General features: G+C 36.1%; 2 protein-coding genes across 2 annotated transcripts; both read left to right on the forward strand.

The window, feature by feature from the left end:
* The first annotated feature begins 18,864 nt into the window (after window positions 1-18,864).
* Window positions 18,865-42,217, forward strand: LOC110935627 (pleiotropic drug resistance protein 1). Its single transcript, XM_022177998.2, has 22 exons — window positions 18,865-19,353; window positions 22,121-22,241; window positions 23,405-23,493; window positions 23,596-23,680; window positions 25,605-25,764; window positions 26,940-27,016; window positions 27,151-27,204; window positions 28,228-28,620; window positions 30,105-30,386; window positions 31,401-31,717; window positions 32,810-32,970; window positions 33,083-33,186; window positions 34,164-34,314; window positions 35,265-35,446; window positions 36,280-36,612; window positions 37,655-37,945; window positions 38,022-38,105; window positions 38,187-38,320; window positions 39,394-39,621; window positions 39,713-39,884; window positions 40,755-41,009; window positions 41,774-42,217. Exons 1-22 carry the CDS (start codon window positions 18,995-18,997, stop codon window positions 42,029-42,031), a joined length of 4,290 nt encoding a protein of 1,429 aa, XP_022033690.1. The 5' UTR covers window positions 18,865-18,994; the 3' UTR covers window positions 42,032-42,217.
* A 12,128-nt stretch (window positions 42,218-54,345) lies between these two features.
* On the forward strand, window positions 54,346-57,676 carry LOC110935628. Its single transcript, XM_022177999.2, has 4 exons — window positions 54,346-54,611; window positions 54,731-54,845; window positions 54,985-55,099; window positions 56,828-57,676. The coding sequence occupies exons 1-4, from the start codon at window positions 54,511-54,513 to the stop codon at window positions 57,529-57,531; spliced, it is 1,035 nt and encodes a 344-aa protein (XP_022033691.1). The 5' UTR covers window positions 54,346-54,510; the 3' UTR covers window positions 57,532-57,676.
* Window positions 57,677-72,089: the final 14,413 nt, after the last annotated feature.

The following is a 72,089-nucleotide window of genomic DNA, read 5'->3' on the forward strand; positions in this document are numbered from 1 at the left end:
CAGAAATCTTTTGTATGACCAGTCTTCCCACAAGACTCACAAACCCTTAGACTGCAGCGACCAGAGTGATGTTTTTGACATGAGTTGCACTTGGGCTGTGCACCCATGTATCCCCTGCTCTTCTTTCCACCACCAACTGAATCTTGAGCTGGTGTATTCGCTTCTCCCTTCTTGACCACCGTCCCGGTGCTTTGCTTGAAACTTGAAAACTTCCGCTTATTACCACTAGATGACTCCACATGAGTCTCCTTTTTCTTGGGTTCAATCTCATCGAACTTGTTTAACCGAATCGCTTCTTCAGTAAGAGCCACACTGAGATCAATGGCTTCTGTGATGGTTGCAGGTTTGGAAGAAGTCACCATACTGATTATCTGAGGAGCCAATCCCCAGATGAAGCGCTCAACCCTCTTAAACTCGGGTGTTACCATATAAGGAACCACGTGAGACAGATCGTGAAATCTCTGAACATATTCCGCTATCTTTGACCCTTCCATCTTTAAGTGCCAAAACTCAGTTTCAAGCTTTTGAATCTCCGCGCGAGAGCAGTACTTCCTTCGCATAAGCTCTTTCAATTCGGCCCAAGACAGGGCGTAGGCGGCGGCTTCGCCTAGAGTTTGCACTTGAAGGTTCCACCAAGACAGGGCTCCATCTAGAAACAACCCTGAAATGTAAGTGACCTGCTGGTCGATCGCACATTTGCTCATACGAATGGTGGAATCAGTCTTCTCTGCCCAACGAACGAAGGCAACAGCACCGCCCGTGCCGTCGAAGTTTGTGGGCTTACAGTCCAGAAACTGCTTGAAGGTGCACCCTGCACATTCGTTTCAACATAGGAACTGTATTAGCAATTGTTACAGGAATCCGATTAGACCATGGTACGTCGTAAAGACTTAGGGTTACCATGAGTGGGATTCTGGTTGCCATTGCCATTGGAGCTACTCCAGCTGGGTCCTCCCTGCGATGCAGCATACTGAGCAATCGCGGCAGCAATGATTCCTTGCAGTTCTTCTTGAGTCGTGGGCATCGGCTGCGGTTGACGTCTTGGTGCCATTTCTAAAGATGCGTACGTCGATTAGGCCATAGAAATCATACGTATATAGTAATAGTAATAGCATATAACATCTCATGTTATCAATATATCACACACAACATCCCATGTCCAACATCCCATGTCCAAATATAAAAATAATCAATCAAGTAAATCAGATATGATGAGAATGCGGCGATTGCATATATATCAAGACCATAAGCATAGTAAGTGTGTTAGTACATCCATCAATCACATAGGGGTTACATCACCCCTGTACAAAATACATCATATCAGTGTTACATACAAACAATACATCACATGTATCAACAAAAATCTGTGTAGTCAAATGGTCTTCAAAAGCTGTGCATAACAATCGCGGCTGTCTCACCGGTGTCTACCCTGGTAACGTCGATGATCTCTAGAATGGTGGTGGTGGTGGAGGATAATGTAGGCGGCGAAAGAGAAGCCAATCCTCCTCCAAGGCCTGCTGGGTGCGGATCACGGATGCAATCTGCTGCTCTAAGATCGAAAGTCGAGCAACAATGTCAGGAGGAAAAGACCGAAATGGCTGAGCAGATGAAGATGACGGACCATGATATGAACAAGGAGGCATCTGAGCTCTCTCGAGCTCCTGCAAACGCTGAGAATGGGAATCATGCTGAAGAACAAATGACATCAACAGGTCCTCTAGGGTATACCTCATATGAGGTGGATCAACGGGAGCTAAAACAGGATCAACGTGAGCAACAACAGGATCAATATGATCGACATGAGGGTCAACTGGAATGTCAGCGATCAGAGGGTCAACAAGAGGATCAACAACATGGTCAGCATCTAACAAAGGAATATCATCAACAGGAACATCGCCAAGTGGCTGACCCGCCAAAATAGGATCAACAGGAACATCAGCAGGTGCCAAACCATGCTCATGTGCGGGATCGAAAGCAGCGGCCTGCTCTGGAGCTACTGCAGGCTCGGGATCGTCAAACGCCATATCGAAGTCAAAGTCCGGATCGATAGGATCAAAAGGGTCGGCAGGGTCAACGGGGTCCTCTACAGGCTGGTCCATATGAACGAACTCAATATCACGGTCTGGATCGAATCCAGGAGGAAATACAGGGTCAGAATCCTCGATATCGTCATGCTCAAAAACAAAGCTCGGCATAGGGGCGGCAGATGACGCCTGGTCAGGATCCGAGTCATGAACGAAAAGCTGCGTGCTCGCCACATGTGATGGAGCAGATGCCACAGACTCAAAGGAGTCTGGAGCTGGAGAATGAACAGGCGAGTCTCCGGCAGGAGCACCGGCGATCATCAAAAGACCGCCAGCGGGCAAAAGAGCTGGGTCAGGATCCTCGTCCTCGTATAGCTCATCATCGAAAAGATCAATATCGTCACCAGCCTCGGCATCAAGTATAAGCTCATAAGCTGGGTAGGATGCAAGAGGAATCGGGGCGGGAATCACAGCGAGAGGAAGATCCGCAGCAGGACCACCAACGATGGGCTCATCGACGCCGTCAGGTAGTGCGAACGGCTGAAAGTCGTCGTCGTCTGTACTGGTATAGTCCGAGGTGTGCACCTCGTGCTCTGATGACATAACCTCGTCTGACTCCATGGGTCGGGGTCCAGTAGTGTCCGAATCTCCTGTATCTGAGGTATCCATGAGTCTGTAATACAATCACAAGTATGTACAAATATCAGCAAATCAGGTAATCACACAAGTTACCACATAATCATCACATATTCCTCCTAGTCCCACTAGCCTCCCAGCCTCCCAGACTGTTCTTCCTAGTCCCACTAGCCAACTTTTCCCCAGCCTCCCAGACTGACTCCCTAGTCCCACTAGCAAACATTTCCCAGCCTCCCAGACTGACTCCCTAGTCCCACTAGACAAACTACCTCGATCGATTGGATCGAGCCTCGACCTCCCAGACCGAGCCTCAGCCTCCCAGACTGAGCCTAAAATAATAAAATATGCTCAACATTTGTTTATAAAAAGTTTTGGATCTGGACTTAAGTGGTATGCAGAAAAATATTTTCGTGAGAGCCCTAGTGATCATAGTCTAGACTCAAAATGAACCCTAGTTCGCTATGATCAGAGCTCTGATACCAAGCTGTCACACCCTGGCTTTGCGGAAGCGTGGTTAATTTGGTGTGACTTCTTAATACCATAGCTTAACCATAACAAGCTATATGAATTTAAAATCATGCAAAGTCATCCATTGAAAATAAAATGGTCAAACATTGTCTAAATGGGTAAACACCCGACAACCATTACTTGTCTTAACAGTACAACCACTACCAATATGCAACATAAATAAACATGGTTCAGGGGCCATGGCTTGTCCAGGAAAGAGCCATGAGCCTTGAACCCGGATGACTCTGAATCTAAATGCAGCGGGAAATCCTGCTAAACCGTGCCAGATCCTTAATTCCCTGAAATACATGTAAGTTGAAAAATCAACAATAATGTTGAGCGAGTTCATGCGAAAATGAGTAAATAAACCTTTATCTTTATCAAAAACCCTGGTATGTAGCAAATAAGGAAATAAAAGAGATCACCAATGGGTTGCAAGTCCACTGATATGTGTGAAGTGCAAGTAGGGATGACTCAAACCTAGCGGATTTATGCGTCGGGCACTAAGTCACCCCGAGGTCCGTTATGCTGGACCTGGGGCTGGGCTCGCTACACCCAGATAGATCTACCGCTCCTGTCCCTCGGTCCTCAACGAGGATTAATGGCCTCAAGTTTCTGCCTACCCACTCACATGATCTAAGTAATAACCCTCCTTATGCTAATCATACCATGTATAACATATCCATAATCATTGTAACATGTATTTCACCCCCGCAGTTTATAAAACTGAAAACAGTTAAGAGAAAAGGGGGACATGAACTCACAGTGAAGGCGTCACTAAAACAGTAATCCGAATATCCGTGTGCTGCGCAACGACCTACATGTGCTAATTCTATTAGACGGATGGCCGTGCTTTAGCTTCATAGATTATATTTTTGGGAAACAGTTAGTCAACCGTTTCGTATATATATTTGATACTTTACTTTCCTTCCCAAGGATGGGGGATTTAAATACATGTGTATTCATATTATCTCATTAAGTCCCACTTAATATATTTTATTTCTTATTCCAAAATATAATTATTTTTCTCAAAAATAATATATTTTCTTTACTTAATTCTTTTCCAAAATAATACGTTGACAACATACGTGTCGATGAATATTTCTGCGTAAAGCGTAAGTTACGTTTTAATGATTAGGTGGTAATAGAAATTACCGTTGTAACTTTTATGCTTGTCGTATAAGCGTTTGTATTATTTTGAGTTCGACAAAGTTTGTAAATATTATTTTTACTCTAAAAATAATATTTACACATTTTCACAAAATAATCATAAACAGTGTTGTGAAAAATATATTTATTGAATAAATATTTATCACGTTTATTTTTGTGAAAATCCCACCTCCGAATATTTAATAAAGTCATGGCGAAATATATTTTGTAAATACTTCAAAAATAATTCCAACACTTGTAAATATTCTAAGTGTTAGATTTTTAGAAAATTTCGCCAGAGTTTCCCCTGTAACTGGAGGTGGCCACGCTTTCAAGCGTATCATTTTCTTTTACAAAAACATCTCAACAATTTATCAAATCAACCGAAACAATTTTCCAACATGCTAAACAAGTTTTAACACTTCAAATTGTAGATTATTTTGCGAGGTCGTATTACCACATGAACTTGTAATTTTTCCAAGAGTCGTTTTGTAGATCACTTTATATTAGTGGATCTATTCATATAATAACTTAGTCTTGTAAAAACCCCGTTTTTAGAAACAATCACTCTTCACAACTTCCCGACAACTTTTGTAAAAACTCAATATTTTGTCGGATCTTTTATGTACAAGTGTTTCTACACTTGTAGTTTATAGAAAATCATACTTATTCATATCTTACCCATTTTTATAAAAACGTGATTTTCTCGACACCCGGTCCTACGAATATACCACTTGTACATCCGTAGATCGGCTTGTTTTAGATACTATTTTTCATGTCAAAACATTTTTACACAAGTTCATGTTTCCCGTGTGGTGGAGTTTCACCTTTTAACCCTTGTACACAAGAAACAAGTGTATGTCAAGATACGCGATCCGGACAAAGTCGGGTTAAACGATGATGAGAGCCACCACATCGTAGATCGGGCCATATTAATCAACATATTCAAGTACTACGACTTTTACACGCGTTATGTGCTTTTATCCAACGAAATACACGTTTTTGAAGACTTTAAAGTTTCATTTAGCGGGTTACCGACATTCAACCATCAAAAATCCTTTTAACCACTTTAGACACGATTAATAATGAGTTTTAAACGTTATACCTCTAGCTCGGGGCTAGGGAAGATCTATGGCGAAAACTGAGTGGATAATAGCAAACGGTAGAGGTCCTTCGCGTTCCGTTTGTTCCGAGCTCCGTTGTACGTAACCACCGATACTTGAATATACTTGGAATTAGCAAAGCTCGAACCGACAATGGATGTGGGGGTGGGGTGGCTCACGGCCGAGAGGGGCAAGGGGAGAGGGAGAGAGAGTGAGGTGAAGTGTGTGTGTGTTTGTGTGTGAGAGGTGAGGGGCTTTTTATAGAGATTTCGTCCTCGATCCACGTGCAATCTAATTAAATATTCAAATGTGTACCCTCCCCGGTCCCACTAGTTGGCCGATTTCCTTAGGATGTAATGACATCCGGTTCGTTTTCAATCGTTCAGTTACGGTTCAGTTACGTTAAGTGCATTACTTTAAGGTACTAACCTCGTTAGTTGCTTTAGTGCATCAAAAGCGGGTGTTAGGGTAATCAGGGACCCTAACTGGCTCAGAAAAAATACCAATATTAATTTTGGCAATATTTTTATGTTCCGGGTATTGTCCGGTTGTTCGGTCGGATAGTAATCCGTTAAAGTGCTTAAGATATCCGTTAAGCGTCACAAATAATATTTTTAGCGACACAATTTATTCTGCAAAGTGTCGGGAATAATTCCTCATATTTTGGCACTTTATTAATTAGCTAGAAGCTAGTGTGTTGATAAAAGTGCTGTGTTTTGTGCTAAAAGTATGTTTTAGGCACATCCAAATCTCTGTATCTTATCCCTAGAGACGTAATCATACAACCCTTGTATTCCTACACACACTCTGGGTGTAGTAAAAATATTTTGGCTCATTCAGGCCCTTAGAGGCAGTGTTTGCCTGATGCTGGCTATACCAGCAAGTTCACTGTGTATCCGTTTAGTGCTACTGTGCTTTTGTGCATCATGTTTGTCACTAAGGTTCAGTAAATAAGTAGTGTAGTGACAGGAATATCAAAGTATGATGCAGATATGTACAAGTACCAACAATCAAGTAGCAGTTTATCAGCAAACTCAGTAAAGCACAGTAATTAGGCATCAATTAATAATTAATTAAGTTGTACGGATACCTGGTTTTGTGAGGGTTGTCACATCTACTGCTGATGAAATATACAGAATATTGGAAAAGGGTTCTGCTAAAATTTTCACATGAACTGCTATTACGAATTCGTGAGTTAAATCTATTGATTAGGTGCAGACAGAACTGATATTGGTGATAATTTTTCTGATCCCATTATATTTTGTTGTCGTTTTAGTTATTCATTTTTCCCAACGACCATTGTTAGATCATCCAAATATGAAGGTATAGAGCTATAAATATATATTAAGCAGTCTAAGCACGTTATCATCCAAGTTTTTAATATGAAAAATTGTAGTTCTGGATCTTGCTAACATTTCTGAATTTTACAGGCGCTTGCGATTGATGAAGTCGGTAATTTCTTTTCAGACCTCATTTGGTGATGCAAGCGAACTACAATGTATTTTCCAAACACTTAAGGTTAGCTATCTAATCAACTTAGCATCTGATGGAATCTATTGTGCAGGTGTAAGTGTAATTTGAGTGACATATACCTAATCAGATTATTCGGTCATAGATGATACGGGTCAGTAGCATAATTAGTAGTGGAAAGTTAATTTTGGAATGATGAACATAATTCACGGCTTCATTTTCGTCAAGTGAAGCTAGATCATCAAGAATATGTTCATTAGAGACGCTTGTATTCATGGCTTCACAACTCTCTGAGGTTGAAGAAAGGGAACACGCTTTTGCTAAGTGTGGACATCGAAACTATGGATGAGCTCGGTACCAAGCGGTACCGAACCGGAACCGAAAATACCGGTACCGGTACCGAAAATCCCCAAAAGCTGGCATGTGAATTTATATCTATAGAGTTGGATGGATATAAGGCATCATAAGTTAGTTTTGTGTGAAGTCAGGGAGTTGTTATAAATGGGTCTGGCATGTGATTATGTATCTTGGTTGGTTCAGTTTATCATTGTGATGGGCATGTATTATCATTGGGTTTAATTCAGCAGTTGGTTTGGAGTATGAACTAGAAGAAGACGAAGATTACCTAGACTAATGGTTGCTATTAATCTAGGAACGTTTCATTAGTGATAATTTATGACTTGGGGCTTTGAATAGATTAAAAAACACAATTGTTGAGTCCTTTGATGGTTGGTGTGCAAAAAAAGCGGGTCATCAAGTGGTTGTGGGTATAAATATTATTAGTTAAATACGGCTCCAAGGTTATTCGTCATATACAAGTGTGGTTTGCTATATTGGCGGAAAGGAAGTAAAAGGTTGGGTGAATGCGGGTCAATATGATGATCCAATGGCATGATGCTTGGTCGAGATTGTTCATCGTATCCGTGTGAATTTTATAGTCTGCTTTGAGGTGTGGTTAATTTGTTTTTAGCTTCGGTCTGTATTAAGGAAGTAAATTTAGGTGTCATTAGCTTATTTTTGTTTGTTAAGATGGTAGTATTTTCTATAAGTTGGCCTCAACTGAGGTGAAATTTTTGTACCATTTCAGTAGTATTAATGAAAGTTGTTTGGCTGGTTGAAAAAAGTTTATGGTTTCTGTGTCCAGGCATTTATAGATTGGTATTAGTTATAAGGGTGTAAGGAGTGGTTAACCATTTTGGAGTGGTAAACTAAAAAACCGATCAGTGGTAAAGCTTCTTCAATGCAGCTGGTAGTGGAAAAGATTAACGCTGGATCTTACTGGTGGGCTGTTAAAAGATCCAAAATTATTTGGCTTGTGTTGGAGAAATGGAGCAATTTTGAAAACCTAGACATTGTATAGGGGGCGGTGGCTGTGTCTTTTGGCTAGCAATTTGTTGAACACTTGCGATGAATTATTTTGAGTTAAAAACTTCTCAATTTCCTAGACTACTTCCATGTGCGAAATAATTCATCTGTCATATAATATTTGGTAAACACAGTGAAACAGAATAACTTAAAAGATACCTTTCGCATTTCAAAAGATGCAATTTCCAAAAGCTATATGTTTTGTGATGACGATCAACAAAAGCCAGGGCCAGTCGCTATCTAAGGTTGGTTTGTACTTGAGACAAGCAGTTTTCACACATGGTCAATTGTACGTAGCTTTATCGAGGGTTACAAGACTAGATGGAATCAAGTTACTAATACTTGACAAAGAAGGCAAATGTACAATAAAACAATGAGTGTTGTATATAAAGAGATATTCAATGACTTGTGAATTTTTTATGTTTATCATGTATTTTTCTTATTTCACGTAGTTTCTATCATTTATGTTAATATTCGAACGAACATGTAATAAAGTATATACGCATTAAAGTATAAATTGTTTGTTGTTTAGCAACCCGTGTATTACACGGGTACTTAGACTAGTGTCATTAATAAAGGAAAAGAAATAAGGTGTTCTCTGTCGTTCAAAAAAAATAAAAAAAAAAATAAAGAAAGGTGTTTTCTGTCGTTCCAAAAAAAAAAGGTGTTTCTTATGCGAATTAAAATGGTTGACGAAATGGGTTTGGGAGATTCAAAGAACTTCTAGTGAAGCTTGACTTTTTTCTTTTTCTTTTTTCTTTTTAAAAATTAGTGAAGCTTGATTTTAACGTTGCTATTTTGTGGTTCATATTCGACCGATAATATTTCCTAATCTACGGCCATCTAGATTCGGTAAAAGTAAACCTTAATCACCTAACCTATGAGTAAAAGTAAGCATTAGTTGCCCAATCGGTAATTAAAATATCATCCAAACCGATCAAACTTAATGATCACTATGTGACTCTTTCATCTTGAACCCGATTATTAACCTATAAAATAAATATTAGTACATCCAAGGGAGGATGTCTCACATAGTAAACACTAGGGTCAAGTGAGACTAATAATTTCTTTATGTGTTATATGTATCCGATACTTGTTTCTTATGTGGTTATTTACATATCCAACGGTCAGGCAACATTGATTAGGAAAACATTTTCAAAAAGTGACACCAGACCAATAGCAAATATCATTGCTTCACTAAAATTTATTTTAAAATTATTAATTAGTTTCATATTAGATTTATTTGGTTAATGATATACTAACTATATTTATAATAAAATAAGCATTCATAAGAAAGTAGAAGACAGAGACGAGAAGACAAAAAATAGATAACTCTAATAAATGACACACGTCCACGTAACCACCCATAACCATTATCGTGATAGCTTTTTATTGTTCATTGTTGAATGTGCAACTCTTTAACCACCTCCATGACCTCACTTACTGTTGAACACCCCCAATCGGAGGATTCAGGTATGCTGACCAACGCCAATCCTACGGGATAAGTCCTCCAAAACGTTCGTCGTTGCCTTCTTTTTTACCGCTAGTTTATAGATACCCTGAAAGGCTTTTACAAAGAGGCTCATTCGGAAGCCAATCATAATACTAAAAACCTGATTTTCCTCCCATTATCGACCCAACATGCGAGTTTATGATTAAGGTTTATATTTAGCTTGGGACATTCTTTTACGGCTGCCACTACATTCTTCCACACCCCTGTTACTGGAACCAAACCTTTGCCCCATTTGTCCCATGAATTGCATGAATAACGGTTGCCTAGAGATGATCGCCTTGAGTTCGCAACGTGAACCACCACTTGACCATTAGCGCAATATTCGCATCACGTAGGCTCCCAAAACCCAGGCACCCATGCATCCTGAGTCTCCACCCCAACCCCAAATATTTTACTTTTTGGGAGACTAATCTTTAAACAAATACAACGCCATGATATATTTGCTTCCCCATGATTACAAATACAACACCATTCGCATAAAAAAGGTGCGACACCACCGAGCCCTCGTTAGGTAGCTTAAAACCTTTAAAGAGACCAAGATTTACCCCTTTAACCATCGTATTATTTAGTTATAAAAAGGAATTGGGATAACGGATCTCCTTGTCTAAGCCCTCTTTCCAACTTAAAGTCGTATGGGACCCATTTACAATCACCGAAGCTGAACCATTAAACAACAAGCCCCTGACCCAACATCTCCATTTGCTAGGGAACCTCACATGTGTATCGATACAATACACTCCATTTTACGTAAATTATTTTAACTGAATATTATCATCATCATCATCATACTCAGTAAATCTCACCAATAACAAAACTGAGTTAGGGTCTGAGAAGGGTAAGATGTAGACAACCTTACCTCTATCCCATAGGAATAGAGAGACTGCTTCCAGTGAGACCACTGGCTCGATAGTAGTTTTGCATTAAGCCTTGGACATAAGACACATAATACTCAGCAATTAAGACAAAAGCCGATTAGTTTAACTGAATATTTTGTTAGAACTAAATTACCTTAACTTATAATTAAGTATACTGAATATTTTGTTAGAACTAAATAACCTTAACTTGTAATTAAGTATATCTCCCAAAATTCAGTAAAATTAACATCCCTTAGCTTTCCTATTTAAAAACATTAAGCATTTAAGACATTTTGTATCCACTTGGGAATAGCCCAGTGGCGTTGGTGAGTTAGATACAATTGTAAGAAGATTCGAGTGGAACAATTGGGTCCCGAAGAAGGTAGCTATCGTAGCTTGGAGGGCGGAAATGGAAAGACTTCCAACAAAATGCGCGCTAAGGCGCCAGAATATTATGGTCCAAAATAACCTATGTGCTCACTGCGGATATTTTGCGGAAACGTGTGAACATATTTTTGTTATGTGCCAGTTTGCTCAAGTGATATGGCAGAATATCGCGGATTGGTGTAGAATACCACCTGTTGTTGCATTTGAAGTTAAGGATCTACTCGATATACATGGTGGAGCATCGAATGGGAGGAAGAAAAAGAAGGCTTTACATGCGGTTGTTCTTGTCACGTTTTGGAGCTTATGGAAAATGCGGAACGAGGTGGTCTTTAGGCAAGCAAGCCCGTGTACCACAAAAATCCTGGATGAAATCAAAGCGATGGCATTCTTATGGGTCAAAAATCGATCGAAGATGATGGAACTAACTTGGGAGAAATGGTGCCGATTCGAAATCATTGGTTAAGACTATGTAATTTGTATAAGTTATGTTTTTTTGGTGAAGACTTGTAATGTGTATATTTTGGCGGGTAGCTTCTTGCTACAATTAATAATAAAATTTTATCGGCCGTTCAAAAAAAAAAAGATAGGGTTTAGGATAGTAAGAGGTCAAGGGTTCAATCCCCATGATGTGTAAGTTTAGCCATTCAAAAAAATTTAAGACATTTTGTATTAATTTGTTTCTATAAACTTATGTTTTAACAAAACAAAAGTGCTACATTACCTTATGAATAACACGTAAGGTTTAAAGAGATTATATTTCATTTTTTCATTTTCATTTTCATTGTGAATGCTTTCAAACTTTCACTATCATTTCTTAAAGTAAGTCAAGCGTGTTTCATTTTACCAATTAATCAGGTGCACTCGATTGTAAAGTGACATCGTCATATTTAATACGGTAGGTAATAATTCAAATACGAGTTAATGCATAATAGAAGTTAATTTATCACTTTGAAAAACACTTTAAACAACTTTATCGTTTTTTTTTTTTTGAATTTATCACTTCGAAAAACACTTAAAACAACTTCATTTTTTTTTACCCGGTTAAACGTAAAGTAACACTAATTTATAAAGTCAAAATATACGTCAAAATGTAGGTTAACTGAACACGTAAAATAACTCTAATTGACCCGATTCGTTTTCGAACAAAATTTACGTCAAAATGTAGGCCAACTGAAAACGTAGACCAAAATATGTAAAAAAATGTATTATATTTGGCATGGCTCATTTTCGATAAAATTACATTGAAACGTAAAATGTCAATTTATACTTGACGTGTGCATAGAAATAAGCAAGTAAAACTCGAGGGGTGTCAAAATGACACGTTACAAAGTTTTTAGAAATTTTAATGCATTTAAATGTTAATATTAAAAGTTCAGGGTGAAATTCACAAAAAGACAAAAAGTCAAATTAAAGTTGAGGGGTGAAATTCATAAAAAAAAAAAAAAAAATCAAAACACTGTAGCTAACAACTTGGTTTATTATATATATAATAATTACCCTACGAACAAATAATTACAAAAATGCACCGGTTTTTTTTTTTTTTTTTTTTGCTTTTCCATACTTTTCGTACGTTTTGTACGATAAGGCTCTTTGTTCCTGAACTTAACTCTACTACTTAAACCATTTGTACCTTGCGATTTGATAAAGAGTGGTAACCGACATAAACTTTTACTACGAACTAGTATTTTGCCCGCCGCACGTTGCGGCGGCACACAACAGGTGGAAACATGTAAAAGGCAATGTGTAAAAGACAATTAAAAAAGTGTAAAACACAATTACAAAACAGAGTAAACACAAAGGTAGACATGAAATGTAAGGGGCTGTTTGTTTACCTCTTAATGAGGTTCTTAATGGTTCAGCACTTAATGATTCAGACTGTTTGTTTCACGAGCAGATGTCTGAATGGTTCAAACATTTGCCTCTGAATGGTTAAACATTATACAGAGTTTGAACGGTTAAAACCTCTAATCTGAATTCGTCAGACATTTGCCTCTTAACGGTTAATCATTATACAGGCTCTTAATGGTTCATACCTCTTACTGGTTCAGCACTTAACCATTCAGATGTTGTCAAACAGCCCTACAACACAATGACTAAGACACTTCGTAAAACACAATTTATTGGTATTTGCAAAGTAGGAGTAGTAGTCTAGGGGTTAAAATGGAGTAATATTGAAAGGGGTAAAAACGCAAAGTCTAAATTATGAGAAAAATAAAAGTAGTAGGGTAAAAATGGAAAGTATAAAAGTAGAGGGATAGAGGCGGAAAAATGTTGAGGGATGGTAGCGGAAATGTGTAAAAGATGAGGGGGTGGTATAAATGAAAAAAGTAGAGGGTTGGTGGTGTAAATACGTAAAAGTTGAGGGGTGATGGTGGAAAAGCAAAGTAAAGAGGTGATGATAGCAAAGTTTGAAAGGCGAGAGTTAACATGTGGAAATTCAGAGTAAACGAAGCGATTGTGGCAAAGTATGAAAGTGGGGTGTTGGTGGTGTATTGTACCTTGCGATTTGATATACGAAGAGTGGTAACCGACATAAACTTTTACTACGAATATAATTAGTTATTTTGTTAAAACTTATTTATTTGGTAGCAAAATCTTTTCATCATCTCCTGTTTCTAACTATATTGTTGTATTGTTAGATAAAAATATTTTAAATTGCTAAGACAAATTCAATATAATTGATTAAACATTATTCATTTTCTGTAATTTGATGTTGATAATACATATGCAGCCCCGTGATAGTCAAAAGTGGAGGGCTCATAATATCCTATGATAACGCAAATCATATGTTTTGAAAATTTAAAGTGATACCAAGATGATGACAAAAGACAACTTTCAAACTATAAAATTAGTCCGGTGTATGATTTAAAATTAGATAAAATTGTACAAAACAACCTTTATGTATCATCAAAATTGTAGATTATACCCTTCATTTTAAAATCCGTAAAAAACAACCTTTAACTTCATATTTTGATACAGGGTTGACCTTTAACCTAAACTCTGTTTCATTTCTTGATTAAGTTACCTCACATGCAAAACATGTGAGCGTATTAATGTTTTTCTCCTTCCTCTTTTGTGAATACAATTTATATATTTATTTATGTGTTTAGAGAAACGAAGGATGTGTTTTTCGTTCTCTCATTGATTATTTTTTCTTGTGGGTATCTTAGCACATCCATGTAGTTAATACATCCTTTGGGCGCAGACACTACATCATCTTCTTCCCTACCCTCCACCTCCATTCCCGAAACCCTTGACCATATACCATAAAAACACATGAAAACATATACATGAACATTCGTGAACATATACACGTGAAGACATGCCAGTATATATACACACAAACAGTGGCGGATCTAGGATTCCGACCAAGCGGGAACGTTTTATAAATAGGCGGTAACGAAATCGAAAAAACGTCAAATTTTTCCAAAATTTACACTAAAAACGTCAAAAATTTTCCGACCAAGTGGTAGCGGAGGCTACCCCTTGGTTCTATATATATCCGCCCCTGCACACAAATATACGTAAATATGTAGTGAATGACTAATGAGTGACATGTTATAAGTAACAAATTTTGGTTATTCACTCTAATCACTTGGTTACACAGAAACATGTAGTGCATAAATTCATGATCATTTTGTCATACGTCTCGTTTTTGAGCTGATTATAAACCAATTATTAGTCGTTTTTGAAAAGATGAACCATATATTTTCTTGAATAATATGACATTTCATTTTTATGTGTGTGACCTTTAACATTATGATTATACCCTTAAAGGTATTAACTAAATACCTTAAAGGTAAATACGACAAATCTACAAACACTTAAAATTCAATAATCACTGAACAACAAAGGGTAGCTTTTAAGAGAACCTATGATGAAAATATATAATTCTAAGGTAAAAGAGAGTAGCCAAGGTAACTATAATAATAAAGTAGTATAGATCTGTTTAAATAATAATAACAAAATACTTTCTTTACATTTAAAAATAATATAGAGTAAACTGCCATTTTGGTCCCTGAGGTTTGATCACTTTTGCCACTTTAGTCCAAAACTCAAACCTTTTGCATCTGGGTCCTTGTGGTTTCAGTTTTATTGCCATTTTGGTCCAAAAATGAAATCAGGTGCAATTTTGTCCTTTTCCTTAGGGGCAAATCAGGTCATATTTGTCTTATAAAATCTGGTATTTATTTATAAAAAAGAAATGACCATTTTGCTTCTGCGGAAAAAGACAAAATAGCAGATTTTATAAGACAAATATGATCTGATTTCATTTTTGGACCAAAATGGCAATAAAACTGAAACCATAGGGACCCAGATGCAAAAGGTTTGAGTTTTGGACTAAAGTGGCAAAAGTGACCAAACCGCATGGACCAAAATGGCAGTTTACTCAATAATATATATTCCAAAACAAATAAAACAGGATTTTTGTAGTAATATTATCAAATTTCTAATATCAATATCATTTACAATTTAAATGCAGAAACCACCTAAATTTGTAATTGGTATATTGTCGTGATATTTTTAGAAACGATTAAAACTTAATAAAGATATTGTTAGAGTTAATTGCCAAAATCGTCCCTGAGGTTTGAGCACATTTGCCATTTTCGTCCAAAATGACACTTTTGTACCAAATTACTCCCAACGTTTGTAATTTTTTGTCATTTTCATCCAAACCACTAACTTAGTTTATTTTTTCTGTTAATTTGAGAATATTTGGATGAAACTGGCAAATATAAAACCACAGGGACGATTTTGGCAATTTACTCAAATTCTTTTTAATTTCTTTTATTTAATTATTTTTGTTACATATATAATAAAAAAAGAATATACATGGAGTTTTTAGAAAAAAAAAATTAATAGTTTTGTTACATAATTTTAATAAATTTTTTCATCCAAATCACTAACTCAGTTTATTTTTTCTGTTAAGGTGAAGGATGTTTTAAATTTTATAAATTAAGACAGAAATTAATTTACAGCTTCTTTGTATAAATCAGTTTTATAAAGAGAAAACGTCATTGGTTTGCAACACATAACAATCGATTACAACTTTTAGTATTTATCAGTTGTAGAAATAGAAAAAAATTGTAAAACATTACATATTTTTTAAATGTGTTGAGCACCTAGGAAATATGTTGGTAGAAATAAAATATTTATTTAATTAAGATTATGAGGGTAACTAACTAATACTTATTCTGAGTGGCTTGAGTAAAGACACTTTTGGTTCATAGCATTATAATTACAATTTGGTGGGTATTTTTAAGATTTGGTAACGATACGTAATTTGATTGGGGGGGGGGGGGCACTGGCTTCTGTTTTTCCTTAGGAGCGAATTTATAAGAGTAGAAGATGAATTACAAACTTGGTACATATGATAAGATTTTTTTATTTGACCTTTTTCAATAAGGTCACCAACATTTTAATTTTATAAAATTTAGAAATTTAAGTGGATTTTATTTTTATAAAACTGATCTATATAAAAAATTAGAAATTAATTTCTGTCTTAATTTATAAACATCCTTCGCCCTAATAGAAAAATTAACTTAGTTAGTGGTTGGATGAAAATTTATAAAAATTATGTGACAAAGCTATTATTTTTTTTCATATAAAAATTGCATGTATATTTTTTTTATTATATATGTAACAAAATTAATTAAATAAAAGAAATTTAAAAGAGTTTGAGTAAATTGCCAAAATCGTCCCTGTGGTTTCATATTTGCCAGTTTCATCCAAATATCCTCAAATTAACAGAAAAAATAAACTAAGTTACTGGTTTGGATGAAAATGGCAAAAAGTTACAAACGTTGGGGGAAATTTGGTACAAAAGTGTCATTTTGGACGAAAACGGCAAACCTGCTCAAACCTCAGGGACGATTTTGCAATTAACTCATATTGTTATGACATTTAAAACTTAGTTTACAAATTTGCGAGTTTTTCTAAAGTTTAAGGTAAATTTATAACAAGTAATTTAACCGAAATAATGTCACTAGAGATAGAATAAAGTTATTAGAGCAGGCGGGGTGGTCCGTGATACCACCCCATCACGCGTTAATCGATCATGGAACACCGCCGCCGCCCACCCCATCATGCGTTCTTTTTGTAACGCGTTGAAGGTATAACGTGTTGAACTTTGATGTTGCAGAGATTTCATTATTTGTCGTTTATCAATTGAATTATAGAACTTCGATGAAAAGTTTAAATTTAGCCCCTCAACTTTTGTTAGCTATTTTTAAATAGCTATTTTCTATCACTAGTGACCACCCCTACTACATTTCTATCACTAGTGATAGAATATTGGGTGATGACATGACATGAGTTGGATTGGTGTTTGGTAGTGATAGAAATGTATCACTAGTGACCGTCGCTTAACTTTACCGAGTGAAGACAATTTGATTTTTAGAGTAATAAAGATTTTGCTATGTTTAGTCCATAAATATATAGATTCGTTGAGGTTCTAAGACAATGTTTTTGACTCTTTAAGCAAACTTTAATTATCCCAAAAACAGGAGTTTTTTTGAGTTGAAAGTTGGCTTAAGAGTGGGGCGAATCATGACGATGCTCACTCTAATACCGAAGCCACATCACCAGTGCACCTCATTGCATCATGCCACACATTATTGATCTTGTGCTACAGCTAAGGCTGCTGTAAACGAATCGAACGAACATGAGTAAGGCCAAATGTGTTCATGAACACTTATCGAACGAGATATTATGTTCATGTTCGTTCGACAAGGAAATGCACATGTTCACGAACGGTTCATGAAACTGCTGAGTTCAATTGTATTTTTTAATGTGAACAATACGAAAAAAAAAAGGAGAACGGTACACAAAGAAATAAGGTTTCCTTGTTTAATTGTTTGGGTAATAAATAAATAAAAATTAAAAATACAAAATAAAATATATAAAAGTACAAAAATCTTTAGTTAACAACACAAACAAACGGACATGAATGAACATAAATGAATGGATGTTCACGAATACATTACCAAACATTCACAAACACAATTAAACGAACAAGACCTCTGTTCATGTTCGTTCATTTAACTAATCGAACATATTTCCTGTTCATGTCCGTTCGTTTATTAAACGAACGAACGTAAACAAACTTCCAGCCGTACGATTCATGAACGGTTCGCTGAACGTTTGATTCCTCTACAACCCTAGATACCGCTCATTGCCACCTTAACCCCGTTTGGCTTCCACTCCACCCAGCCTAAACAAGTGACAGAAACAAATATTAACAAATATTTAAAATGTTAACTATTTTACTATAGTTAATTCGTAAACCATAAAAAACATATAAACTTTTACCATACACTACTAGAAAACTGCTACTATTCCTACCAAAATTTCCTACGTATTTCCTACAAACGAAAATTCCGACACTTTTCCCACGAAAATCCTACGAACAAGAAAGGGTCCTAGTTTTGTGATAAAAAAGCGACAAAAAAGCCACAAATTGTTATGCGTAGGAAAAGTGTCAGAAATTTCCCACGTATTTCCGATGGAATTCGTTTTCATTTTAACCATTTGTCGGAAATTTGTAGGAATTGGCATATGTAAGAAAAGTGTCGGAAATTTCCCACGGAATTCAGACGGAATTCGTTTTCATTTTAACAATTAGTAGGAAATGCGTAGCATTCTAGTTTTTCTGAAAAATATTTTACTTTACTTTTTTCTGGTCTTCTAGAACTATAATTTAATATTTTTATAACATATTTTCAATATCAACAAGTCAATGTAACCTTCACATGACATATTCACTCACGTTATGTTCCATTATTCAACTTTATTTAAATTATAATTACTATTCACATGCCATCTCTCTTTATATATAAACTTATAAACCACATTTCATTTTGTTGATCCAAGAGCATCTCCAACGCTAAACACTAAACTCTCAACGGGACGCATTGTCGTTCCATATCCGCAAATATTTTATAAAACTTTTTATAAAGTTTTAGGGTTTTGAAGAAGTTGAAAATAATGGATGGGAGTGACATATATAAAGCTAGTAGTAGTATAAGGTTAGGAAGTGGAAGAACAACAACAAGTTTAAGATCTGGAAGTAATTCTGCATGGAGGAATTCTGGTATGGAGGTTTTTTCGAAATCTTCACGTGAAGAAGATGATGAAGAGGCTCTTAAATGGGCTTCACTTGAGAAGTTGCCAACTTTTGATAGGTTGAAGAAAGGGTTGTTGTTTGGATCAAGTGGACCGTCGAATGAAATCGATATCGATAGTCTTGGATTTGATCAGAGAAAGCATTTGCTTGATAGACTTGTGAAGGTGGCTGATGAAGATAATGAGAAGTTTTTGTTGAAGCTAAGGAACAGGATTGACAGGTTTCTATTATTTTAATTTCTAGCATTCCAAATATATTTACAATATATACACATAAGATTAGAAAATTCAATTCCAGATTTATTTATTATATATTTCAGAACCTTAAATGTTTACAGAACTCGCAGAACTCCTGATAAAAAATCTTTTTATTAATATGTTTTTATGTTTAGGGTAATTATATTATTTATTATGTGTATTTTTATGATTACATACATGTTAAGATAATTTTATCATTTTTCATACGTAATTTTCTAATTACACATATGTAAACTAGTTTTTTTACATATATGTAATTAGTTATGACATATATATATAATTTGGCTATTACACATGTGCAAACTACTTTTAATATGTATTGTAATCATAAAAATACATATAATAAAAGATAAAAAGATCCTAAATATAAAAATATATATAAAATCATTGTTTATTATTAGTTCTGAAAGTTCTGCAATTATTTAGAGTAAATGAACCCAACCCTCTATATATACACACACACACACAAACATAAGATTAGAAAATTCAGTTTCAGTGCAAGAAAACTTAGAAATTGTGACTCTTTTTTCGATGCAAACTGGTCACAAATGCCATTTTGCGACTGAAAAGGCGGCTGAAAAAGTTTCTATATGTAATTCTGATTTGCGACAGAACAAAGGGTCTCAATATTTACTACTCGCTTTGTGACCTTCTGTGTTGCGACTAGTTTGCGACCATCCCAAATATGGACTTGCTCGAGTGTCTATCCTTGCCAATCATAACAATATAAGGTCTATTAACTTCACGATAATGATTTTTTAACTATGTTTTTACCTCTTTCGGGTTATGAATTTATTTTCATGAATCACTAAATTCTTAAGAAAAATAGTTTTGGAAAATTAACTTTATTTCTATGTACTTGATTTTGTTGAGTATTTTTTTCTTCTGAGAATCTAAACTTACTTAGTTTGGGAGAGATGGACTTTAATGTCCGAGATATTAATGTTGTCGTTTTCTTTTTTGGACTCCCAGTTCCTTACTGGCCCCGTTCTATTTTATGATCTAATAAAATAGCTGTTGTTCAAAAAAAGGTAAGTAATATCTATTTAAATTTATTAGTATATCTATCTTGTATAGGTAAGTAAAATCCATTTAAATTTATTAGTATAAATTTCTTGACTAAGGAGGTAAAAGTTTATGGTTTTGTCTCACCTTGACCTTGCATTATGTTATATATACACCTAGGGCTGTTTAAATTGCTCGGCGCTCGACGCTCGTTCGTTGCTCGCTCGAAAAATGCTCGGAATTTGCTCATTCGATTCAGCTCGATTGAAAAAATGCTCGGTTGGGATCGGTTCGGTTTGTAAACGAACCGAGCACGAGCAAAGGTCCGCTCAGTTCGGTTCGGCTCGGTTGGCTCGATTTATTTTTTAATATATATATATATATATATATTTGTGTGTGTATCATTTTTAAAGAAATGACTAGAGACCAACATCAACAATGTTTGGTCCAAGATCCAAATAGAGCTCATTTAAGTAATTAGAATTGAAATCCAATACCAATAGTCTATTGTCCAATACTTGAATGTCCATTTGAGTAACTGAGTCAAAATTTCAAATACTAAAATGTGAAGCGTCGATCAATACTCAAGTCTCAACCCGCCATTCGATTCCGAAGTACATGACCCTAATTAAAACCCCCCATTGGCCATCGTTATTCGATTTCTCCATCGCCACTCGCCAAGACGGCAACTCGCAAGGGTTTTGCTTCAATCGGTTCATTCAATTTCAAACTTCTGATAAAACAAGGGTATGTTTCAATCGGTCGACAATTTATCTTCCCGCTTAGCTAATCTCGATAGAACGAGTTGAGTGTTTTTGTATTCCTTTTTATTTGTTAAATTTTACTTGTGTTCTATTGGACGAAATATCAGGGACGAAAACTGCACTTTATTCTAATAACTAGCACTCCTATCGTCACTTTCCTTATTTGTTCTGCGGCGCTCGATACTCGCTCGACGTTCGTTCGAAAAATGCTCGGATCGAAAGACGCTCGCTCGACTTTGGCTCGGTTGAAAAAACGCTCGGTTCGGATCGGATCGGTTTGTAAACGAACCGAGCACGAGCAAAGGTCTGATCGGTTCGGTTCGGCTCGTGAACAGCCCTATATACACCCAAAAAAAAGAATATATTTGTGGTTTTCTCTTACTATAATGTTCATTTTTTAAACCATTTATCCGAGATTACGTAACTAAGAATCACATCGTGTGCTAAAAGATGTAACAAAATAATAATTAAATATTTAAGTGTATGATAACCACCACTACATGTAAATAACTTTCACCGAAAGCGAAATTCGTTGTTAATTCGTCGGTGAAATTCCACGAAAAAAAGGTGCTGGTAAAGACTTTACCAACAGATTTACGACAACCTTTGAAAATCTTTTTTTTTTTTCTTTTTCTTTTTGTGGTATTTTTTTGATACTTTGATCAGCAGGTGAATAATATATATTTGTTTGGTAAAAGTATGTTTTTTAAAGTTTTTTAAATTTATAAAAATAAATGAAACATTCTTTTCTGTCAGTTATAACAATATATTTAATAAAATGTAAAATATCTACTAATATTTTTTAGAACAAAAAAAGTAGGTCTCAATTAATTTAAAAAAATAAGGGAAAATAACTAATTTGAACTTTTTACTTAAATTGTTAATGAAGTATAAAGCAAGGGTAAATAAATAGTTTTATATTTTTTAACACATGGATATTTTATGCAATATAATGGTACAGGGTTGGAATTGATTTGCCAACAATTGAAGTTAGATTTGAGCATATGACAGTTGAGGCAGATGTGAACACAGGAAGCAGAGCTTTGCCTAGTTTCATAAATTTCCACATTGATATATTTGAGGTAACATTTTCTTGTGGTTAATTCCTTCATTTTAATGTTCATGTTTTATCCATTGTTTTCTAACTTTTGTGATTGATCAAGCCCTTGCAGCTTTTTTTGGTGGTTAAAATTATATAAAACATAAGTGGTTTGGGTAAAACATATCAAAACGAGTTCTTTGCAAAAAGGGTTTGGGTCGAAACATTCCGTCTTGAAATTTAGCAATTTGGTTTCGGGTTAAATGTATCATGGTCCATCCACTATTTTTCTATGGTGGTTAGTGTGACGACGACTCCAAAGGCAGCAGGAGCATCACGACAGCGATGTTGGTGTAGGTGGTGTCACATTGGTGATGGTGGTGGAGTAAGAGAAAAAGTTATCGTTCATCAGTAAATTTGGAGAAAACACTGTTCAATCTCTATAATTTTTTTAATATTTTTGAAAATGGTTGTGAATGGAGGAAAGAGAAAAGATAATAATAAAAGTATAAAAAAATAAATAAAAGAGAAATATAGTGATTTTTAGTATAGTTATAGATATCGAGAATGAGAATCCATTATGAATGCGCTAAGAGGTGAGGGCAACAGATTTGATCGGCGATGATGGTAACCGACGACATACAATGAGCATGGGCGGCGTAGACCTATTTGGACACGTTTTAAGTTAACAACTTGGATATAAGAAAAAATCAATATTAACCCATTATACAATTTTATTTGACCCAAGTGAACTGATATGCATTTTTTTACTAAAATCAACTCATTTAAAAAAATGTGTCATGAATGTCACCCACCCATAGACTTTTTTTTTATCGACAAACAGTAAATTTTATTCATCACCAAGTTTGTTACAAGCTGAATGATACCAGTGAGATATTAGCACACATGCAGCCATTACCACCACCACCGGTTACTCACCCATACAAAGGTGTGTAAAGAATTAAAAAAACCATAAAAAAAAACTTGATTGGCCAAAGAAGGAGGGGTTAGTTTGAATGACTACGGGTGCTCTTTGAATGAATTTGTAAAACAATAATTTCAACAATTTCTTTTGAAAGTCATTCCTAATTTATGACTCTTAGATGCTTCTTAAATTCAAAATGCATGTATTAAAGTACAAATTAGACACTATCCTTTGACTTTTAAATAATCTTTTCCATTTTTGTTCATATTTGTTATATATAGGGATTCTTGAACAAATTCCATCTACTTCCAAATTCAAAAAGGCATATAACCATTCTTGATGATGTTAGTGGTGTTGTTAAACCTAGCAGGTGAAGTACAATAAGATGACTTACATTTTGATTAATTTCTATTTAAATAATTATTATTTTTAATGATTGTACTAAAAAATATTCATGTAAATGTGTTTGTAGAATGACATTATTGTTGGGTCCACCAAGTTCTGGGAAGACAACACTCTTATTAGCCTTAGCTGGCAAGTTGGCCAAGGAGCTTAAGGTAGATTACCAATCACAATCACTTGTTTATAGTTTTTTTTTTAAATGTTACTCATATTCTACTTGTTTATAAATATGTATTGAGGGTAGGGCTAGGTAGAAAACCCTAAAAATTTGAGAAAACCCAACCTCCCGACTTTTTTTTTTTTTTTTTTGAAAAAAATAACACATGTAATATACATGTTTTTAAGAGTTTTGAGCCAAAAAAATCAAAAAAACGCCGAGTGTTTTTTTTTAAAAAAAATAAGCAAGTTTCAGCACTTTTTTGTCTAACACATGTTAGTGATGAAAGTTGCTGAAACTTGTTTATTTTTTTAAAAAACATCCACACGGCGTTTTTTTGATTTTTTTGGCTCAAAACTCTTAAAAACATGTATATTACATGTGTTATTTTTTTCAAATAAAAAAAGGTCGGGAGGTTGGGTTTTCTAGGGTTTTCTCAAATTTTTAAGGTTTTCTATCTAGCATTGTCCTATGTATTGAAGTTTGAGGTAAAAGAATTCTAACTTGGGCCCTATACAAATTGGAATGAATTCTTCGGCCAAGTTTTCCTAACTTCCAACTAAGCCACATGCCTAATTTCTAAATGGACATACCAAACAATACCACTTCTTAACTTGGGCCCACAATCGGCCCAATTTTGATCACAAATCAACCCATCTATACACTTTTTATTACACATACAATGGAGAGTTTCAAGGAGAAAGATACAAAACCACATTTCATATTTAAAACTTCTCATGTTTTAGCACGGGTCAACACGGTCCACCCCGAGCCGGATCCGATAAAAAAAAAAAAAAAAAAAACCTTTTTGGTCCATTAAAAAAGATCTTTCTTATAACCAACTAGCTTGCCAAATATTGTTTACAAATTCATATTATTTTACTAGTGCTCTAAATGTTTTCTTCTAAATTCTAATACGGTTTAGGAGGTTATATGCATTCAAATTACACCTTTGACCCGTTTGATTCATTTGATCTTTAGCTAATGTTGTTATGTTTTAGTAGGGTGTTCAAAACCGGACATCCAATTTTCGGATATCCGAAATTTTCAGATACCAGATTTCATTATCCGAATCCGTATCCGAAATTTCGGATATCCGAAAATTCGGGTACCCGATCGGATTGTGAATCAGATATCCGAAAATCCAACTTTTTATTTAATTTTTATTTTTTTATTATTTTTTCATATTCGGAACCGGATATTTCGGATATTTTCAGATATCCGAAAAAAATAAAAATTAAATTTTCGGATATTTTGAATATCTGAAATATCCGAAAAAATTTAAAATCACTATCCGAATCCGAATCCGAAAAATTCGGATATCCGAATTTTGGGATATTTTGGATATCAGATATTTCGGACCAGATTTTCGGATACGGATAGTTTTGAACACCCCTATGTTTTAGAGTAAAGATGGTCTCTGTAATATTTATCAAAATTTTGGATTTAGTCCCTAACTTTCCAAAAGTACACGGATGGTCCCTCTTGTTTGCACAACAAATTTTTGGATTTGTTCCCTAGCTTCTAAAAGTACACGGATGGTCCTTGTGGTTTGCACTTTGTAACGCATTTAGTACCCGGTTAACAAATCTAAAGGTTTCAGCAAGTCCAAGTTAGAGACTAAGTGTGTTACAAAGTGCAAACCACAGGGACCATCCATTTACGTTTGGCAAAGTTGGGGATTAAATGCGATACAAAGTGCAAACCACCAGGACCATCCGTGTACTTTTGGAAAGCTATAGACTAAATCCAAAACTTTTGTTTGTAAGCCACAGGAACCATCCATATCCATGTACTTGACTCTATGTTTTACTCGTGAAGATAAAACATAGCCCGACTCATTAATGAGCAAACGGGCTGAAACTAACACCTTTGATTAACGTCGCGTGTCTAATCCTAGAGTTAATATTTTGTACTTACAGAGCTCAGGGAAGGTGACATATAACGGCCATGAAATGAACGAATTCGTCCCGGAAAGAACATCGGCTTATATCAGTCAAAACGACGTCCATATTGGAGAATTAACGGTCAGAGAAACCTTAGCCTTCTCTGCTCGATGCCAAGGGGTTGGATCACGCTACGGTTAGTACGGGTGGGGCATAACGGGTTTGGGTTGAAACGGGCCATTCTTTAGTGAGTGCTATAACAAACTTTTTCGGGTCAAGTTAACTTGCATAGCCTTCTTTTTTCCTTATATAATTTCTTTTACAAATAGTTAATGCATTAACTTTGATTAAAAAAAAAAAAAAAAAAAAACAATATTATTACTATAAGAGTAAACTACACGGATCGTCACTGTGGTTTACCTAAAATTTGTAATTGGTCCCTGACTGTAAACGAGCCAAGTCGAGCCGAGCTAGACCCAGCTCAAGCTCGAGCTCGAATTTCAAATCAAGCTGAGATTTGAGGTTCGAGCTCGACTCGTTTAGAATTCGAGCTAGCTCGGCTCGATCTAGCTCGAACTAACAAAAAACCGCAAAATTTACCACTTAAAAAGCCCTTAAAAATGAATTTCTTCATAGACTAAGGGACATAATTGTCATTTAATTTAACCATATGGCTAAATATGCAAAGTATAAATAGTTAATTCACTTTGTACATTGTCTTTACCTTCTTTTATAGGGGAGATACTCCCTTAGTTTTTGTTTTCTAAGCGATGTGGGACAAAAAAATGAAGGATATAAACCTTATCAAGCCAGCTCACGAGCCGAGCCAGGCCAAGCTCGAGCTCGGCTCGTTTATAAACCGAGCCGAGCCGAGCTGGCTCGTTTACAACCGAGCCAATTTCGAGCCGAGCTTTCTTCGAGTTTTTTTCGAGCGAGCTGCGAGCCACGAGTTTTCAGAACACCCCTACCTGACTTTTCAAAAGTACACGGATGGTCCCTGTGGTTTGTAATTTGTAACACATTTAGTCCCAACTTTTTTCCAAAAGTACATGAATGGTCCTTGTGGTTTGCACTTTGTAAGGAATTTAGTTCCTATCTTGGACCTGCTAAAACCTTTAAATTTGTTGGTTGGGGACTAAATGTATTACAAAGTGCAAACCACAGGGATCATCCGTGAACTTTTGGAAAGCTAGAGACCAAATCCAAATTTTTGGTAAACCACAGGGACCATTCGATTAGACGCGTTCCCCTTTTAGCCAGTTTTTAAAACTTGATCCGTTTATGTAAAATATAACACAAATCAATCGGTTCATAAGTAAACGGGTCAAAACTGACAAAACGGTTAATAATCGTTTGTCGTGTGAATTGCAGAAATGTTGGCAGAGCTAGCAAGAAGGGAGAAAGATGCAAACATTAAGCCCGATCCTGATATCGATATCTACATGAAGGTAAAAAAAAAAAAAAAAAAAAAAAAAAAAAAAAAAAAAAAAAAACTTATGGGATTACACAAAATCTTGTTTCTTAAAATCTTTTTAAATGAAAAAATATTTAAACTTTATTCTTGCTTTTTTTATTATTTTAGGCTGCAGCATCAGCAGGACAAGAAGCTAGTGTTGTAACAGATTACACTCTGAAGGTGTGTTAATACAAAACATTTTATTAACATTTTATGTGTTGGTCGAGCGGGTTGGTTAACAGGTCAAAACAAGGTTCCGGTCCATTAGATAGTTTAGTAGTACGGGTCCAATTGACCGATAATACTTATTTTTTAACGTCATCGATAATACTTTTTGTCCACACTTTTGTTCTTGCTAACGTATAATCAGTGTGTCAAATATGATTGCAAAAATATTATTTTTTTCAGGGACTATAACCTTTCGAATAATATATTATAGAGTAAAGTACACGGATGGTCCCTGTGGTTAACTAAAATTCTGGATTTAGTCTCTAGTTTTTCAAAAGTACATGGATGGTCCCTGTTGTTTGCACCTTGTAACGCATTTAGTCCCCTACTTTTGCCAAAGGTATACAGATGATCCCTGTGGTTTGCACTTTGTAACGCATTTAGTCCCCAACATCTAGTGACTAAACGCGTTACAAAGTGCATATCACAGGGACCATCCAGGTTATTTTATATGTAATTCTGTTAACTAGAAGGGCAATTCGGCCATATAAAATGACCGAATTGCCCTTCTCGTTAACAGAAAAAATAGATTAAATTAACCCAATGGACTAAAATGGCAACGGTGAAACCTTTTTGGACCCACAGACGAAGAATGAAACCTTTGGACTAAACTGGCAAAATGGCCCAAACCACAGGGACTAAAATGGCATTTAACTCGATTTTAAAATACACTTTTGGCAGGCTTTCAAAATAATAAATGTAACTTTCAGTTACAAGTAAAGTTTTCTGTCTAAACAGATGTAGAGTAAATTATGCGGATGGTCCCTATGGTTTGGGGTAAATTACGGATTTGGTCCCTAAGCTTTAAAAATTTTAGATTTGATCCCCAACTACCACGTTCGCTTTCAAAGATGGTGCATCCATTTTCTGAGTGTCAACTCGTTTGACCCATTTAACTTGGTTCCATTACTTTTTATAAAAAAGTTATTATCCATTGACCCGTTAGAGATAAAACATAACGTTTTTATGTAACAGTTATTGGGGTTGGATGTTTGTGCCGATACAATGGTAGGGGATCAAATGATAAGAGGTATATCCGGCGGTCAAAAGAAGCGTGTGACAACCGGCGAAATGATTGTGGGGCCCTCAAAGGTTCTTCTTATGGACGAAATATCAACGGGTTTGGACAGTTCTACGACTTTCCAGATTGTGAGATCACTTAAACAGTTTCTTCATATTCTTGAAGGAACTGCAGTTATTTCTCTCCTCCAGCCCGCACCCGAAACATATGATTTGTTTGATGACATTGTCCTTCTAACCGATGGGAAGATCGTGTATCAAGGCCCGCGTGAAAACGTTCTTGAGTTTTTTGAATCTATGGGGTTCAAATGTCCAGAGAGGAAAGGTGTTGCTGACTTCTTGCAAGAAGTAAGTAAATCTTGATTTCATTGGGGGGGGGGGGGGGGGGGTAGTGTACCAGTTTGGGTTAAAACAAGTCATTTTTTATTACGGGTCAAAATGGCCCGGGTCAAGTTGGGTTGATTTGTAAATACTTTTTTTTCTCTTTTTTCCCATATTTCATATAAACAAATATGATTAAAACAAGAGTAAATTACAAAAATCGTCCTTTATGTATGTCACTTATTGCAAACTGTGTCCTTTGTCTTCAATAATTACAGAAAATGTACTCGATGTTTGCAAACCCTTGCAAGTTATATCCTTTATCCCTAACTCAGTTAATTTTTGTGGTTAAATCTGACCAAATAGACCACAAATGAGGGTATTTTTGTGGTTAAAGATGATCAAACAGACCTCACATGAGAGTAAAATGACCAAAATACTCTCATGTGGGGTCCATTTGGTCAGATTTAACCACAAAAAATTAACTGAGTTAGGGCTAAAGGACATAACTTGCAAAAGTTTGCAAACATCGAGTACGTTTTCTGTAATTATTGAAGATAAAGAACACAGTTTGCAATAAGTGACATACATAAATGACGATTTTTGTAATTTACTCTTAAAACAATGTTGTTACAATAATAGTAGCAATCTAAGCATTTGAATAAAAATTATTTAGGTGTATGCGTTAAAAATAAGTGTCTGACCCGTCCCTCTTTTAATAGCTAAAAGAGGGACGGGTCAAACGAGATTAAAGTGGTCGACTAGGGGTGTAAACGAGCCGGGCCGAGCCCGAGCCTTCCACTAGTCGAGCTCGGCTCGTCATGTTTTTATGAATCTCGAGCTCGACTCGGTTCGAGTCTACTTATTTGAGCTCAAGCTCGTTTCGAGTCTACTTATTTGAGCTCGAGCTCGTCTCGCGAGTAAAACCCAAAGCTCGAGCCGAGCTCGAGCTCCCTTCAATATTGATTAAACGAGCCAAAGCTTGGCTCGAGCTCAGCTCGCCAATGTGTCATATGGGCCTAAGTTGAAACCAACTTGGGCGGTAGTTGTATTTCAGGATCGAGTTCGGGCTCATTAAGGCTCGGCTCGTTCGAGCTTTTAACCGAGCCGATCACGAGTAGCACTCGAATTGGGCTTGTTTACACCCCTAATTTTTATAAAGGGGTATCATAAAATAAACTCTGCATACTTTCATTAAACACAAGTAAGTCCCTATACTTTTCTTTGGTGTTAATGGAACCCTCTTACTTTCACATTAATGTGATCAAGTCCCTATACTTTAATGATATAGTCCCTAAACTATTTTTCTCTTCTCCAAACATTTATAAAACTTTATAAAATATCATTACAATAATACATATAATCCATAAGTAAAAGAGACTAGACAATAGTATGAAGTATAAATAAACTCTTAGCAACTTTTTTTATATGACCCGTATAACTCGTTTGAGATAATCGCCTTGTTGAATTTTTTAAAAAACTTATGTTAAAAATTTGGAATCGGGTTATAGGTGACATCAAAGAAAGATCAACAACAATATTGGATTAGAAGAGATCAGGCGTATAGATTCGTGACAGCTAAGGAATTCGCTAACGCGTATGGATCATTTCATGTTGGAAGGAAACTAGGAAACGATTTAGCGACCCCGTTTGAGAAAAGCAAAAGCCACCCTGCTGCTCTAACAACCGAAAAATTCGGTTTAAATAAAAAGGAACTCTTGAAGGCTTGTGTTGATAGAGAAATATTGCTTATGAAGAGAAACTCATTTGTTTATATCTTCAAATTGTTCCAAGTGAGTGTCATGTTGCCTTAAATAGTTATATACTATGTTTTATAAAGTATTCTGAGTAGGGCTGTAAACGAACCAAACGTTCTGCGAACAGTTCGTGAACCGTTCGGCGGGAAGTTCATTTATGTTCGTTCGATAAGCTTAACGAACGAACACGAACAAAAAATTTCGTTCGATAAGCTTAACGAACGAACACGAACAAAGGTCTTGTTCGTTTGACTGCGTTCGTGAACGTTCGGTGATATGTTCGTTTATGTTCATTCGTGTTCGTTCGTTTATGTCCGTTCATGTTCGGTTTTTTATGTTTATTTTTCTAAATATTTTTAATGTTTTATTAATTTTTTCCTTTCCCCGTATGTATTATTTCCCTCTCTCTGGCTCTCTCCCTCTTTTGATATCACGCTCCTTCATTCAGCTTATCTCCAACCGATTGAACCCAATATTATCCATCCCTTCAATCTTTAAATGGTTATATTTAACTACTTTCGTTGTGTACAATGTTTAAGATTAACGGTGCCTTTTATAATTTTCAAAATTAAAGTTCATTTGTGTTCGTTTGCGTTCGTGGTTAGTGTTCATGAACTGTTCGCGAACAACCCAAATTCCTTAACGAACGAACACGAACACAAACTTCTGTTTGTCATGTGTTCGCGAACAATTCACGAACATCCAAATTTCCTTAATGAACGAACACGAACATAGCCTTGTTCGTGTTCGTTCGGTTCGTTTACAGCCCTAATTCTAAGTTAGTTACTTTGACCATGTTGACTTTTTTCGACATGGCTTGTTAAACTTTTTTATAGTTTCATTGTTGTTGATTGATGTTTTCTTGTTATATCTTAGACTTGTTATTTGGATACTTCATACTTGCTAACTATGATTAAGACAAGAACTTTGACCATGTTGACTTTTTTCTTGACTTGCCACCTTAAACCGGTTAAGGTTTCATATAATTACCTTTTATGTTGCAGTTTACAAAAATTCTAATGATATATATGTTTCTTAACTCGGTTTCAGCTATCTGTGATGTCGTTAATCACTTTGACCGTGTTCTTCCGAACTGAGATGCATAGAAGTAACACGGAAGAGGGTGGGATATACGTGGGTGCGCTTTTTTTCGGTGTAGTTATGGTCATGTTTAACGGGATGTCTGAAATCTCAATGACAATCGCAAAGCTTCCTGTATTCTACAAACAAAGGGATTTCCTATTTTACCCTTCGTGGGCGTACGCTTTACCAACATGGGTCGTTAAGATTCCGGTTTCATTTCTTGAAGCTGGCCTTTGGACAGTATTGACTTATTATGTTGTCGGGTTTGATCCTAATGTTGTAAGGTGAGTACAAACTTGTACGAGTAATATGGGTCAGGCTGGGTCAGGTTGGGTTGGGTTGACCGAAAACTCGTTTGTCCAAAACATATATATGCACACAAATATATGTGTGTGTATAACATATATATAAATAAACTAGTTTTTGCCCCGCCCGCGTTGCGGAGCAATAAGCCGAATATTTATCTCTCACAACATGTATGTCTGTACAGAGGGCAAAATCGTAATTATTATATTTTGAACTGGATGCGAAATCATAATTATTGAGAGCAAAATCATAATTTTGAGCTAGGGGGGAAACATAATTTTATTTTGAACTGTGGGCAAAAAAAGTAATTTTGAGCTAAGGGCATAATCGTAATTTTGAACTAGAGGAAAAAACAACATTTTGTTTTTAACTGGGGGCAAAAACGCAATTTTAAACGGAGGGCGAAACCGTAATTTTAAACTGGGAACAAAATTAAAAATGAGTTTTTGAACCGAGAGCAAAAGCGTAATTTTGAGCTAGGGCAAATTTATAATTTTATTTTGAGCTGTGGGCAAAAACGTAATTTTAAACTGGAAATAAAATTAAATTAAAAATGAGTTGTTCCAGTAGGGAAGTGACATACAGCTAATAATTTTGAGATAGGGGGGAAAACATAATTTTATTTTGAACTGTGGGCAAAAACGTAATTTTGAGCTGAGGGCGGAAGCGTACTTTTGAGCTAGAGGAAAAAACAACATTTTATTTTGAGCTGGAGGCAAAAACGTAATTTTAAACGGAAGGCGAAACCGTAATTTTAAACTGGGAACAAAATTAAAAATGAGTTTTTGAACCGAGGGCAAAAACGTAATTTTGAGCTAGGGGCAAAATTATAATTTTATTTTGAGCTAGAGGTAAAAACGTAATTTTAAACGAATGACGAAAGCGTAATTTTAAACTGGGAATAAAATTAAATAAAAAATGGGTTGGTCCAATAGAGAAGTGTCAGGCAAGCTGCCTGGCACTATTCCCTGAACTTGTAAATGTATATGTAGGTAATAGGTTGAATATATTTTCCGTTTATATGTAATTTTTAATTGTAGCTTTTTTTTTTTTTTTTTTTTTTTTTGCAGATTCTTCAAGCAATACCTTCTGCTCTTACTTGTTAACCAAACGGCTTCTGCATTGTTTCGGTTCATTGGAGCATTGGGTCGAAACATGATTGTTGCTAACACGTTTGGTTCATTCGCACTTCTATTAGTTTTTGCTTTGGGTGGCTTTGTTCTTGTCCGCGGTACTGTTTAATTAGTTAAATTATATCTTATAAGATCATAACTTTTCGTTCTTTATTATCAACTAACAAACGCTTTTGTTGTGTTGTGTTTTTTTTTTGGTTGTTGTTAAAGAGGATGTAAAGAAATGGTGGTTATGGGGATACTGGTCATCTCCTATGATGTATGCGATGAACGGAATTACTGTGAACGAGTTTCTTGGGCATCAATGGAGGACGGTAATAATCCGTTTACTCATGTTTGCATAAAGATGTTGTTAATAATCTAGGCGTCGAATGAGTCTGATCCACTTGAGCAACATTGTGCACTTTTTAAATGTCACACATAAGACGGTTATGTAACCTCCTACCCCTCCCCCCCCCCCCCACACTGACGCGGGCCCAAGTGTGGAGGAGCGGGCTATTTTGTATTTGGAGGCCCAAGATCGTGTAACAAAAGGGGCTTCACTAAAATGGCTCTAACTTGGGCTACGGGGGTCCGTTTTGGGCGTGCGACCAGGCGAAACGAACGTGAGAACGAGCTCCATCTTGCTGCAAACCGCCTGGGTCCTCGTCCGGGCCAAAAACGCTTATTTCTATTAGTTATTTACATTTTTATGTTTTTTGAAGTATTTTGGGCATTTTGTTTTTGGGCTGCCCGTTGTCTTTTTTAGGCCCATTTCGAATTTCTGTTCTTATTTATATGTTTCTCTAGTATTGAAAAGGGCAGACTTGAATTTTGACATAACTCATTTTTCACTTCAAATTCCGTGCCTTTTGGGTGGAATCTTGGGGGTTGGGGAAGAACTACACGGGTATTCTTTGAATCAACGTGTTTGATCTTCGTTTCCGTATCACGCGCTACATCACACACTCTCGTTCTAACATTCATCAAATATGTCAAGCACTACGCACAAATGCATCAGGTGGTTCACGTGTTTAATAACTAAACACGTTATGTAATAAACATGCACGTCAGGTATCATATTTAAAGCAACAGACACAACCTTTATGCGCTTTTCGCATATCTCCATGTATATAACTATATACATATGTATAATGTTACGGTGTTGGAACAAGTTGGTAGTTTGCGTGCATCTTAACACGCGGCTATATAGAAAAACATAGAATTCGTTATTCGTACAACCATTATACGTGAAGACAAACGTACATGCGTGTACGAAGTAACATTTATTTTACATATTTTTGGTGTTTAGCCAACGAATGGTACAACGCTCGGGAGAGTGATTATCAAATCGGGAGGATTCTTTGCGGAAAACTACTGGTATTGGATTGCAGTTGCAGCTTTGGTCGGATACATTTTCGTCTTCAACATATGTTTTAATCTGTCTCTAGCTTTTCTTGATCGTGAGTATCTCAACTTTTCGCTATTTTGAACATGTCAAGCGGGTTGAGTAACGGGCCAGGCCGGTTGACTAGGGGTGCTAAACGGGTCGTGTTCGCGGGTTGGCGGGTTCAACCCGACCCGAACCCGAAAATTGTGTCATACCAATGAACCCGAACCCGACCCGAATATTCGTAGGTTGACCCGAACACGACCCGTTCAACCCGAAAACTTTTATTTTTTTAATTTTTTTACACAAATTAATGTATTAAATTTAAAGTTTACTTATAAACACAAATATATATAATACAATTACATTTAAATTATAAAATCTTATATGAATTTCTTTTTCTTTGTTATAATTATAGCATAAAATACATACCCAATTTAAATTTATAACATAAAACATATTGTAAAAAAATATTATATAATATAAAGGGGTTAAACGGGTCAACCCGCCAACCCGACCAGGTTGACCCGAACCCGACCCGTTTAGCTAAACGGGTTCGCGGGTTCAACCTGAAACTGACCCGAACCCGTTTAGACTAAACCTAAAGCCACAAATTTCGTGTTAGGTTCGTGTCGTGTTTTCGGGTCGTGTCAGAAATTCACACCCTTACGGTTGACCCAAAGCAGTTATATTTTTTATTTTTTTGCATTTTACTTTAAAACTCTTTTTAATAAACAATTAGTGTATCAAATATGATTACAAACGCAAAGTTTTACTTTAGACTCTTTTTATAAAAAAATTAGTATAAAATATAATTACAAACTTTAAATACCAAAAAAGGTCCTTTTATAAAGTGTTGGGAACTAAAATGCATAGAAAAAATATGTTTTCGTTATTTTATTAACTACTTTTGACCCGTTACAGATAAAACACAACTCAAATCAACTCGTTTATAAGTAAACTTGTTAGGATTACCGCTCTAGCTTTCAAGTATTTTTTTTTCTGACAATATGAACTCAACAGCTTTTGGGAAAGCGCAATCTAATGTATCGGCACAAAATGATAGCGATACGCAAGACGTTGAAATGACATCCACAACAACAGGTGATCATGCCGGTCAAGCCAAGAAAAAAGGGATGATCCTTCCGTTTGAACCACATTCAATTACGTTTAATGATGTCAAGTACTCGGTTGATATGCCACAGGTAACATGATCAAAACTTCAACCGTACCGAAGATATCGAGATTCCAAAGTTTTTAAAAATAGCTTAAAGAAAATCGGTTAAACACGTTGAAACTTACAAAGTGTATGCTATTTTTGAAAGTTTTCTTTTGTTTAAAGAGTTAATTACTGTTTTCGTCCCTGTGGTTTGTCAAAAATCACTATTTCAGTCCATTAGTTTAAAAATTGCGATTTCAGTTCCTGTGGTTTCACTTTCGTAACCATTTCAGTCCACCTCGTAACCATTTCAGTCCATGTTCTAACAGAATAAATGGATTGAAATGGTTACGAAAGTGAAACCACAGGGACTGAAATCGCAATTTTTAAACTAATAGACTGAAATAGTGATTTTTGACAAACCACAGGGACGAAAACAGTAATTAACTCTTGTTTAAAATAACAAAATAGTTTCACTTTTACTATTTTGGACAAAAAAAAAGTGAAAGTACATTGTTATTTAATTAGTTTGGACAAAATCCATAATCTAAAAGATAAAAAAATTACACAAAAGATATTTCGGGTCAACCTAGCCTATTTTGACCGCTAAAAAAAATATTCGTTTTGACCTGTCACCCAACCTGATCACGCCACCTAATTGTCACCTCTATCGATGATTGGCTTAGCAAAAAAGGATTTTTAATTGTTAAGGGTGCTACTTTCTACACCCCCTAATTACTTTTTTCACCCCCCCTCCTCTCACATACTTACAGGTGGGCCCGCGTGGGACCGACAATTTTCCTCTCACAAGGGGGGTATAATCAGGAAGGGGGGGGTGTATAGAATCAGCCATTGTTAACATCATGACAAATATTGTAGGAAATGAAAGAGCAAGGTGTGAATGAAGATAGATTATTGCTACTCAAGGGTGTGAGTGGAGCTTTTCGACCCGGTGTTCTTACAGCTCTTATGGGGGTTAGTGGCGCCGGAAAAACTACTCTAATGGACGTGCTGGCGGGTAGAAAAACCGGTGGTTATACAGAAGGTGATGTTAGGATTTCTGGGTACACGAAAAAACAAGAAACCTTCGCTCGAATATCTGGTTATTGCGAGCAAAACGATATCCACTCTCCTCATGTTACTGTTTACGAATCCTTACTTTACTCAGCATGGCTAAGGCTGGCTTCAGATGTTGATGAAAGAACTCGAAAGGTTCGTCTTAAAACTATGGTGTAAACGAGCTGAGCCACTGACTCGTCGGCTCACTAAAAGTCGAATCAAACCAAACATAAAAGAGCTTGAGCCTATATTAACCGAAGCTCATTTATTAACTGAGCCCGAGTTTATTACGTATATAATATAATTTTTAGAGTAAACTACACGCATGGTCCCTGTGGTTCACCAAAATTTTGGACTTAGTCCCTAAGTTTCCAAAAGTACACGGATGATCCTTGTGGTTTGTACTTTGTAACACATTTAGTCCCCATCTTTTTTTCAAAAGTACATGGATGGTCCCTGTGGTTTGCACTTTGTAATGCATTTAGTCCCTAACTTAGACATGTTAAAGCTTTTAGATTTGTTGGCTTGGGACCAAATGCATTACAAAGTAAAACCACAGGGACCATCCGTGTACTTTTGAAAAGCTAGGGACCAAATCCAAAATTTTGGTAAACCACAGGGACCATCCGTGTACTTCACTCTAATTTTTATTTCATATATTTGCATAGTAATTATATATTATATTAAATTACGATAAAAAAAACTAAATAATATTTTACGTTATATGTAAGTATTATAATTAAAAACATAGATATACACCCACAAATAATATAATTAGATGATAAACAAGCCGAGCTCCAGCTAGAAAACCTACTCACGAGCTGATATCAAGCTTTAGAGATAATGGGCTTCAGCTCGTTTACATCCCTACACATATTCTAAAACGTTTCTTTCTTTAGTTACCCCCCCCCCCCTGGGCGGATATATAGTAGAAGAAGGGGTAGCCTCCGTTGCCCCTTGGCGCTCGGACGGTAGTATAAATTTTGAAAAAATTTGACGTTTTTTCGATTTTGTTACCCCTTTTATTTGAAACGTTGCCCCTACAAAAATTTTCTAGATCCACCACTGCCCCCCCCCCCCCCCACGCCTCTAAGTAGTGATTGATTTACACCATTTAGCCCACATTTTGCCATAATAATTCTAAAGGAATGTCATTTTTTGAGTTATAGTTGACAAAGCTTGATATTATCTATAGGGTTTTGTTGATGAGGTTATGGACCTTGTGGAACTAAACCCGTTAAGGGATGCACTAGTCGGGTTACCAGGTGTTAATGGACTCTCAACCGAACAAAGAAAGAGGTTGACCATAGCTGTCGAGCTGGTAGCCAATCCGTCTATAATCTTTATGGATGAGCCAACCTCAGGGCTAGATGCACGAGCCGCTGCCATTGTGATGAGGACCGTTAGGAACACTGTGGACACAGGACGAACCGTTGTGTGCACCATTCATCAACCTAGCATAGATATCTTTGAAGCTTTTGATGAGGTACAATATTACTTTTGTCACTAAAAGCGGTTACTATTTAGTTATTTGTATATTGATATAAACCGTTGGTTTGCAGTTGTTCTTGATGAAACGAGGCGGACAAGAGATATATGTTGGCCCCGTTGGTCGCCAATCTTGTGAGTTGATCAAGTATTTTGAGGTAAGATAGCATCAAATGTTGCTAAACTTAACCAATTGTTGAACAAAGATATGTACTTGATCTCACAAATTTGTGAACCAGGCTATAGATGGTGTAAGCAAGATAAAAGACGGATATAACCCTGCGACGTGGATGTTGGAAGTCAGCACTTCCGCTCAAGAAATCGCTTTAGGGGTTGATTTTACCGAAATCTATCATAATTCGGACTTGTACAGGTGAGAATTCAATTTGAGTTGTATTTTAAATTTATCAAACGCGTCAAATTTATGTAAAAAATAACCAAAAATTAAAAAAAAATAAACCTATTATACATGGGTGTATCCTACATTTAGATGGTTATTCGAAAATGTTCAAATAATCAATTTTCCTTATTACTCTTAGACCATGTGTAGTGGTTAAGAAAAATAATGCCCCCACCATGGGGCATTATCCGACACGTGGCAACCCAGTCAGCATGGGGCGTTATTGCAAAATTGGCGTAGTGGGAATAATGCCCAAAAAAAAAAAAAAAAAAAAAAGTGATTTCTCATTGGTGGGTCAACCCAAGTCAAACCTCCAACAAGTGCAAAATGGCGTTTTAATAATAACGCTAATCAAATTTTTTTTCAAAAAAAAAACCCAAAACGCCTTATGTAATGGGAGTGGGGGCGTTTTTTTTTTTTGCTTTCTTTGAAAAATAACCCCCCACTACGGGTGATCTTATTACTACCATAAAATGGAATAGTATTAGTATTATTTTTAAAGTTTGAGCTCCCTTCGTTTCGAGCTTTATTTTTAAAGTTTGTGCTCGACTAGTTTCGAATTTTATTAATAAAGTTTGAGCTCGTCTTGTTTTGAATTTTATTTTTTTAAAGGTTGAGCTCGGCTCGGCTCATTTCAAACTTTATTTTTAAAGTTTGAGCTCGTCTCATGAGTAGGGTTTTCAAGCTAGAGTTTAGCACGGGCTCAGCTCGTTTATTATTTATTAATTAATTTATATACATTTGTAATAATGTCTATATATTTATAAAATGAAAATACTATATAGTGTATATTATTTTAACATCATCATAATAATAATATTAATAATAAAAAATATATAAATAATAGGCTAGTGAGCACGTTCGAACTTGATAAATAAAACTCAAGCTCGAGTTCGTTTAAGCTCAGCTTAGTCCGTACTTTTAAAGAGCTCGTCGCAAGTAACTCACGAGCTGCTTGACTCGTTTATAGTTAATTTTCGATAGTTTGACGCAACAACAAATTCTAGCTTAACTTGAACTTTGTTGGTCAAATTTCGAATTCATAGGAGAAACAAAGACCTAATTGCTGAATTGAGTGTACCTCGTCCCGGTACAAAAGATCTTTATTTCCCAACACAATACTCGCAACCATTTGTGGTCCAATGCATAGCTTGTTTATGGAAACAACGATGGTCGTACTGGCGGAACCCGCCATACACGGCAGTCCGTTTCGCCTTCACCACCTTCATCGCCATCATGTTTGGAACCATGTTTTGGGATCTTGGTGGTAAAAGGTAAATATAACTCACTATATATAAAAAAAATTAATTGTGAAATTTTAAATACATTGGTTGATTAGTTCTAATAAATGTGAAAATATTGTAGGTCGACGCAACGAGATTTGATCAACGCGATGGGATCAATGTACGCGGCGACGCTGTTTCTTGGAGTCCAAAACGCGTCGTCGGTGCAGCCGGTTGTGAGTGTGGAACGCACTGTGTTTTATAGAGAACGAGCTGCTGGAATGTATTCGGCTTTGCCATACGCCTTTGCTCAGGTAACGCATATAATGTCTTGAACTAGAGGGTCTAAAGCATGTTTATGAGCCAAGCTTAAATACGCTCGAGCTTAAATTTGAGCTCATATAATAAACGGCATCGAGCCCAAGCTTTGTATTTATATGAGTATAAAAAGAGCCTATCATTAATATAAATAATATAAGAATGCTTTATTTTGTATCATATTTATTATATATAACTATTACAAAACAAGTAAATAAAATATATTATGTAACATATATAAATTTATATATATGTGTGTAAGTTAACAGTTTAAAAAATATTTATAAGTAATTTGAGTCATACCAAACTTGAGCTTGAAAAGTTAGTTATAAGTTGAGTTTGAGCTTTAGAAATAGAGCCTTTAAATGAGTTGAGCTCGGGCTCAAACACTTTTAAGAGGCTGTTTGTCAACTTCTGAATGATTAAGTGCTGAACCACTAAGAATGTGAACCATTAAGTGTTGAACCAGTAAGAGGTCTAATGCTTAACCGGTCAAAGGCAAATGTTTGACCAATTCAGATTAAAGGTCTTAACCATTCAAACTCAGTATAATGCATAACCATTCAGAGGCAAATGTCTGAACCATTCAGACATCTGCTCACGAAACAAACAGTCTAAACCATTAAGTGATGAACCCATAAGAGGTCTGAACCATTAAAAGCTAAACAAACAGCCTCTAAGTTAGCAAAGTGAGGTCGAGCTTATGTGAGCTCGAGATATGCACGATTCGTTTACACCTCTACAAAGAGAACAACATAAGACTAAGGACTCTTACATTCTTTTGTGTTTTTTTTAGACAACATAAGACTAAGGATTCTTATATTCTTTCGGTTTTTTTCTTTTTTTTTTTTTTTTTTTTTTTGCAGATCTTAGTTGAAATTCCTTACATTTTTTTTCAAACCGGAGTATATTGTCTTATAGTGTACGCGATGATTGGGTTTGAATGGACCGCAGAAAAATTCTTCTGGTACTTATTCTTCCAGTTTTGTTGTTTACTCTACATGACATATTATGGTATGATGACCGTCGCCGTTACACCAAACGCTCACATTGCCGCCATCATAGCCGCCTCATTTTATGGAATCTTCAACCTCTTTTCGGGATTCATTGTTCCAAGACCTGTAAGTTTCTCGAAAACACAATCTTCTTTCCGTACATTAAGTGTGCAGTTTTGGTTTCCAACCCGTTTAGTTCACTTTTGAATTGGTCGATAAGGCTGAATTTTACCAAACCGTTTAATTGCTTGTATAACTTTGTGTGTCCCATTACATGCTTTGTTTGTTTTTCCTAGGGGCGTGAATTTCTGACACGACCCGAAGACCCGACACGAACCTAACATGAAATTCGCGGGTTTAGGTTTAGTCTAACGGGTTCGGGTCAGTTTCAGGTTGAACCCGCGAACCCGTTTAGGTTAACGGGTCGGGTTCAGGTCAACCTGGTCGGGTTGGCGGGTTGACCCGTTTAACACATTTATACTATATTATATTTTTTTACAATATATTTTATGTCATAAATTAAATGGGGTGTGTATTTTATGCAATGATTATAACTTAAAAAGAGAAATTAACATAGATTTTATAATTTAAATATGATATTATTATATACATTTGTGTTTTTTAAGTAAATTTTAATTTTAATATATTAATTTTAGAAAAAAATTTAAAAAATTCGGGTTGAACGGGTCGTGTTCGGGTCAACCCACGAAACTTCGGGTCGTGTTCGGGTTTTTATGTATGATACGATTTTCGGGTTCGGGTTTGTGTAAAATTTTCGGTTTCGGGTCGGGTTGAACCCGCCAACCCGCGAACACGACCCGTTTAGCACCCCTAGTTTTTTCATATAAATTTATTTGGAGTCTAATTTATTTTTCACAATGATTTTGTAGAGTATTCCTGTCTGGTGGAGATGGTATTACTGGGGGAACCCGCTGGCTTGGACCATCTATGGCATGGTTGCATCACAATTCGGGGATTATGATGACTTGCTCAGAAATGGTGAGACCGTCAAGGGTTACTTGGACCGATACTATGGTTACAAGCATGATTTCCTTGGAGCCGTTGCAGGAGTGCATATCGGGCTAGTTATAGTTTTCGGGTTCATCTTTGCGTACTGTATTCGGGCCTTTAATTTCCAGAAGAGATAAGTATAAAGGATGATGTTTTCGTATTCTTTTTTATAAAATAAATGTTCACTTAAACCAAGTTATTTAATTAAATAGTTGCAAAACATGTATTTATTAATTTGATTTTGTATCTAAGATAATGTTATGTGTCATTCTCAAATTTATATATTTATATATTATCAATTAATAATATGTTTGTGCTATGTGTAGTGTACATGTGGCTATGGTTGTGTTTTAAGCTTGTGGGTGTTGTACCTTTGCATATGTGTGTTGTACTATGTTTGGGTATTTATTTTTTAACTCTGCCTTGGTTCGCCTCGAGGCTCGGTTCTGTTCTTTAAAACCTTAAAATCGGCTAACATTTTATGTCAGAGAATAGTTTGATGATTCTTACGTTGGGCTTTAGCTGTCTGATGCTTGGGATAAGAGATCATTGATTGTGTAAGTTTGTATTTTATTCTTTAAACATAATATGATATTATAAATTCCCTTAGGTTTAGTAGTTAGTTTAGGTAGGAAACACACAAGGCCATTCACCAAGGATCAAGCTTAGAGAAAATGCCATGAAATCATTGTTTGTTTCTTATAAGACCCTAACACGTTTTAACCATAAAGACACAGCGAAAATACGAGCCTTAAAATTTGGACCATGCTAATCACACACGCCAAAATAATTTTCACACCCCTAAGCGCTCCGCTTTGGCCAAAGCGCGGCGCTTAGGGCGACAAAAGGTGATACGAGGTTTCGAATGACTGACTGAGTGACAGACTGACAGACATAAAGTGTGACTAGGTTTCAGTGAGCCCGTGAACCCTAAGCGCCGCGCTATGGCCAAAGCGCGGCGCTTCGATCCCACATTCTGGCTTTAAATCACTGGCCAGACAACGGATTCATCACTCGAATTGTTTTCTGTCGATCTTCTTTACTCTATTAGTTAAATTTTTTGAAAAAACGATGTCGTGGTTCAGTAACTATCTTTTCGGTGATTATTCTGACGAGTCGGTTGTTCCTGATTCTTACGAGGGGACCGCTATTTCTGACTCGTTTGAGAAACCGGTGTCGTCCAACTTGAGGGAGACAGAGGTTGTCTCTGGCATTCGTTATCGTGATAACACGGTGCAGCTGGATTTGAATACCCCTGTGGAGGACCCTTACGCACAACAAGGTTATTCGAATTTCGGTTACGGTGGCGAGTATAGCTTTGTACAGCAGGAGTGTTATCCAAACGAAAGTTACGGTTGTCAACAAGGTTATTCGAATTTCGGTTACGGTGGCGAGCAAAGCTTTGTACAGCAGGAGTGTTATCCAACCCAGAGTTACGGTTGTGAACAAAGCTTTGAACATCAAGTCTATTCGAATGTCGGTGACGATGGTGAGCCGGAGGATGTGTCTGTTGACGAGGAAGGTTGTTACCCGGTTACATTTTCGTTTGATACAACGCAGACCTTTTCGTCACGTAAAGAGATGGTGCGTTGGGTACAAGACACGGCAAAAGACAATGGTTACCTCATTGTGACAAAGAGGTCGAATAAAAGAGGAGAGAATTACAAGATTTGGTTTCAATGTACTTTTGGTGGGGAGCATAAGAGTGTAGCTACACAGAGGAAAACGGGTAGCAAGAAAATAGGCTGCCCGTTCGAGATGATCGGGTTTTCGGAATCATCCGGAAGTGTTTGGAGGATCGAGGTGACGAAGGCGAAGCATAACCACACTCCTATTGAAAACTTCGAGGGTCACGCGTATGCGAGAAGGCTTTCTTCGGAGGACAAAAAACTGGTTAAGGAGTTGGCAGAGCAAGATATTCGCAACCAAAGTATTTGGCGAACGCTGACAAAAAACAATCCGGCTAGAAAGCTTATTCCGAAAGATATACACAACGCTGTTCAGAAGATCAACGCCGAAAAAAATGTAGGTAACTCTCCGATGCAAAAACTTGAAAACATTCTTATCGAAAAAAATTACACTTATTACATGCGCACGAATGAGATATCGAACGAAGTTGAAGACGTCTTCTTTGTTCACGAAAAATCATTCACTATGTGGTGTGCCTTCCCGCATGTGCTAATGATTGACGCCACATACAAAACGAACATGTACAACCTGCCATTTGTTCAGGTCGTAGGCATGACGTCGACAAACAAATCGTTTACGGCTGCTTGTGCTGTAATTTCCGCCGAGAAGTCAGAGAACTACCTATGGGTGTTGCAGAGGATCAAGTCTATGCTGGCAGGATGTATGGAACCGCGCGTGATTTTAACAGACAGGGATTATTTGTTTAATTATTAATATTTGTTTAATTGATCAACGTGCAGGGATGGATTTATCCGATGAGGAGATTGAGCATATTGATGAGGGAGTGGAGGGGGGCGAGGAGGAGCCGGAGTGTCCGTATCTTCAGTTTCCGGTGGGCTCACGGGCGAGAGGGAGATGCGCTAGGTTGCGCACTATACCGATTGGGGAGCACGTAGGTATAGACTGGGAGCTGCTAGCTACCGTGGGGGAGATCGAGCGGGCGCGAGAGATAGTTGGGCTAGATACTCCTTGGTCGCGCCTATTTCAGTTGGCGATGGAGGACTCGTACCCGGAGCTTACGTACGAGTTTTGCTCTACGTTTACATACGCGCCGCATCCGGCGGATTACGTGGAGGACCCTTTATTTCCGGTACACGAGGTTACCTTCCGTCTGGCCGGTCAGCAGTTTGAGATGAGTGTGCGGGAGTTTGCTGTCCACACAGGTTTGTACACTGAGCCTGAGCTTGATACTGATTTGTATACGCAGGCTGTTACGATGATGGACAGGCAGACGCTTATTAGTTTCTGGAGGGCCATTTCCAGGGTTCCCTTTGGGAAATCCTGGCAAAAGGCCACCACCATTGTAGATCCCTTGTACCGATACCTGCACCAGGTGATTGCGTCGACTATCGTGCCGCGGGGTTCCAGCAAGGAGAAGGTCAACCTTAGTGACCTTTTCTTTCTTTACTGCCTACTACGCCGCCAGCCCTGCGATCTAGCAGCCAGCCTGGCAGAGTACTTTGCTACTGCATACCACCGGCAGCTCCGCGGGTTTCTTCACACTGGCTCGTTTATCACTGCCATTGCACGATCGCTAGGGATCGTGCTCGAGCTAGATCCGCTGCTGTCCGATCCAGTCCCGTCATCTAGGTTGGGCCGCGCGTCAGTATCCGCTATGCAGATCACCCGTACCTTTGATGTCGGTCTGCGGTTCAGGGGTGCTGACGGGCTGATTTTTCAGCCAGAGGAGTTGCCGGAGGTCATCCCGGTTGTTATCGAGGCGAGGCCTGGGATCTTAGCCCCTCCTGATGTTCAGCAGGCCGCTCGGCGGGCTCAGCGACGGGCTCTGGGCATCGATGAGCCTGAGGATCAGCCTGAGGGTCAGGCTCAGGCTCAGGCTCAGGCTCAGGCTCAGCCTCAGCCTCAGCCTCAGCCTCAGGCTCAGGATGATCCGGCGCAGGAGGACCGGGTCGAGGAGGTCCACGTACCACCAGTTGAGCCAGCTCCTGAGCCTCCACAGTACCCGCAGCACGTTTACGCTGACCTACCTCCGGTAGCGCGTGAGGTGGCTCGGGACTTCGACCGGCGCCTCAGACGTCAGGGCGCACTCATTGAGTGGATGGTCGAGACGCTCGTTGAGCTACGAGAGCTCGCTGCGTTGCCTCCACGTCCCCTCCCACCGTCCCCACCGCACGAGGATTAGTACATTTAGTTTGTTTGTTTAGTGTTTTGTTATGTATTATTATTGACTCAGCTGTACCTTTTTGTTGTGTATTGTATGTACAAACTGATATATATATATATATATATATATTGCAGTTAATCTTCTATTTACATCACGTTGGTTCTGGATTGTTTACGTTTAATGCTTTCTGTATATTTTATTTAACGTGTTCGCTTTATTTAACGCTCGTTCAACTTATTATATACACCTTCTGTAAAAATAACGACGTAACGACGTAATTATAAAACAACGTTAATTTAATAAAATAACGACATTTTAATTCAAAAAAGGCAACATTCAATCATTCAAAAACAAATTCCCATTCATAACGGCAAATATCACATAAAAATTTTTTACTTCAAAAATATCTACCATACTAATTCAACAAAAAATCCCTACAAAACTAACCAAAATCAACCCAAATAATCCCCACCCCAAGTCCCAAGCCGTTTGTCTTTTTGCAAACCCAAAGCGCCCCGCTATGGCCAAAGCGGGGCGCTTTGGCTTAGTCAACAGACAAGGACTGACAGAAGTCAGTCCTTGTCTGTTGACCAAAGCCAAAGCGCCCCGCTTTGGCCATAGCGGGGCGCTTTGGGTGTGCAAAAAGACAAACGGCGTGTGCGAATAGACCTAGCCTAAAATTTTCTTTCTTTTTATACATCTTGAAACGCTTAAAGATCCATTTTAAAATAACTGTTTTACAATAAATACAATCTTTGTTCTCATTAAGGAAATAAAACATAACTTATGTTTACTAAATTACATAAACATACATTCTCGTACAATTTATGATATGACTCGATCTTCAACCGCTCACACCTCGTTCTCTTTTGCCACTGTCTTTGACTGCCACCCCTTTCTTTCATGGTTGCCGGCGACCATTCGTTTTGTGTTGCGTTTCTTCTCCGGCTTCGTGTTGTTTGCAACAAGTAACCCATGTCCCTTTAGACTTGTTTTACCCTGACGCTATTAGGATTTCGAGGTGACTATTTTTGGGTATTTGGTATACGTTCTGCGTGAGACCTACTGATTTGTGGTTGCATGTTGTTTTTTTGGTGACTGGCAATGCTAGTGCATATAAAGCCGTTGGAGCGATGTTAATGAAGAAGAGAAAAACATTGTGTTGGACACCATATGCTGCCCATTTCATTGATTTGATGCTTGAAAAAATGGGAATTATAATTCAAAAATACACTTAACTCCCTTATGTTTTTTTAATGGAGGACCATTATACAAATAAAATGAAAAAGGTTAGACCACTGTCGGGAATAAACTCAGTTGGGGTTATTATTGGCCAAAAACATAAAGATTGGGTTATTTAAATCCAATTTGCCTATAACTAGACTTGTTTTACCCTGACGCTATTAGGATTTCGAGATGACTATTTTTGGGTATTTGGTATACGTTATGCGTGAGACCTATTGATTTGTGGTTGCATGTTGTTTTTTTGGTGACTGGCAATGCTAGTGCATATAAAGCCGTTGGAGCGATGTTAATGAAGAAGAGAAAAACATTGTATTGGACACCATATGCTGCCCATTTCATTGATTTGATGCTTGAAAAAAAATGGGAATTATAATTCAAAAATACACTTAACTCCCTTATGTTTTTTTAATGGAGGACCATTATACAAATAAAATGAAAAAGGTTAGACCACTGTCGGGAATAAACTCAGTTGGGGTTATTATTGGCCAAAAACATAAAGGTTGGGTTATTTAAATCCAATTTGCCTATAACTAATGATGTGGTTACGTGGTGGTCGCAGGTTATTAGGGTCTTCCATGCGAAGTAAGGAATGCTTGAAGATTGAGTGAGGACACGGATTATACGGTGGTGTGGCCATGTAGTCTTTTAAAGAAGTGTTTTATTGAATGCAATACGAAAGAATTAAAGGACGTCACATCTGTAATATATTATTAAACGATTACCAAAGGTTTAATATTGTTTTATGAAGCAAGAAAATTTCAGGTTCGTAATTCCCCTACATGTTTTCTGTTAAAACGGTTTAGGGTGTTACAACATCATTTGCAACAAATTGTTGTGACGGATTGGTTCTCGATGATGATGGATTTCTAAGGTCATTTGAGAGGTTTGGCGATGAATATGTATATGGGTATGATGGTACTCAACATTTGGCTTGACAATCTTCGTTGCAACCATGTTGGGATTTTGAGTATTGGTAAGCGCTATGGTGTGCATAATGCCCAATGAATTTGGTGTTAATTATATAAATTAGTAAAGATTTGGGTTTTTGTTTGTCTTACATTGGGTTGGTGTTTGGACTTTGAATAGGCAATGATATTTAAAACTTGGTTTTGCAAAAGTGAGAAGGCTAAATAAAAGCACCCGGCAAAAACAAGATTTCTGAGCGAAACAACAAAAATACGCTTCTTCGTAATGCGTTATTTGTACTTTATTATTTATATTTAGGTTAACCACCTGCTTCGCAATGACGAATCAGCTGTTATTATTGTCATTGTGACCAACATCGCATAAAAAAGAGTACAATTGTAGTGATGTGTCTGCCTCTTTTTTACGACTACATAATAAGTTTGCATTCTTTATTTATTGTTGTTTACTTGAATTATACCATAATTGATATGCAACTTTTGAATTTAGAATGTTTAAACCTAACGTTGACATGGATGTATTCGAACGGCTAACGATGATTCTTAAACATGCTGTGAATTCTGTCTAACGTATCAACTAAAAGCTGAACGAGCTAACCGACCGGGTTCGCAAAATACGTGAAAAACAAGTGAAATTACAACTCGCTATCGACACACTTAACTTATGTTAGGCCTAATATTGTTGTAAAAAAACATTAGGATTAGATATATTAGCAATAGAACACATTGGTTGTAAATTTTGTAAACGGCCAACGTTAATATATATCATTTATCATTTGATTTAGTTTAATGGGAAAAGATCAAATAGGAAGTTAATTTTCGCTAGGAAGGATAGGAAGCCATAGGATTATGACATGTGGCAAATTTTAAAATAAAGAGAAAGGGTATTTTAGTCAATCCAACTCCTTCTTCTTCCTTTTTCAAAACCCAGTAAATTCAAAAACCCACCATTTTCAAAACCCACCATCTTCAACTATTTCTTCACTTTCTATCTCAATAATCACTACATTATAGTGCGATTTTCATCACCAATCAATGATTCAGAACCCGATCAACGTGTTCTTCAGCTTTTTTTTTTGAAGAAATTTAATTTCATAAAAAAAATCTCTGTTTTCCGGTGATTTTGGAGATAATCACTCGATTCGTTCGATTGGAGTGTTGATAAGTGTTTCTATCATTCAAATTTCGTCAATTGATGAAGAAATCGGCTTCAATCCATGTAAGAAATTCTTTAATTTCATTTTCATGATCTGGGTTTTTGATTTAGTCATTGCGTTTTACGATCTTTGGGGGGTCCGGGGGCGGCAGCCCCCGGTAGCGGGGTCCAAGGGGCAGAGCCCCTGGCTGGGGTTGAGCTTTATGTGCCCCTGGCTGGGGTCCAAGGGGCAGAGCCCCTGGCTGTCGATTAAACTGCTGTACTAAAAACGCATCAGAAAAATTAATTTTCCAGAAATTGGCTCATTTTCGTAGACAATTCATTCACAGTGACAGACAGTTTTATGTGCCCATTGCGTTTTAGAAATAAGAGAGTTTTATGTGGTTTCTGGCTATTGCGTTTTAGAAAAAAACACATCTTTAAGTGTTTTTAGTTATTGCGTTTTAGGTAAAACACATTTTTTAGGTGTTTTCAGTCCATTGCGTTTTAGAATGAGTCATTTTTAAGTGTTTTCTGGCCATTGCGTTTTACATATAAGACATTTCTTTGTGTTTTTGGTGCATTGCGTTTTAGGTAAAACACTTTTTTATGTGTTTTCAGTCCATTGCGTTTTAGAAAACAGACATTTTAAGTGTATTCTGGCCATTGCGTTTTACAAATAAGTCATTTCTTTGTGTTTTTTGGTGCATTGCGTTTTAGGTAAAACACTTTTTTATGTGTTTTCTGGCCATTGCGTTTTACAAATAAGTCATTTCTTTGTGTTTTTGGTGCATTGCGTTTTAGAAAAATTTCATTTTTTAGGTTTTTTTTTTCATTGCGTTTTACGTGGTTTTTCTATTGCGTTTTACGCAACTGGGTTAAATTTTTTTTTTAAAAAATATAGCAATAGTATACTCGTTTTAAAGATAAAAAAACGCTCGTTTTTTGGTGCAATTTTTATAAAAAAATAATGTCGTATGAAAGAGTTATTAACGTTTAAAAAATGGGGGGAATTGGAGGAGAGAGAAACTATTGGCTTGGATTGACTAGAATGCCCTTGAACAAACTCACGCGCCTATTTTCTTCCTTTCAATTTCCCTGATTTAATCTTAGCCCTTGATTAACTTAATGGATGGTCAAGATCACTTCCTATTCTTACTAGCCAAATAAACTTCCTATTGTATGTCCACCCTTAGTTTAATTACTATGCTTATTGTTAATTAACATCCTCACCGCAACGGGGAGAGCTCCATTCTAGTTCTATACTAAGCGGTAATATAAATCGTGAGTAGAGTTTTCTTTTAATATTATTATTATTAATATTATTACTAAGATAATAAATATTAACTAAAATGAATATCTTCAAAGGAGGGAGAACTCGTTGTTCTCCAAAATCACTAATTAATTTACGCTTAAAAGTATGGATGAGTAAATGGTATCAAAGTGTAGTAAAAGGATGGTAACGTATTGAACATGTATCGAATTATATCGGTACCAATTTAGTTCTCATCTTTTGGCCTTTTTGAGATCGGTACAACACCGGTCTTAACAGAATTTACCTTCAAATACCATACCGTACCAAGCCTGTCGGTACCGGTACTCAATTTTGTCAATTTTTGGAATTAGTACTTTCGGTACTGAACCGAGCTCATCCCTAATTAAAAGTGTGCAAAAATTAAAAATCATACATAAGGCTCAATCCTACCCAATTCCCCGCTTAGTGATAACCAATGCTCGGGTTAATCCTAACTAATACTTGGCATGTGAGCAAGTTAGTTGTTTCTAACCGTACACTAAGCAACCAAAATGACTTGTTAAGAGGGACGGCATGTCGAAAACCTAATCTATATATTAATTAACTACCGTTAAAAATTTTATATAGAATATTAACAAGATTTTACTCTACCAGTCTACCGTATAATTTACTATATCTTAAAGAGAAGGTCGATGGATTTTTCTCTTTACACCCTCAACTTTTGACACATTCATATATTAACCCTTAGCTTTTGACAACCTTTCTCTTTTAACTCTCAACTTTTGATAACATTTATATAATATTAAAGACAAAGGTCGGTGGATGACCTTTGTCTTTAACTCCTCAACTTTTACAAAAAATGCATACTTAGCCTCTATACATTTATCTACTTTCAATTTTCATATATTACAATTCTAATCCCATTACTTTTACTTTTTAACCCCTATAGTTTTAGTTCTTTCAATTCACACTCTCAAACTAGGTAACTTAAGCATTCACTTTTAACTTTTGATAATTGACAACTTTGATCTGCCAACTTTTTCTACTTAATAACTTAACGTCTCATTTATTTTAATTGTTTTTATGACTTTAGACCATTCCGTCACACATTAATATACTTTTTTTAATCTATTTCTAACCATATTAATGTCTAAATTACTTTTACGATATTACACTATTGTCTAAAATAATGTTACAACTTTACCCTGCAATGACGTTAATTTCACGAACGTACGTAACGCGTGTTTTATGTGGTTAACGCATCACATAATGTGTCGTCAGCTATAAACAACTAAGGTGCCGCCGACGTAAGGCGTTGTGTATCGCAGTTTTAACGTACATGTCGTTTTAAAATTCAAGTTTCAACGTAAATGACTCACGTTTTGACATAAACTTTTTTCTCAAGCGAGTCTGGTAAAAAATAATACGTTTTCAACTTATTTTGTGTACGTTCGTAAACTGAATTTGAAAGCAAGTCGGGTCAAGTATGCTATGTTTTCATTCGATGGCGATATAATTTTTTTAAGTAAAGAGTCGGGTCAAATATACAGTAAAAATATGAGTTACTTTAACTTTTGACGCCGCCGCAATGCACGGCGGGCCAAAATCCTAGTTTACTCTGTAAAACAAATGGAAATATATAAATATTTTTAGAATAAAAGTAAACATTCATGATCTACATTAGACATAGATATAAAGTGAAAAGACAGGTATAACCTTACTACATGGATGTTGGTAGTAGGGGTGTGTATGGGTCAGTTTTAACTTAAAAGCATAACCATAATCATAACCGCGATGTCGGTTAATGGATAACCATAACTGGTCGATTATGTTGGTTATGGTTATTCGGTTTTGATGGTTTTAACGGTTCGATTATGGGTAGCTTAGCTAAAAATAACTTATTTTTTTTAACATAGAAGTAATTGTTATTGCATATTTGTATATATTAGTATATTACACAGTATAAAAATACATATAATCTATAATATTAATACCAATTATTATCGAATATTGAATTAAAGAGATATGATACATTCCATAAATTCAAATAAACATTCAACCAAAACCACAAAACGATATGAAAAACCTATAAATACTAAAAATCTTCAATAAACAACATCAAATATTAAAATTATGGTGAATTGTCCTAAATTCTACAAAAAATTATTACATGTCGGTTCGGTTATGGTGAGTATGGAAAAAATGATAACCATAATCGACCCGCTACTTTCGGTTTAAAAAAAAATCATTAACTGACTCACCGGTTTTTTATTTGGTTCGTTTTTTTCGATTCGGATTTATCGTTTAATTCGGTTATGATTCAGTTAATTTGATGTTTTGTACACCCCTAGTTGGTAGTTAGCACTTACGCTCAAGAAATAGCTTTAGAAATTGATTATATCGAAATCTATCTAAAAGTATACAATTTGAGTTGTATGTTAAACTGATCCAACACGTCAAATACACATAAAAAATAGCCAAGAATTAAATAGGTGAACGGATTAAACATGCGTGTATCATTATTTCTATATAAAAGAAAAGATATAAACTATATAACTTTTTAGGGAACTTGTTAGTGCAATTATTGACAATATGTTTATGGTTATATTTTATATAAATTTAGTTTTTTTAACAACAAAGGTTACATTGTTTCTAGTTCTACTCCTAAACTACACCAATAAATACTAATTATACCTAGGGCTATAAACGAACTGAACGAACACAAACAAGACATTGTTCGTGTTCGTTTGTTAAAAAATACGTGTTCACTAAATGTTCATGAACACTTACCGAACAAGATTTTATGTTCGTGTATGTTTGTTAAGAAAATGAACTTGTTCGTGTTCCTTTGTGTGTGTTAATTTTATACAGTGAACGAAAACGGACATTGATGAATATAAATGAGCACAAACTAATGTTCATGAACAAAAATGGAAACAGACAAACACAAACAAGCGTTGATAAACATAAACAAAATATATAATACACCGACACTTATTAAATATTTTATTTGTCAGAATTTTGAAGTATTAAAATAAAATATATAAATCAAAAACACTAATGAACTATCAAACACAACGAAATCATTCACGAACATAAATGAACGAACGCATCCTCTGTTTATGTTCATTTATTTAACTAAACGAACGAAATATCTTGTTCACGAACATAAATTTCGTCATCTAATGTTTATTTATTTCTGCCGAACAGTTTACAAACTATTTATCGAACGTTTAATTCGTTGGAACCCTAATTTATACCTGATCCCATGATTTGAACCTTGATTTTTTTTTTCTAAAAAAAGCTAGATTCTCTACGACCCAATCAAATATTAGAAAAAGTGGGTCTTTTTTAAAATGTTTGATTAATCAATTTTTACTTGTGTTTCAACTTTCAATGTATAAAAGAAGCACATAAAAATAAGTATTGGATATTACTTTTAACACCCCCACCCACCCCCATTTTAGTACCATTCTATTTCTACCCACCCACCATTAAGTATAATGTATTATACACTTGTAGTATAACATATGTTGGTTATTTTACCCACATAAGTTTGTATTTAAACCATGGTTGACGTTGAAGGTCTCAAAAGTCACGCTACAAAGTAGGCTGTCGAGACCCGAGTACTTTCTGTCTTAAGCAACTACTTCCCGAATACTCTTAACTTTGACTAGGAAGTACATAACGATTTTTGCAACGATAATTTAAACTAGATGATTATGTAAATAAATGACATACACTAAGTAAATTGTTTAATTAATTCTAGAATATCCCACGAGAAAAGTTATGAGGCTGGGGTTTGCTTTAAAGGCACAGATGGTGACAATGTGGAGAGGATAATACAAAAGGGTTACCTTTCTCCATCATCTTCTTTGTATTCACTGTGTGTGAGAGAGAGATAACTGTGTGTGTGAGAGAGAAACTAGACATGGACCCTTGAGCTAGGGGGGAAAAAGGCATGTGGATGAATGGGGGACACACCCTAAATTTCTTTTTTACTTCAACATAACCCAACCCCCCCCCCCCCCCCCCCTCCTTCCTTTGAAATTATTGAGTGAAAGATAGTGACAGACAAAAAAGAAAGAAAAGAAACAAACACCCCCCCCCCCCCTCTCTTCTTCTTCTTTCTCCTTTCATTGTAGCCCAATCTTCAAAACTCAAAATCAAGCATTACCCATGTGAAAAAATCCAATCTTTAGTAATAAAAATCAAGACTTTGTGAATCTTTGTGTGATTTTGAGATGCCTAGACCAGGCCCAAGGCCTTATGAGTGTGTTAGAAGAGCATGGCACAGTGATAGACATCAACCCATGAGGGGTTCTCTTATTCAAGAAATCTTTAGGTTTTTTTTTCTCTCTCTCTCTCTAACTCCCTCTTTCTCTCTCTAACTTTGTCCCAAAAGGGTTTTTTTTTTTTTTTTTTTTTTTTTTTTGTAATGGGTTTGTTTATTTGTTTGTTTAGGGTTGTAAATGAGATCCATAGCTCAACAACAAGAAAGAACAAAGAATGGCAAGATAAGCTGCCAATTGTTGTTTTAAAAGCTGAAGAAATCATGTATTCTAAAGCAAATTCTGAGGTAATTTGATTCCTTATGTGGAAAATATGAAAAGGGATTTGGGATTTTAGGGCACTTTTGGTTTGAAATAGACAGTGAAGAGAATCTGATTTAACTTTTTTATTTTTTTTTTCTATTTTTGTTAAATGTTAATTTGTAGGCTGAGTATATGGATCTTGAAACCCTTTGGGATAGAGCTAATGATGCCATTAACACCATAATTAGGTTGGATGAAAGTACTGAAACTGATGTGTTCTTGCAGCCTTGTATTGAAGGTACCTTCATATTTCTTTTTTTTTTCTTGATTTTTTTTTATTTTTTTTTTAATTTTAGTTTATGAAAACTGTAATAAAATGATTAGGGTGAAGGGGGTGCACACCTAATAGGTGAGTGCACTCTCTTACGCCAAACCAATCCCCGTGTGCCACATCAACTCCCCTCTTAAACTCCCCTAACACCCCCATTTGATGGCGCCACTCCCCTATTAGGTGAATTGGGTTTTTTTTAAAAAAAAAAAAAAAAAAAAAAAAACAAAGAAAGCATTCATTGGTTGAAACAAAGCTGGCCCCACCACCTTTCCCCTCTCTCCGTCGGTAACCTCACACCCATCTTCACCCCCGATTCGGGACCCCGCGGGGATGGCGGCGGTGTTCCCGATCGGGGAAATGGTTCACCGCTTCCCTCCCCGATTGCGCCCCGTATACCCTTAGATTCAAATGGGTATTTTGAATTTTCAAGTTGGGTCAGTTTGTTGTTTCCAAGAAACAGAATCTTGGATGCAGCTCATTATTTTCCTTGATTTTTATATTTTTTATAATTAATAATTATGATTTTGTTATCTGAAGTTCATAAGACTGTCATAGATTCAAATGGGTATTTCTCAATTTAGCTCAATTGGTCACTTGGTTTAAACAGAATCTTGGATGAAGTATTGACATTAGCTCGAGCTCGAAGTTAATCGAGCTGAGCTTTTGGCTCAAGCTCGGCTCGGTTACAAAATGAGCCGGCTTGGCTCAAATCGTTTCAAATTGAGTTTTTTTAGCTTGCTTTTATCGAGTGAGCTACGAGCCGAGCTGCGAACTTTTTGAACGTCTTTTATTTCTCGGTTCGGCTCAATTTGTGACTTGGATTTCCAAGAAAAATTGAAGAGTTAAATGCCATTTTAGTCCCTGTGGTTTGGGTCATTTTGCCAGTTTAGTCCAAAGGTTTCATTTTTAACCTGTGGGTCCAAAAACGTTTCACAGTTGCCATTTTAGTCCACTTGGTTAACTTCATCAATTTTTTCTGTTAACGAGAAGGCCAATTCGGTCATTTTGTATTTAATTCTGTTAACTAAAAGGGCAATTCAGCCATATAAAATGACCGAATTGGCCTTCTCGTTAACAGAAAAAATGGATGAAGTTAACCCAGTGGACTAAAATGGCAACTGTGAAACCTTTTTGGACCCACAGGTTAAAAATAAAACCTTTGGACTAAACTGGCAAAATGACTCAAACCACAGGGACTAAAATGGCATTTAACTCAAAATTGAATCTTGGATGAAGTTTTGATCTTCAAAGTTCATCAAAATCCTTACTTTTTTTCTTTTTTCTTTTTATTCATTTGTTTATCTACTTATGATTATGATTTCATCGTCTAAAACTCATAAAACTGTCATTGATTCAAACGGGTATTTCTCAATTTGGCTGAATTTGTCACTCGGGGTTTCTAAGACACAGAATCTTCGATGAAGTTTTAACCTTCACGATTCATCGTTTTGCTTGCTATTTTCATTAATTTTTATTTACGATTGTAATTTCGTCGTCTGAAGTTCCTAAAAGCTATCATAGATTCAAATGGGCATTTCCAAGAAACAGAATCTTGGATAAAGTTTTGACCTTTGTGAGTCAAACTAACAACATTCCTTTTCGAAATGCCAGAATCAGATGATTAGTTTTCGAACGTTTTGATTTAATAACGTACGAGGGAATATTCCTTTATTTTTAATCTCTTGTTAATCGCAGCGGCTCTTAATCTGGGTTGCACACCGGTGAGGACATCAAGGAGTCAACGCAACAACGTTTCGACGTATTACCTTAACATCAAGAACCCAAATCCGAATGTCTGTCCTGCAAACACTTTAAAGAAAACCACCCAAGAAACTCCTATGACAATCGCTCCGTTCGCTTCTCATTATTCCCAAATGTTCAACTTGTCGATGTTCAATCCGAAACCTCAAATCCCAATTCTCCCGAACGATAAATGTCTTAGAAACAAATTCTGTTTCGCATCTCCACCGAGCAGTACTAAAACACCTTCAGTGTATCCGTTATATTACGGGAACGGTATTCACGTCAAGGATCCCAAGATCGGTTCCGGTGAGTTGAGACAAAACGGTGAAATGGGGTTCGTTCAAAAACCGTCTTTTTGTAACCGCGTGCGTGAGAACAATGTAACTCAAGGTGGTTTGAGGTACACGCGTGAAGAACAAGAACACTCGAGAGAGCACGAATGTGATTTGTCACTTAGGATAGGTCCTAGTCAACCGAGTCAATCTTTTGATATGGTCGAAAGCGACGATTTTGACGTTGAGGCAAGAATGAGGAAACGAAAGGCGGCGGTTAGTAACAACCTTTACGACAACTTACAGTTTTGCTGGAACCCGAACAACGCGAACAGCCCAAACGTTTCTTCTAATGGCGGATCGTTGACGAATGCAGGCTTGTAGTAGGTTACAACTTTTGTTCAAGTAGGTCTGGTTTTTGAGTGTTTGCAACTTGCAAGTAGTGTTAACTTTAGTTTTGTACATTTGAACCTTATTTGCAACCTTGTACTAGTTTCTTGACTGAAGAAATTTTGCTGTGTTTTTGTCATATTTTGTGGATGAAACCAACAACATTATTAGAATGGAGGGTATGGAGAGCCTCATACCCAAGGGGATGGGCCATCATATAAGCGGGGCCTAAAGGGGATGGACATAGGGGTGGGGGATGAACCCCTTTATATATATATATATATAGGGCGAGGATCATTTCAGAACTCATATATTTTTCAGAACTTACAGAACTCATAATAACCCTTAGATCATTTGATCGATGGTTCTAGACAATAATGGCATTATGGTAATTAAAGTTACTGTAAGAGACAATTTAAGAATTAGAAAAGGGTATTTTAGGGTGATTAAACAAATTAGTTCCTAATTTATCTCCATACATATCTCTCTCACCCATTAATAACATCCAGGTTCCATTTAAACATTACATGGGGATGATTTTGCGAGGATTCCAGAAGATATCGGGAATAAGTTTATATGAATGACATTTGTAGTGAAAGGTAATCTTGAATAACAAGTTGATTGTATGAGTTAACGGAAAATTAAATATAATTTTACGATGGTTTTTTTATTCATACACAACAAGAAATTTATTGTTGTGAGCTACAAAGCGGTTTGTGCTCTGTATTTCATAGATAAATCATCAAATAATATTGATTGCCTAATGACACATATTTTATGCAGGTCACATGTTTGATGATTTGGATGAAGACTTGAATTTTCATTACTAAACTTGAAGATTTACACATGTAAATAGTATATTTACATATATTTTTAAACAGTATGTTTACACATATGTATTTAATTACATACGTGAGTTTATAAATGTGCTTGAAAGGAATTTTGGGTTTTATTTGATATAACTTTAAGGTTTACATATATGTAAATAGACTTTTAGTTGAATAAATTGATGATCCGTATGAAGATTTACATATGTAAATAGTGTATTTATACGTATGTGAAACATTAACACATGTATATGGGCAATCAAATTTAAAATTGGCTACTTGGTATGAATACGATCAAATTGATAAGTATGAAGATACACATTTATATAAATGGGCGATTCAATTGATAAGTATGAAAAGATTTACATGTATGTAGATAGAATTATTTAGAATAAACTGATGACCAGTCTGTATATTTAAATATATGTAAATAGTCTAGTTACACATACGTAGAACTTATATATATAAGTTAATAGATGACTAGCCGGAATATTTACATATATGTATAGAAATGAAAGTTTAAAAAATGATTATCATGAAGATTAGATATACATGAATAAACGTTGATGTTTGATAAACTAATTATAAGTTTCAAAAGTTCTATTTACATAAATGGTACCTTAGAAATATATTGAAGATTATATATACGTATATAGAAAAAGTTAATTAGTTTGATCCAAAATTGGGTTGAAGACATGAACAATCATATTCAAATTTAGTTGATCGTTTACGTATGTATATTTTTGAAATAAATTTAGTCTGATCAATAAGATATACTACATAAAAACTAGAGAGATGCGAGAGAAAATAGGGTATATAGTTAGTTAACTATTTTATTCAAAAATATATTATTTAATGAATTACAATCATACCCTTTTTGTTTATTTTTTAATTTGTAATATTAAAAAGAAATGAGTGGTTTATATTGGTTCTGTAAGTTCTCAATAAAAATAGGGTTCTGAAAAGAACCCAACCCTATATATATATATATATATATATAGGACAAAGATCCGTTAGGAACCACCCTTTATTGCGAGAACCGCGAGAACCAATGTGAACACATGGCAAATTTGTAATTAAATGACACTTAATAAAAAAACACGCTCTCCTTATTTTCCATCCCCTGTTCACGACATCTTTCACAATCTAGGGTTTCATCAGAGATTTCACAACCTAGGGTTTCATCAGAGATCTTGCATCCATCGACTACGGCGACGGCGATCTTACAGCGGTGACTGATATCACGGCGGCACATACACATTTTACGGAGGACTCACCTGGGATACTGATTACGGCGTTGGGGATAATGATTTCGGCTACACATGGCTTCGCCTGACTCATCTCGTGTTAGAGTTGAACCTAACGCATCTGATGATCATCAATCAACAACTTCTGCATATTATCCACATCCCGATGATGGTTTTGGCAGCCCATCTGATGTCAATGTCAATCCCATTTCAGTCGTCGGTCCGTCTGATGTCCATCCCTTACCTGCCGTTAATCCAACTGTAAGTCTCAATCCTATTCGCAATCCTGTGTTTACAAGAGTTGCAAGTCATTGGTTTGAAATACATACGCTTTGATTCCATGTCTACATTAGGCAACGTAGGCTCTGGGAATGCTAATTTACCTGTTGACACCACATCGACTGATAACACCACATCGACTGGTACAACACCTACAAGCACAGAACATCAACACTTACAATTCATTCGATTTGAAACTAAAGGTATTTTATACCCATTTTCTGTAAATTGTGACTCGTTCAATGATATACTCCTTTGCAGCATGTTCACAATTGTTTTATGATGTAAAATATGATTACTCAATATTATATGCACATGTGCATTGTGTCAATTGCATCATGTTTTATGGTTACTCAATATTATATGCACATGTGCATTGTGTCAATTGCATCATGTTTTATGTTGTACATTATGGTTACTCAATATTATATGCACATATATTATCTCCACTTTGGGGTTTCGGTAGTTCACCAGCACCAATTCATGGTCTTCTCACTCGGCTGAGAGGCATTCACGGTGGTTCATGGCGGCGGAGAGCCGTGCACGGTGGTTTTCATGGCATATAGATAATCGTGTTCATGTACTTCATGGCGGTTGCAGTCGGCACGATGTTTACAGTGGCATATGGTGTCTTCGTGTCGATCCTCGTATTTCCGATGAACCTCCTCATATATTGTCTGAATATCATCATCATACAACATCTGATGCCGACTTTGGTGGTCCATCTGCTGTCAATCCCGTTGATAGTCACAGAATTATGTCTAAGACTGTTGAAAGTCGACATACCCTTCATGGGTTTGAAATTCAGACTCTTGACTCTATGTCTACATCACTTTGACTGGTACAGCACCTACAAATACAGATCATCAATAGTTGCAATTCATTCGATTTGTGAGTAAAGGTATTATGTTGACTGTAAACGCTGTTTATACTTTTGTAAATTATATTGTATTAAATGATGTGCACATGTGCATTATATTGACTGTAAATGATGCAATATTAAATTATATGCACATTTGCATCATGTTGATTGTAAATGATATTGTATTAACTTATATGCACATGTGCAATATGTTGAACATTATACCATATCGTTGATGTATGGATTATGTTTATGTATGGATTCTGAACATGTGCCTTATGGATGACTATCCAATTATGTACAGAATGACATTAAACAAATGGGTATTGGGTGGCGGACAACTACAAAAAAACGGAAGAACAAGCCGACAACCGGGGAGGCATGGGTGGAGTTTATGGATCTTATTGCGTGCTGAGAAACACCAGGGTGAAGACGGGTCAAGATGGGTGGGGTTGGCACTGATGTTGATGCTGAATTCCCTACTCTAAATATAGCGTTTAATCACTAGGAGGACATTGTGATGATGTACAACACTTATGATACAACAACTGGATTTTCCATACGCAACTACTTATATATTGATTATCACTTGTTTTTTGTTTACATTCATTGTTTATACTTATTGTTTATCTACTTAACGGTGTAATATTCATTGTTTTATTCATGTCCATTTAACATAAATTACCAATATGTCCACTATTTCAACACATGCACATGTGCATTACCCAACGCATGCATTTTCAACATTGAAACCGTAGCATCTAAACTTGTCGATTCACTGTTTCTAATGTCATTATGTTTTAAGTGAATGTACTCCATTTTCAATCCACCTATTATACATTGCAACATATACATTATGCACATGTGCATTGCCACCATATACTATGTCAAACAACATTAAAAATTACTACCTTTACGTTATGCACATGTGCATTGCCAACATAATTTATGCCACACATTATATCACATCAATATGTGCCTGGGCATTTCCAACATCTATTATACCAGACACCATACAACATTGTAAACTACATATCCTATACCAAACACCATCATGAATTACCGCTATGCATCATAATATATAAATATGCACATGTGCATAGGCAACACAATCATTTACGTCACAATATTACACACTTGTGTATTTCTAACATATAACCAACCACCATATAACAGTTGAAAACGTTGTAAACTGAATATAATCATCCGGTAACACGTCATATATCACCACTATGCATACTAATTCACCTTATGCACATGTGCATTTCCAACATATACTATACCATATTACATTAAATTATGGAATTAACGATCACATAGTTGTCATCGTCGAATAAACAAATCACATAGTTGTCATCGTCGAATAAACATATGTATATTATCGTTAAAAGAAAATAACTAACATGTAAACCATCATACAAAAAACAACCATAATTTTCAATATAACATCGTTCTATCCAACTTTCTTTCATTAATGTTTTCCACTATCGTGTCGCCCTTATCATCCATCACATAAGATCCATCACATCGTGCATTCGTCTACTTGTCCTATTCCTTGTATTTCTTTATCCTGCCGTAACTGCATGTGACATCAAAGAACATCGTTCAACAGAAAGTAACAATTGGATGCACATAATATAATCAAACATGCAATTTCAATTAGTATGTGCATTAAACAACCTTTTTCATCACTGTAACGATATGAATTTGTGCATCTATATGCACATGTGCATCACATATTCTTATAATGATGCTTAAAATCAATCCATATGTAAAGTTTAATGTTATGTGCTCAAATTCAATATGCACATATGCATCAATTTAAACAACAACATCAACAAAATCTAATTACACAGATCATATACATGTATATTAAACAAAGCTGCTCATGTTTGCTATGCACATGTGAATAACATGAAACAATAACACCACCATATCCTAATTACACAAAATCACAATAACACCATCATATCCTAATTACACAAAACCACGTATCTTACACAAAACTTATCAAGTTCACTATGCACATGTGCATTACCTAAAACAACAACACCAGCATGTTCTAATTGCCCAAAATCATATACACGTATCCTAAACAAATCTGCTCAAACTCACTATGCACATGAATGATATAATTAACCTTATTTGGTTCACATATACATACTAGGTCGGCTATGGCACTGTATAAGATTTGTGCGATAACATAGCAAGCACAGTTAACAGATCAACGAGATGAATCACATTTATATAAATCATTAATGGAAATTAAAATTACTGATAAAAAACAGATACCTAAAGAACAATATATATATCTACTGGTAATAATCAGATCCTTACCGAGTGTTACTGATAAAAAAAGATACTTAAAGCGTTGCACTTTGCCCTATTTTTTATCCAAAGAAACCCAAGCGGGTTAACTTCCTCCTTCTGACGTGTCAGATTCTTTGCTTCCTATTAAAAACATCATTCATGTTCCATATAAATAATAGCATAATCTGAATGATTGAGAGCATAACCTGTTTCCATTTTTTAGATCCGCAGTAGCGCTGATGCAGATACACAAAATCCTTCAGATATAGCACGGATATTGATCCCAACTTACACCATTCAGCAGCAAAATCCCATAGACTTTGAGCCAATCTGCATGAAACAAAAAGTTGGCTCGCTGTTTCGTCCCCGTCATGGCAGATATTGCAATCAAGGGCTGGAATTTGGACATTTCTTCTACTATGATTCGTTGTTGTTGGTAGTCTATCCAAAACAAGCCTCCAAACCAATAAATTTATTTTTAGCGGCACCCACCTGTTCCAAAAGAACCCGAAACCATCATTTGGAAACGACTTTTCTCCGATTATCTTCCTGATGTTATGAACTGTAAATAACCCTGAGGATTCCGGAGACCACATCCATCTGTTTGGACCCACCTCAAAAGAGACCGCATTCGCTGCATAGGTTAAGTCCGACAACTCAGCCAGTTCAGACGGGTTAAGTTGCAGCCTAGACCATTGCAGATGCAGCGTTAGTTGGTCGTTTTCTACCCCCGTCCGCTCTTGTAGACACGCTGATTGCGGCGTTCCAGCGCATATAAAAGTGTGTACCTGCTGCACAACGACTGGTCAACCAACCATATTTCCATCCAGAATGTTACTTAACTTTCTGAACCCGCTTAAACAACGACATTAGATCCACCCCCAAACCTACAAAATCGTTGGAAATATTGGCAATTTGTTTCCACGTTCCAGGCGCGGTCGATTTAACTGGAATGGCCTTATTAACCTATTCTAGCAAATTATGCACATGTGCATAATTATACGCATTTTCATCAATATGACTGGCCCTTTTAAACTAATATGGCAAAATATGCATATGTGCATAACTATGCACATGTGCATTAACATGACTGACCTTATCAACAGTTTTGCTTCATTAAAAAACCCTAACCCGTAACAAATCAAATTTTGTATTACCACCAATCATATTTAACATTAATCAGTAACAAAATTACATACAAAAAAAGCACGTAACTACCACATTACAGATTCTGCTATCACACAACAATCGCCCCTAATCTCTCAAAAATTATATACGTCACACCATTTTCACTAATGCATATAAGAAACGAAGATTAAGCCTCATATTCACCTATAAAAGACCTGAATCGGTGATTAAGCTTCGTGTTAACATATAAACATGCAAAACAAAGTGTATAAACTTACAAATTCACCGAACGGTGTATTGACGCTGGATATTCCGACAATAACTAGGTTATGGCAGTTCAATGGACGTTTGTTCTTCAAATTCTCCCTAATTATGCCACAATCTTCAATGATTCTGTTCTTTTTTGCCCTAATTTCGCATATATAATGAATATATGATCGATGACTCTTTTATTTGTGCCCTAATTTCGAATATACTACGAATAAAGGATGAATGGTAAGATCGAGATGACGAATTTTGGAGAATCTGGAGTGACGGATGTGAACTGAGATGACGAATTTTGAAGTCCAGGAGTATCAGACGTTGGTATTTAGGAGGAGGCTCTTAATGTCAGATGTGGGTGTTTAGGAGGAGACATTTAATTTCAATTTTGTTATGTATTTACAGTATTGCCCCCTGTTCACATTGGTTCTCGCGGTTCTCGCAATAAAGGCGGTTCTCGCATGAACCCTACCCTATATATATATATATATATATATATATATATATATATATATATATATATATATATAGGGGACCGCTAGAATGAGAACCACCCCGAGTTGTAAGAACCGCGAGAACCACACCATCCGGGTCGCCGTTTACCACGATTTTTTTTTACAACTAGATGTGTGTATTATAAACACATCCGTAAAAAAAAAAATTTAAACGCCGCGCCCGTGGGGGTAGTTTTTTACACCACAAGTTTGGTGTTTTTATTTTTTTTTCTTTTTTCTTTTTTTTTACACCAAACTTGTGGTGTAAAAAACTACCCCCTCGGGCGCGGCGTTTAAAATTTTTTTTACGGATGTGTTTATAATACACACATCTAATTGTAAAAAAATCGTGGTAAACGGCGACCCGGATGGTGTGGTTCTCGCGGTTCTTACAACTCGGGGTGGTTCTCATTTTAGCAATTCTATATATATATATATATATGGAGCCGCTAGAATGAAAATATATATGTATATATATGTATGTATGTATAGCTGTGTGTGTGTATGAGGAGAGAGAACACAGGCCCGTCGAGCATGTCGTTGGAGGAGCCGGAGTCGTCGGGACGCGCCTATGGGGGGAGGTGTAGGGGTGCGGCGCCGGGCCAAGCCGGCCCCCATACCCTCCAGTGTTATGGTGATATGATAAAAAGAGAAACCCAAAGATTGGTTTTGTGGGCCATAAGTCATTGGCCATAACCTTGAAGTGGGGGAAGGTGTTGTTTTGGATAGTGTTTAGTTGTTTCATTAGTGGGGTACATCAACTGTCCCCATTACTCATTTTTTTCAGTGAGATTTATATGCATTTTGAGGTAGGTAATCTTAAATCCAACCACTTCCTAGGCCCATAATTTTAATTGGAAATCACGAAAATGACCATTGACCAATTCAATTCGTGAAAATGGACATCTTATACGTCTAGGTTAGACGCTACAATTCCATGGTGGTTTCTGTGTAGCGTCTAAGCCTAAACGCTTTCTCTTTTTCTTTTCTACCACGATTTTTAAACGGGCATAACCTTTTAGCATATTAATATTTAAAAAAAAAGTTTACACCAAATTAAAGAGAATTTTATTATCTTTAATTTGGTGTAAATTAAAAAAAATTACTATCGTGTGAAAAACTTACACCTGTTTAAAAATCGTGGTGGAAAATGAAAAAAAAAAGAAGGGTTTAGGCTTAGATGCTAGCATCTAACTTAGACATATCAGATGTTTATTTTTACGAATTGGCTTGGTTAATGGTCATTTTCGTGATTTTCCCATTTTAATTTGCACTCTCTACCTTTCTCATATATCTCTGTGTATATACTAATTTATGACCCGACACAAGTAACATTTTCCGTTTACGGGTTTGGGTTTAGTCTAAATAGATTCTGGTCGAACCCGCAAACCTGTTTAGCTAAAGGGGTCATGTTTGTATCACACTAAAAATTCATGCTGTGCGCGAGTTTATAACGTATATATCAGGTTGGTGTCGAGTTTTAGGATTTTTTTTTACCTTTATTCTTCTTATGTAGAAAAGGGAAATAATGATTAAAGGGGTGGATAGGGGTGTGGTGGGGTTGGGGTGTTCTAAGTGTTGGCTGATGCTTGACTGGTCTCTTTTTGATCCTGTAAAGATAAGAATGGTAGGTCTACACTTCCTCTCAACCACCCAAGAAAATAATATTATAACTTGTACCTTCTGCATTTAAAATTGTACTTTTACCTTGTCTTGGGGTTGTGATCTTGAATATGGGTAGGTTTGGCAATAATGTGTGATGACCTTTTGACCTGTTTTCTTTTTTTTGTTTATGGGGTAATTAGGATGTGTTATTGTGTGATGGTTTGTAACTTGTGAAGAGAGTGGTACATTTCAAGTTGCTTAAAAGTTTTGTATGTATGTGGGTTTTGAGGATCCTGTACACTAATCCAGAAGTGTGAGAAGTGTATTATAACACTATATAACACCGTATAAACACCGTATAACACTATGTGACACCATATAACATCATATAACACTATGTAACACTATATAACAAATATAACACTATATTTTGTCTCATAGCATGTCTATGATGGATGTATAGTGTTATATAGTGTCATATAGTGTTATATGGTGTTACATAGTGTTATACGGTGTTTATATGGTGTTATAGAGTGTTATATATAGTGTTATAATACACTTCTCATATTTTTCACACTTCTGGATTAATGTACAGGATCCATACCCTGTATGTGGGTATAATTTTTTTAAGAGTAAATCAGTTTTTGAGTATTTTTGTTTTAGTGGTTTTAATCACTTCAGTCCAAAATCAAAAGGTTTAACATACTGATTCCCTAACCACTCATTTTATAACATTTTGAGTCCAATTTTAACACTTGTACTTTGGATTTTGGACTCAATTGGTTAAAACCATTAAAACACAGGGACTCAAAACATTATAAAATGAACGGTTAAGGATTGAGGACGTTAATTTTTTTTTTATTTTTGACTCAAGTGGTTAAAACCACTAAAACACAGGTACTCAAAAAAGTAATTTACTCTTTTTTTAACGTCAAATATTACTTAACCCCTATTCACTTCTAAATTACACCAAGTTAACAATAATCTACTCTGCTTGCTTGGGATTGAACTCAAAAACTCCAATCTAAGAGGCTTAGTACCTCTATCATCCAGGCTAGTCTCACAATGGCGTATGCTCGTATAATCGATACATAACTTTTTGACTTTATTTTTCAGTGATTAAAATTTTGTAATATTAAAAAATAGTTGATTACACTAGTGGTCTGAGAGGTTTGATCATACTTTGGATTTGGTTTCTAACTTTAATTATGAAACATGTGAAATTAGGGCTGTAAACGAACCGAACGTTCAGCGAACAATTCGCGAACCGTTCGACAAGAAGTTCGTTTATATTCGTTCGTTTAGTAAAATGAACGAACACGAACAAGAAATTTCGTTCATTAAGTTAAACGAACGGACATGAACAGAAGTGGCGTTCGTTCGTTTATGTTCGTGAACGTTCGGTAATGTGTTCGTTTATGTTCGTGAGCATTCGGTAATGAGTTCATTTATGATCGCTCATTAATGTTTATTGTGTTCCTCCGTTTAAAGGTTTTTATATGTTGTATTTTGTTTTACTGTTTCTAGTATTTAAAAATTTGAAACCCTAGTTATATTATATGCCTCTCACAACATCCCTCATTTCACTATTTCAATTTTAGTTTTTGTTAAAGCTTGACAAACTCTTAATTTTGTGTTAATCGTGTTTCTGATAATTATGTCAACTGTGTTCGGATAATTACGTTAAGTGTTTATTTATTTTTTATGATGAAAATGCAGATTTTATTCTAAAATGAATATTGTATTCATTTGTGTTCATAAACGTCGTTTATGTTCATGGATATTTGTTAGAGTTCATTTGCATATGGTAAGTGTTCGTGAACAGTTGACGAACATGTTCGTTTCCTTAATGAACGAAAACGGACAGGAAATCTCGTTCGGTAAGCGTTCGTAAACAGTTCATGAACAAGCTTGCTCCTTAACGAAGGAACACGAACATGGCCTTATTCGTGTTCGTTCAGTTCGCTTACAGCCCTATATGAAATAATCAAACTACCCTTTAAATATTAGAGAGAAAAATAACTTAATTCCATCGGCTCCAACGCTCCATCCTTTATATAAAGTAATAAACATAATATATTAAAAGAAATATATAACTAGCTTCAACCAACAACACTGTTAGCATCACCAGCCCCCATTATTATGGTCTAGACCTCAACCACTGCTTATATTAAGAAGAAACCAATAATAGTAGAAAGCAGATTAGATTACTATTAAAAAAATAGAAAATTATAACAACCATAAATTAAATTAGTTGTTAACATAGTACAAGTATATTATGATATTCCTTATTTCCTTATTCACTACCAGAAATGGAATAATACAAACCGAAAAAAGGAATAGATTATATAAAAATCTTTTTCATAGTAAACAATTAAATATATTCTATTCTAATTCTAATTCTAACTACTACAAAAACCAAGTGGGGGAATAGTGCCAGGCAGCTGCCTGGCACTCCCCCATTGGACCAACCTAATTTTCAATTAATTTTATTTTCAGTTTAAAATTACGTTTTCGTCCTTTGTTTAAAATTACCGTTATGCCCCCAGCTCAAAATAAAATTATAATCTTGCCCCTAGCTCAAAATTACGCTTTTGCCCTCGGGTCAAAACCTAACTTTTACTTTTGTTCCCAGTTTAAAATTACGGTTTCGCCATCTGTTTAAAATTACGTTTTCCCCAGCTAAAAATAAAATTTTTTTTTTCCCTCTAGCTAAAAATTACGATTCTGCCCTTAGCTCAAAATTACGCTTTTGTCCACCGTTCAAAATGAAAATATGTTTTTTCCCCCAGCTAAAAATTATGATTTTCCTCTCAATTTAAAATTTACCCAAATGGGGGAATAGTGTCAGCCAGCTGCCTCGCACTTCCCCATTGGACCAACCTATTTTTAAATTAATTTCATTTCCAGTTTAAAATTACGCTTTCCTCCTTTGTTTAAAATTACATTTTTGCCCCCAGCTCAAAATAAAATTATACTCTTACCCCTAGCTCAAAATTACACTTTTGCCCTTGATTGAAAACCTAACTTTTACTTTTGTTCCCAGTTTAAAATTACGGTTTCGCCCTTTGTTTAAAATTACGTTTTCCCCCAGCTAAAAATAAATTGTTGTTTTCCCCTCTAGCTCAAAATTACGCTTTTGCCCACCGTTCAAAATGAAAATATGTTTTCCCCCCCAGCTAAAAATTATGATTTTGCTATCAGTTTAAAATTATGATTTCGCCTCCGGTTCAAAATATATTTATGATTTTGCCCTATGTATAGCGATACAGAGAGAGGCCCAAAATTACGGTCGTATCATCGTTTTTTCCCCATAGTAAAATTATAATAGTCTTTTTGTAATTGATTGAGAATTATTCGGCCATCGTCCCGCCCAATCGCCCCGCAACGCGGGCGGGGCATCTACTAGTTATTTACATTTACAATTCTTTAAAAGATATAGTTGAAGAATATTATCGGGTTCAACATACTCTTTTGGCTCTCCCACTCTTAGGCCTCCTCTAGGCCCGCTCGTTTTTCATGTCTTTGATAGGGTGTAAACAAGCTGAGTCGGGTATGATCTCGCCTAATCTTGAGCTTGGGTCATTTAACTTACAAGAGTTTGAGCTCGGCTCGTTTCAAACTTTATTTTTAAAGTTCGAGCTCAGCTCGTGATCTATTGTTCATTTGTTCAGAAGTTTCTCGAAAACACAATTTTCTTTATGTACATCAAGTGTTTCATTTTCAGTTTCCGAACTTTTTACTTTTGAATTGGTCGATCAGGGTTAAATTGTATCTCTAACATACAAAACCGGGTAAAATCAAAGGATGCCTTTTGAATTGGTCGATCAGGGTTAAGTTGTTTCTTTAACATATCAAAGCAGGTAAAATGAAAAGACTACCTTGAAGGAAATGGGCCAATGGATCCAATAAATTGGACGTGTATTTATAATGTGTCTTTTGACACATAAAATTCTTCTACATATCATCCTATTGGACACACTAATTATTTTTATTATTCTGGCCAGAAAATGTGTTTAGTCAACTTGAGCCGTTGCAAGTTGCAACCCATACAAAAAAATCACCTAATTATTTTTTTATTCTGGCCAGAAAATGTGTTTTTTTTAAAGAAAAACTTGGATTACTGACGGATCACTGGAGTATCATCGTGCCACCAGTGGAATCACCCAATCATATCCATCTCCACTAGGCTGTAACCCATATACACTAATTCAGAAGGAAACCCAATAAATCTGGAAAAAAACCCTTTGTGGGAATCGAACCCAAGACCTAATGGCTCCAAAGTAGGGATGACAAAAAAGCCCGACGGGTGTACCCGAAGCCCGCCAGGTATGGGATTAAAAGTATAAAAATTCCGGGTACACGTATGGGATTTAGCGATACCAGCCCGATACCAGGCTCGTTTACCCAAATAATACCCGAAAAGTATATTAATTTAAATTTAATCTTCCATTTATATAAACTTTAGTACATACACTTATTCATTATTCATAGATTTTACTCTGTTGTTTGTCTTCAAGACTTTAACATACACATACATGATTTTATGTTTAATTATGTTGTTTCTATGCATATTAAAAATGTGTGTTAGTTTTGGTTTTCTAAATACATTTCAAGTTGTTAGGATGATTACTTCGGTCCTGATTAATGCTTCTATTTTTCATGTCTGGTGTTTGATTAAATGCAAAATACATAAACCGACATTATGTGTTCAAAAGTATTAGTACCTTAATTAGTTAATTATGTAGATATATGTTTCAAATATGCATTTGAATATGATATGTATGTATGTTATTGGTTATATTATCCTTTAATGTAGTAATTAAAATAGTCAATTATATGAATATTATAGTAGAAAATACACAGAAGTATCAATGGTATTTTTAACAAATTAATGGGTATATTCGATACTCGAAGTAATTACCCGACAAATACCCGACGGGTAACCGGCCGGGTATAGAACAAAGAATTACAATCGGGTACGGGCTTAGGATAACCAATACCCGGCCCATTGCTATTCCTATTCCAAAGCCTTATCTCACCCCAAAGAAGCCATTAGGCTATAATGCCATGAACGTGTTTGGATTTGTTCTGAATGGTTGGTTGTATTTTATTTGTTTATTTTATTTTAATTTATTTTTTTAAACGCTCACTTTCAAGCCTCTTGTTATAGTTGTCTTCGTAATCTCTTTCTTAGGGTTATCTTCGTAATTATATGCTTTCGATGCTCAAGTGTAACACCTCGGAAATTTACGTCCAATAATGCATTAACACGTGTCATGGGCTTTGAACATGAGAAAACACACTTTAGAGGGACTAAAGTTGACAAACAGTGAAAACTATGGAATATAAGGGTCCAAAGTGTCAACAATGGATAAATAGACTCTACAATAACCCTACATGGTGTTTATAACCCTAAACGGATAGATCATGGATCATACGAAGCGGAAAATGCACGAAAGTGAGGAATTACAAACTACAGGGGCTAAAAGTGTCAACATGTTGAATTTATACCTCTGAGTGATCTTTTGACAGACCC

Source organism: Helianthus annuus, chromosome 4 (genome assembly GCF_002127325.2).
Source record: "Helianthus annuus cultivar XRQ/B chromosome 4, HanXRQr2.0-SUNRISE, whole genome shotgun sequence".
Classification (NCBI taxonomy): Eukaryota; Viridiplantae; Streptophyta; class Magnoliopsida; order Asterales; family Asteraceae; genus Helianthus; species Helianthus annuus.

What these genes read in the sequence shown, in the direction of transcription:
- LOC110935627 (XM_022177998.2), top strand. Translation starts at nt 18,995, where the DNA reads ATGGATGGGAGTGACATATATAAAGCTAGTAGTAGTATAAGGTTAGGA. An exon ending in AGGGGTTGGATCACGCTACG is followed by an intron (nt 25,765 to 26,939) that starts GTTAGTACGGGT and finishes TGTGAATTGCAG; the next exon opens with AAATGTTGGCAGAGCTAGCA. An exon ending in TTGATGAAAGAACTCGAAAG is followed by an intron (nt 36,613 to 37,654) that starts GTTCGTCTTAAA and finishes TATTATCTATAG; the next exon opens with GGTTTTGTTGATGAGGTTAT.
- LOC110935628 (XM_022177999.2), top strand. Translation starts at nt 54,511, where the DNA reads ATGCCTAGACCAGGCCCAAGGCCTTATGAGTGTGTTAGAAGAGCATGG. An exon ending in CTTATTCAAGAAATCTTTAG is followed by an intron (nt 54,612 to 54,730) that starts GTTTTTTTTTCT and finishes TTGTTTGTTTAG; the next exon opens with GGTTGTAAATGAGATCCATA. An exon ending in CTTGCAGCCTTGTATTGAAG is followed by an intron (nt 55,100 to 56,827) that starts GTACCTTCATAT and finishes TGTTAATCGCAG; the next exon opens with CGGCTCTTAATCTGGGTTGC.